Source organism: Malurus melanocephalus, unplaced genomic scaffold (genome assembly GCF_030028575.1).
Source record: "Malurus melanocephalus ecotype Western Australia unplaced genomic scaffold, MMel_1.1 scaffold_10, whole genome shotgun sequence".
Classification (NCBI taxonomy): domain Eukaryota; kingdom Metazoa; phylum Chordata; class Aves; order Passeriformes; family Maluridae; genus Malurus; species Malurus melanocephalus.
In genome coordinates this window covers 3188476-3260564 of record NW_026623242.1, presented here as the reverse complement: position 1 = coordinate 3260564, position 72089 = coordinate 3188476, and the positions used below count along the sequence as shown (strand labels likewise).

The following is a 72089-nucleotide window of genomic DNA, read 5'->3' as shown; positions in this document are numbered from 1 at the left end:
ATTAATGATTAAGGTAAAAGATAATGATGAAGGTAAAACAAAGATGCTCCTGACATTAAAACCTTAGGTAACAGAGTGCAAGAACAGGAAGTATTTCGCTACTGGAAAGATTTCATTATTTAATTTTCTATTTCCAGTAAAWATTCCAGTCAAAATAATGTTTTCACTAAGGCACATTAAAATATGTATGTCATCTTGCACAATTTTCTCCACACTAAACTCAGATTTTTTTTATAGTCCGCTTTTATTTGTGATACATTAGTTTAATATGTACATTTTGAATAGCAGAAAAAGTTGCCTGCATTTTTCCCCGCAGAAGAATTACTTTGAAAAATGTTTTCTCTGTAGTCTCAGACTCAATAGTCTTGACTGATGAACAATTTAACCATTTTTAATTTTGATTTGCATTTGTCATAGTTGAATATTAATTTTAGTCCAGCACTGTTCTTTAAATTCAACTATTCTTATACCACTTTGACTTTACACACTTGAAAAACTTTCATCTGATCAATGATCTTAATCCCAATCACTTCAGGCCATTTTCAGGAACAAACGGCTCAAAGAATTTTTTTTTTTTTTAATGGAGAATTAGTACTGTTCTCCTGTGTGTACTAATGCATAAATTTTCAAAAAGGTTTCTTAGGTAATGAGGCCCTTTTGTGTGCTCCACCAAACAAGCCAAATCTGTAGTACCGGTTCTTTGCCAGTAACTGAAGAATTCAGAAACAGCTGCATTAAGAATCCTGCTTTCAAAAACACCACTTAGGCTTTCCTTACAAACAGGCAAGAGTAATGTCAGGGAAGGAATCACTCCTGGAGTGATCTCAAGCCACTGCCTGTAAAAGGTGTCTGAAGAGGCAGGTGAATCAGATTTCAGACTTGTTAGCAGGAGATAAATTTAAGCGAGGCAGACCTAGTCACTGCATCTGAGCATACTTCACATTTCCTCTGAATCTGAGCATACTTCACATTTCCTCTAATCTTACTGATTGCAATAAAGCCAATAATTCAAAATTTGTCACACCAGAATTCTAATGGCTCATGCTAAAGAGAATATCATCATTTTATCACACAGCTATGCAACCAGCATCTAAAATGAAAGACTAAACAATCATGCATAAACTAAAACAACCAAACAGCCTGTATTTACCACTTACTGTATCTGCAGCTCATTTACTTATTCTCTCACCTGCTCTTACGCTCTCACTGCATCCTACACTGGCCCAAGACATCTCTACATCGACACCAGTATGTCAGCATGCAGCACTTGAAGCCTAAAGTAGAACATGCACCAATAAATGGTACTTCGGACAATCAAAAATCATTTATAAACTGATCAAACATGCAGAGCTTTGGCAAAAGCACAAAACAACTACACAAAAGACAGTTAACAGAAAAAAAMCACAAAGCACAAATGACGTGTAATCTTGGTCTGTAGTAAAAGAATGATCTTTTACTACAGATAGAACCACTATTAACTCAAGCGGGAGACAGCTCTCAAAGCAGAACCATCACTACTTTACAGTCAAGTTCACCTCCAAGACCTGAGTGTCACACTTAGTAACTACAGATGCACAGAAATATCAAGTTAATCTAACTACCCAGGTAAAATTAAGTAGGCAAAAAGAAATACTTGGAGCTTGTTCCAGTATCAGTTTCCCCTTCAACCCTGTCATGAAATAAAATCACCACTGCCTTTCTTTGCACACATAAGTCCAAATTGCAAGAACAGCTTCCATCCAGAAAGAGTCACGGTCTGATAATTATGAAGAAAAATAATKCAGGACTATGAATTACTAGCTTTAACATATTAACGGAAAGATAACCCTAAAACARTCACATTTCTGTATACTTTTCTGTCAGGTATACTTGTAAACAAAAATAAACCTCTCTACTTGGCACCTTACAACCACATTCTTGTTTATGTGCATGACACAGATGACTTAACAATCCCAGCAGAACAAAGATTCTCATTTCACCAAACTTAGGGGGCAGGGGTATAACAATATATAGATCAAGACATAAACCATAAACACACACAAATACATRCATACATGCAGATCTCAATAAAAAAATCTCCCTACAGACTATGAATTTCAAAAGCTTTACCAACTGGTAGAATTTTTTATTAATTTGTTAATATAAAAGTCTTAAAATGTAAGCTTTCATTCATCCCTCCTGCCCTGAAAAGATCACAAAGAGCAACAGAAGAGTATTCAAAGTCATAAAACCTAAGACAATATTCAATTTGGGGCTAACCACATTCACATTCAATTGTATTTTTCAACTGCTTCTTTCAAAATTCATTAGCCTGTATGATTTGACAACTCCTTTTCATCTTCCACTTTTAATTCCTCCACATATTGCACCTCTGACAACATGACTAAAATCAGCATCTCTTATCTGTGCACAAACTCATGTCTTTCTCAGTATCTGGGAAAGCATATACACTGAAGAGTTCATCTGGGGAGTGAATTTCCAAAGGAAAGACTACTTATCTTTAATAAAGATTACTAAAAATTACAAAACATTCATTTAATTAGATTACAGATTGCTAAATGGATAAAAAGGGGCAAGTAAATACTACCACAAAAATGCACAAAAACACAGCCTTCCAAAAACACTGACTTGGTCCACATTGTACAGATGTAACAGAGGTTACCTACAATGAGGAGTAATAAGAATGAACACCAGTAGTCTTTTTAGACAATATACTAACAAGAAAATCTTAATGTGCTATACAGGGGAAGTGTGAAAAGTGGCTAAATTGACATCACTGTAATAAGAGCCATTCCCAGGGCTGAAATAACCCAAAATGAGAATAAACATGCAGATAAAAGCAAATTCAACTGGGTATGCAGTCAAAACAAAACAAAACAAAAAAATAAGTAGTAACTATACGCCTTGAACCAGTATAAGTAAGAGTTCACAATGTCCATGAAACAACACAATTTCCTCATGATACTACCTGCTTTTATGGTCTCACATCTCTTCTGTTACTTGGACATTATAGCTACCCAGACCATTAGGCTGKTTTTCAGTGTTTTTCTTCTCAATAAGGATATTTCAAATATCCCTTGTAGGCGATCACTATTTTAATCCCAAATTTTAGTTCAAGAATATTAGACTACTATTATCCTAAAAATTGGAAGACATTACTGCTGGAAGAACAAAAATGAAAAGCATCTTCAGGCTTTCAACAACAGGCAAAAGCAAGTCCAAACAGGAGCATAGATATTACTTAAAAGTGCAACAAACTTTCTCACTGATCAAATTCTGACATTAGCTATGCTAAGGTGTTTAAATCCCACCACCACTTCAGCATAATCATAAACAGAATTGATATTTCGAGAATAAATTCAGAATAAAATTATTCCACCTTTCTCCTCCTTTTTGATATTAGAAAAAATAGGCTGTAAAAAAATCTTTTCTCTCTGTAGTGTGATGAAACTGTATTCAGCAAAATTCCACACTGACTCCAGAACAAGAAAGGTAGTGACAAACTGTAAGACATGCATGACTGATAAGACTTGTGGCTAAGTGCATCAAGCACAGGAGAGAGAGGATTTGGGTTGGTTGTTCAGTTTGTTTTTTTTTTTTTTTCACTTTAGAGAAGGGAAAGTGCAGATGGGGGCGGGGGGGGAGCGAACGACGACAAAGTGGGCAATGTGAACCTGCTGGGACACCTACAGTGACATCAACAGAGTGAATACAGATGGGTCATTAGGAGCTTATAAAGCCTTCAACTGTGACTATTTTTCTCGATGTCTGAAAAAAGTAAAGGAAAAGCTGAAGCCAGGGTCTCCAAGCACTGTGAAAGCCACCYTAGTTGGGAGAAAAAAGGCAAAAAATAGAAGAGGCAAAAGAAAGGATGCCGTCAGCTAGAAACCCTGACAAAATGTAAGACCATCTGTTTTGAGGTCAAACAGCAGGCAGATCCTCTACAACAAGGCCTTTGGCAAAACACAGGGATATTCCCACCTACCTCTAAACTCTAACTATTAAAATTTCTCTGATTGTGTCAAGACAGCCAGAAATGAAGACAACACCAAAAGTATCCTTCCAGAAGGCTAGAACTCCTGATCTTTCTAGCCAAGGAAGCAGAAGTCAGTCAGCAGCAAAGCAGATGTGCTTTGGCCATAGCTGTAGGTAAGAACAACCTAGCTACTGCAGAGCATCTGTGGGGTTGTGGGATGCTTCTGCTCGCTTTTCTTTTTCTAACACATGGGAACATTGCAGTGCCTTCAGCTAAATCCTAAAACTAAAGACATTATCCTACTAACACCTGGGGATGATGCTCTCTGATGGACAAAGATGGCTGCAGACCTGCCCTGTATCATAAAGTTATTTCATGCCCAGATGATGTGGGGAAGAGAGAGATCCACTAATGTATCCCATAAAGCCACAGCCTGGAGCACATGCCCAGACAGGTGAAGTTAGTAACCATCAGCTGCTGAGAAGCTTTTGCACCTAGCCACCATCTTTAGGCCCTGCCTCGCAATACACACAGCTTGAAGAGACTATAAAGCCACTAACACAGATGCCAATAACAAGCAGGGCAAGTAGATTTAAAGGCCAGAAACTCCAAGTAAAAAATTGCACAGCTCAGAGAAAAACAAAAATAACCAAGTGTTGTCAGCAAACAGGGGAGGGCACCAAGAATACTCCAGCTAAATACCACTTACAAATAGAAAAGTTCTCTAATTCAAACTGCTGSGAGTATACAAGGATCTCTGTAAGAACACCTATGTGACTCGTGCCTCAAACATAAAGCAATCTTCATATCCATTAAAAACCTGCAAAAATAATTTTTTGTTTGTTTTGTATAGTTAAAGGAGTATTACATTCAATTACATGTTTGGGTAAATATGTTAACAGGTTAACTAAGCATTTTTGCAGTCATATACAGGATGTAAGCTCCAGCTTTCGAGCACGTGCAGCCTTTGACACAGTGTGTGCAGAAATGGAACCAACACAGTYCCAAATAGCAACATCCCAGGACACTAGGAGTTCAGCATACATCAACATCACTCATCTGAGCATATCTGAAATATTCCTGCTTTTTTCTTTGAAGCTGGTCAGTATACCCCATTGCAGCTAAATCAATTCATACAATGAAACTAAATTTCATTATATTTGATCTAACCCATGCTGACTTCTCCAAGTCTTCTTCTGCTTAATTCTTCAAGTATGATATATTTACATGGAGTTATAAGGACACACCTGTGCTAGTCTAGCCCAATCAGGCTCTGACACAGATCTGTTTTATTTGATTTATTYAAACTACACAGCCCAGACATGGACAACTCTTTTTCCTCCAATCACTCCATTTAACGCAACACCACGGTACATTACCCCATGTATGTTTCAAGAATTTTATTCACTGCTATTTAAACGAATATTAGATAATTCCAAAATGCCCTTATTTTTAGGCTGTAAGTAGAGCAATTTTACAGTAATGCAGCAACAATAACAAAGCAAAATGCAATTTTGCAATTCATGATAAACAGCTACATGTCTTTCAAGGATGCAGTGATACAGGCATAAGGAGGTACACCTTCATCCTTAACATATACATACTCTGTAGAGAATCAAGAGCACATGACTTCAATAAATAGCCCTTGTGGACTTTATTGAAACCATACAACAGTGCTTTACGCTCTTTTCAGCTCTGCTTGCAAACAAATGCCAAACCATTAAAGAAAAATTGCTTGCTTGGTTTGAGAGCACTTTGCAGACCACTGGCTTCACTCTTACTGGTCCTTTGTGGTTCATCCATGGATGCTGTGTTCTGCTCGTGCACTACCACCTACTCAGACCACCCACAGCATCCAAGTGCAACAACCAAGGGAAACCACCCTGCCCCTAAAGAGACAGCAGACAGCTAAAGGTGCTCAAGAAGAGCAGCAACATACCTTTGCTGACAAACAAAAGTTTCTGCAGCAAATTGTAGAACAGCAAGTGATATGCAGGGGGGAAAAGTGTGATGGGGGGAAAAAGCCTCATGATAAACTATTCAAAATGCATTATTGGAAAATGTCAAATCAGCAGCACCCTTTCAATTGCTCTTCTTTGTTTTTGTACAATATACTCTTAAATGGAAATACTATATACACAAGGATCCTCATGAAGTAAAATCAGAAACCCATGACTTAAATCAAGCTTTGTTTAGTTCAGGATTGGGGCCAATCCCTTCCCCAATGCACACAGAATTTTACTGATACCAACGGGGCTCAAACTATTTTAAATTAGGGCTGGAAATTAAGTTGTGTCCATTCCCCTTTTTGTAAGGAAGGAAAGAGGGTTGTAGAAAAAACTTTTTACCTTTCCTTTCCTTTTTCCCCTCCTCTTGTTTTAAACACAGAGCAAGGAAGAAAAACCCAAGCAGAAAAATACAAAAAAAAAGCACCATATATATAACCGCCCAGCAATAACATATCCTTAACATGGGAATTTTTTAAAAAGCTGGATTTCATGTTAAATATCAAAGCGCAGTCTCTTGTAACTGAATGTTTACCTGGTAACTGTCTTTGGCCAGGTACCACTACCAATTTGGGCTTTACTGCTTATGTTAGACACTGGGCAACAGATAAAACAACTTAGTCTTTGCAGAGCAATTGTAATTCTCAATCAAAATTACAAAAATCTAATTGGACTTAACATGTAAAATAAGTCTATAATTACTTCTTCCAAAGCTGATCCAGATTTTACACTCCTTTAATAAGAAGGAGCAAGGTAGTATTGACAATTAAGCAAACTGTACATCTCTTCCAGCTAATCAGTGTCCAGGTTGTTTTGCCTTTGACTAGAAAACACCTTGTTATTCCTGACTGGTAAATCCAAAGTACCAAGGAACAACGGGAAGTTTATTCACGTCATCTCTCATAAACCTGCTCAGCTCTCAAACCAGTGAACTATTCTGCCTATTTCTCTTTAAATTGGAATAGCTAAACAGCAAACTTTTCTTTTTATGTATTGAAGGTGAYAATGCAAGAACTCTTTGGGTCAAATTATTGCTTCAGTATTGTCTATGCTACCTCACATTCAATTTCTCTATGGGCCAGAACAGTAATTACACTGATCAGTTCATAAGGCACTAGTAATATTCAGATGGCAGCTAAAGAAAAAAAAACTACTTTCTAACGTAAGCGCAGATATATCTGAAAGCACAATGACCTCGCAATTAAAAATGTGTCAATTGCACACACACTCTTATAAATGGAGCTATACTAAGCACTGCTTTGATTATTTTACAATAAATTAAGAACCATATTTTTAGGGAAAATACACTAGAACATTTAAGACTAAGTCAAATTTCATTATTAAAAATGTTACTATGTATGCTAAATCCTTCTCCTCTAGTATTTAATATTAATTAAGCATCTAGAAATGAGCACCCAGAGATTATCTCAACTGATTATATGTAATTAAGATTAAAAGATACGTACCATCCAAAAATCCAAAGTCAATGCTGGAAATCATGATATTTACATAGATTTAAATATAAAAAGATATAGTATTTTAATAAGTTTTCCCAATAGTTTCATCCCAAGCTACCTCATATTCCAATGTCTTGCTACATATTTGCCAGCCTTTTGTGCCTTAAAAATAGCTCCTGTAATAATAATACAATATCAAACAAGTATTCAAACCTCCCCCATGGCAAATCAGTTAAAAAATAATGCTCGTATAATCACTATTCTTGTACGTATCTGGACTCTGAGTAAGTTTTAAGTTACAATATCATACTTTACAAATATGAAAAACATTTTCTCAAAATTCAGCACACTCCTGAAACAAAAAGCACAACGAACCAATCAAAAGATCTGAAAAAAAGCATAACAGAGCAGTTTATGTTTAGTTAAGAATGTGACTAAATAATAGGTCTCTTTTAGAGTTTGCTTTTAGTTGAAYTGAACATGCCTATATTCATTTCTGCTCACTTCTGACAAGAGCATAACAACCAACTGACACCAGGGAAAAAAACCCAAAGGTCTCGGACAGTACCATATAAACACCAAAAGCAACAGATTGGTAACACTGTAAGCCCCAGTCCCCAAGACTGGCAATGAGAATTAACGTGATAGGGGTTATTTTATTTTTTCTTCCTTTGCATATAATCAAAGAGTCTCTAAAGCTAAAATTTTGAACTGATTTTTTTTTAGTTCCGGACAGATCTTAATCAGCTGAAAGTAGTTGCACAAACAAAAGTTATGGGGAATTGTTAGCATATTTTGCTGCTACACAGAAGAGCAAATCCCAGGTTTATACTCTTTACTGAAAGGCACGAGTTCCCTCCTTCATTCCCTCATCATGGATAGAATGCAAAGAATGCAGTTTCTATCTCCATTTAAAGTTTGAGAAGCAACACAAACAGAACTTACTATAAAACCTGCTATTCTTAGCAAAATAAATTCTGAAAGTCTGTTATAATGGACACTCAGCTTAAAGCAGCCAAGAACTAGACTTAGGACTTACTACTATAAAGSTGGGTGGGTCTGGAATAGCAGACACAGACACACTTGAAGACAAGAATTTGACTGTTAGGAACMTATCAGAAGGCTACCTCTGGATAAGACAGGCAGACATATAAAAACTAACAAAACCAAAATGAAAAAAAGACTGCAAGGCATGTAAGATAGCAGATTTTCCTCCATAAAGTTTAATTTTACTGTAACTGATTTTGCAAATTCATCCCAACTGAACTGTTCTATTTTGGGTTAGTAGCTTACTAAGTGATGTTTGTAAAAAGCAGAAATTATTCTGGAACTGAAGAAGTATACTTGCTACAGATAGCTATAGAAAAAGACATCCTATAGAGAAAGAATCTTGTACTTCACTTGGACTCAGCCTATTTCCAATGGATACTCGGTGAAATATCACTAGTCACACCATGAACAGACTCAAAACATCTTAGTTCAATGACATGTTTAAATTAATTACCGAGCCAAGATCTTGCTCCATCTATCAAATACTCCCACCTATGACCTCCAAAACCTAATTTTGTGAGAACCAACAGCAATAGCCTCCTAGATCAGGGTTAAGCTGGAGAAAATCACAGCAAACTTCCTGAAATATCACTTAAAAAACTTATTCCTCTTTTCCTGATGYAGTAGCTATTTTTAAATCAGCTGCCTTGCTGGAAATCACAGATAATTGTTACAGCCTAAGTATTGCAAGCCCRTCTAGCAACGAACAGTTTAAGAATGGCTTTCCACATTTATCAGAGCAGGCTCTGCCAGCAAACTTCTCCATTGGTTCTCACAGCAACTTTCTAGCCACTTTACTGACTGGCASGACCACCTGGGTTTGTTCAGCTGCTCACTTCCCTGTCATACAGGTATCTGTGCTGGCAGACCACTGTTTGCCAGGARGCATTTATGAAGGCAAGGAAAAAAAGAAGCCCAAAGCTTTTTTTGGTGGTGATGATCATATACAGTTTGCTCAGACAAAGGTGTATCAAAGCTAATGCTCTGCAGCTGACATTTCACTTGGAAGGCTGACACCATAAAATATGTTTATATCGTTCTTTTATAACCTCTGTCTAGTGGAAACCAGCACCTTGCATAAATGGTTTCTGTCTCTTGCTTCCAAGAGAGAAAAACATGTCACTGTTCTGAACAGCCCACACTGTCCAAAAACTTAATTCCGACATTTTTTCTAAAATTTTTCCATCTAATGCTTTTCACTTCTGTGATAGGTTGACCCTGGCTGGACACCAGGTGCCCACCAAGCTGCTCTATTGCTCTCCCTTCACAGATGCATCACGCAGGGAAAGTAAGATGGAAAACAACTCTAGAGTTAAGTCAGTTTACTAAAGCAAAAACCAAAAGTTTGCACATGCAGAAGCAAAAAGGAAGAAAAAAGTTTTTTCTCCACTTCCCATCAACAAGCCACTTCCCGGAAGCAGGGCTTCAGTACATGCAGTGATCGCTGCTGAAGGCAAACACTGTAAAATAACAACCTTCCTCCCCTTCTGAGCTGACTTCATATGGTATGAAACATCCCTTTAGTTATTTTGGGTCAGCTGGCCTAGTTGTGTCCCCTCCCAGAATTTTGCCCACCCCCAGCCTATTGTTGCAGGGGAAATGTTGGAAATACAGTGTTGATACTGTGCCAGTGCTGCTCAGCTGTAGACAAAACACKGGTGTGTTATCAACCCCTTTCAAGCCACCAATGCAAAGCACAGCACTGTGAGGGCTGCTGTGGGAAAATGAATTCATCTCAGCCAAAACCACTACAACGTCCTACAGAAAACACCTTTTGCAGGCTATAAATCTTAACACATGCATTCCCAAAAAATGACAGATAAAGTAATTCTAGGRGACAGGGCTTATTCCTCTCTGCCCTTGGAATGGTGACTTGCAAGACCAGCTGCAAGGAATCAGAGAAATCACATAAATGAAGAACACATTAATAACCTCCACTTTAAACCCTTTAACAGCTTTAAAGGGACACCCTCCTTCCAATCTTTAATGATATCTGTTTATCAACTACTAGTACTTTCCAGGACACTGACAGCCAAGATAGGAGATTCAGAATCTGTTCTCCTGCTCCTAATTTGGCCACAGCAGTGGAATCTCTGGATCTGGACATTTACTTTCCACAACAACCCTACAGGAAGTTCTTTGGAGTTAACAGAGGAAAGCTAGACTTTATGCCTAAGTAATGTCTGTGTTAACCCTTCAACAGAGACTTACTTAAAGGGTTAACAGAGACATTAGAGACAAGACCTTACTTGGGAAATCCATCAGGTCATTTTAAGCATTCCAATAACACAAAGTGTTCACTTAACAAAAGTGTGCTTTGAAATAAACAGAAGACAGTACTCTTTGTCTCCTATCTGGACACAAGCTAAAGGTACTTTTAAATACCATATGTCATGCTTTTAATTTTGGTGTATTCTCCATAAGAAGGCTCTTAAGGAAGATCATGAAAACAGCTTACTTAATTTTGCAAAATAAAAAAAAAAATGCAACATATCCAGAACATCAGGTTATATCATCCCTCAAAACAATCTATATGTTAAAAAAAAAAAAAAAAAAAAAAAAAACACCAAAAAAAAAAACAACTGTCCTATTTTGGATAGGACATATCATAGGCATATCAGTTTGGAGACTGCAACTCATGTTTGCAAATTACGAGTAAACACATACTCTTCACTAAAGAATTAGCAACCAGAACTCACAAGATTTCTCTGCAAGAGGATGAAGACACACACCCACACAAAAGGAATCTTTGCAATTAAATTTATTAACTGCAATATTGAGAAACTATTGATTTTGATACTGAAATTAAGTCCAGTGAGGCTGACACCTAATACAAAATAAATTTCACCTTTTAAAAGAATTGAACCTTCAAGAATCTTCAAAACCACATGAAATGTAAGCTGAAAGTTTTATTTAAAGTGTGAAAGTGGMTAACTGGCAGTTAGACAAAAGCTTAATTGAAAGAAATTGTTTCAATAGTTTACTCCTTTGAACCACACCATAAACATGTGTCACTTATATGATGTATATGGGAGTAATGTATATCTGCTGCCCTAACAGATGCTTCTTTAGCCATTTACATATCTACCTCTTTTCAGAAAATTTCTTTTTTTGCATATTTCTTAACGATCCAGAAGTTTAAAAAAAAATTAAAATTTTTAAATTTAAAAAAATTAACTGTTTATAAGCAAGGTTTACCAATTTATGTAAATCCATCAGTATCAAGCCCATTTTTATAGTTAYAAAGCCTAATAGACATTTTAAAACACAAACACATCAGAAAGATAAATGTTAACACTGATAAAACTCAGTGATTCCTGAATACGTTACTTACTTTACAAAATTCAGTTAAAAAACCTGAAAAAACTGGAAGGCAACGTAGACTGATTTTGGACTTTGTTAGAAGTCACAGAAACTGGTGAGAAGAACTAAAGCTCTTATTTTAAGGAGGTTTTTACAAGAAAATTATATACCTTGGGTTAACTTCACAYTGTCAGCAAGGTGGCCCAGTCAGGACTTTCTCACAATATATCTCAAGAGAAGTGCACAAATAGAGAGGACAGAGTCATTGACTGAGCAAAACAGCAAAAATTACACAGCTTGCAAACTTTTTATTCTGAATGTTCTACACCTTATCAAATTTATACTGCTCTGATTCTCTAAAAAATAAAAGACAAAAAGAAAGTGGGGAAAAAAGGCACAAAACTGCTACTTAAACACATTTTTTTAGTCAGAACTAGCAACTACTTTTATATTCATCTGAAAGGGGAAGCACACATTGAGACTGCAAAGATAACAAAACTGCAGTATAATTTTATAAGAATGTGTAGCATTACATTAAAAAATTATATCACACCTCTCAACCAAAAGAATCTAAATAAATGTTATCAACTATAACCTCTGGCTTTGCCAGACAAAGAAGGCTGAAGAGGAAAGATCCCAGAGGCACTGTGCCTAAAAAGCAGGCAGTAAGCAGCCTGTGAAGAGCAGTAAACAAACCGTAATTCAATACAGGCCCTTCACCAAGAAGAACAAGCACCACAACACAAGGAGGACAGAGTGGGGGAGAAGAAAATACAAGTCCAGGACCGATCCCTAACAGGAAAATATGCTAACTATATTCATATTTGAGATCTCAATAATCACTACTCACACAGGCGCACAGAGACAGTCTTCGAAAGACCCATAATCCCACAGGGATCCTGCTGACTGTACACTGTAGCAAAGGGTTTGGTTTGGGGTTTTTGTGGGGATTTTTTTAAAGATTATTCAAAGGTTTCTCAATCATTATTACACTGTAATTGCTACCCTGAAACCAGGTTTATTAGGGTTCTTATGATTTAGCACAAGTTTAGCAGCTTTACTGGCTATTTACCATAGGAAGATTTTTACCAAAATCCTGGCTTACACACAGAAAACAAGACCTGCAAAGTAAGAAAAAGTATCCTTAACTGGAAATTGAAGCATAAAGAGGGGAAGTTGTAGTTCAGCAACTGACAATGTCAGCAAGACACACATTTAAGTCAATTCTAGTGAAAATCCCTGATTATCTGAAGCCTATCTGCATAACATAAAGACTGTCTGTATGGGTATTGCCACAAGCACAGTCTGAAAAGGAGGAAAAGGGTACAGCAAYATTTATAATGTCTTTGTGACCTGTTATACACGCTGCCATAACACACATACTCTTTCAGTTACACTTCCTCATTCAGAGAGCAAATGCTTACATCTGGTATATGCATGTGTTTTCAAGAATATTTAAGTTCTTCCATTTCTTTACCTTGGCTTCCAGAGGCCTACATGCCTACTTCTTAGCCAGCTGTAGTTAGAAGACTGCAATTTCACCTCATGCAATAAAACTAMGTAGGGAAAGATATGTGGGATAAATCTGGACCTTACAGCTGACACCCAAATATTTACAACTGAGTCTGGGTATTAAGTCCCTCTTGTRAAACACACAGAAGATGAGAAAATGAGTCATGTATTCCTTAAATAAACATCTTTACTATTTTCGCAGTAGTCTTAATGCAGGTGAATGCACCAAATAAAACTAAAACCTTCACCTCACCTCACAACATTCACTCCTCTTGTAACACTTCATTCTTTTTCTCATTACATAATCTTCCTATACCCTTACACGAATTTATCATACAAACAATGGTAGTCATTCCTTAACCATAAAGCTACAGCTAACTGCTTTCCAATCCATTTCTAAAAATGTCAGTGATCTTCCTATGGATACAACTTCTCTTAAGCGACACTTCCTTTCAGAAAAGAAAATAAAAATCGAAAGCACAATAAAACTTCTACTAAGCATTTAACTCCAGAGCCATTTTCAAAAGAAATCTTGTGCAGATAGCTCCCTTTGAAAACTGTATTATATTTTAAAGTTGGGAATTCAGAAAAAAATATGTAATTTGAAGTTTATCCAACACTTCTAAACTAAGGATTGTCAAGAAATTTTCTACAGCTCTTCGTATACTTCATGTTCAGAGCAGCACAATAAACTGCGCACACAAGAAATGCACTTTAATGTGGGCCTTGCTTAAAATTGCCTTCATGCATTACTTTGGAAGAAGAAAAAGCTATGAAAACATACTAATTCCATTTTACTAAATTAAGAGTAACTTAAATTATTACAGAAAGCACAGGTAGTAATACTGTGTTGAATAATCTYAGTCATTAAGACCCCATATTAATTCACTGGGCCAAATTACAGAATGCATAAGCCTTTTATGACCAAACACAACCTTTAACCATCTTTCAGGACAAACTCTTGAGATTTATTTTTTTTAAAGCAGCTAAAATCATTGCATTTTTTTCTGGATGTCTTTCAACAGAAAAATACCCCCCCTCAAGCCAAAAACATTTTGAAATCTAGTCTGTTGGGATGCTCTAGTACTATAATGCTGTGCAACAGCGACAAGTGCACTATGTCCTTGTCGTAGGAAGCCACTGCGCACCATTACAATGAAGACCTGCTCCAATCTGCTTCAGATGCAAGGCTCTGCACCCCCTGTTCACACGCTACACTGAGATTGTACAGGCTCTCTACTGAGATTGTACAGGCTCTCTACTGACCTACAAGTTTCACCTTGCACAAGACAGCTGTATGATGGTGTGGATGTAAGACACAGCTAAGGATCTGTCATCCTAGAACTGAGAAATACTCGTAATTGTCTTAAATACAAGTTGGGTGCTATCAGGAGAATACTGATAGGTCACAGCTAGAACACAGGCGAGGAGGAAACTAGAGGAGGAACTGGAGTTCAGAACAGCAACAGAAAACAAAATTGCAGAAACAGACAGATGTGTAAGATGTTGATGGGACAGCAGAGTCCCAAAGACCCAGACACTACAGCATGCAGAGCTCCACATGCTGGACCCACCCTCTCTGGATTTCCTCATTCTTTTGCCCAATGGACCAGGGAACACTGTCAAGATGTACCTCTACCCTCTTCCAATTAATGACATAGAGACTATAGAAAGAAAACATGTCTAGCTAAGATGTTTAAATGCCACATATGCARATTCATTTTATGCCTGTCTCTTAAGGTTTGTATTTTCGTTTTTTTTCTTTGTAATAATGCTGAGGGAGTCACACAAAGATTTTCATAAGTGCTTTCTGTTTGAAGTATTTCATGAGTCCATGGAGAAGCATAACTTTTCACAGCTGTAAATTAAATGAAGGTATTTCTGTTATGAAATACTAAGCCAGTGTCTCAGTTTCTCTATTTGTAATGCATGGCTGGCACTTCAGCGAGGCTATATAAAAATATAACTTTTTCAAAAACATATCATAAAGCACTTCCATGAAACTACAATGAATAAATTGAAGAGAAAACATTAATCCTGTATTTACCTTTAATTTTAGATAGTATGATCWGAACAATGGAATTAAAACCAAAAAACCTCAATGTAAGAACACCATATATCCTCTCTAACCAATGAGACCAGAATCCTGTGGGAAARCAATATTTACTCAAAAAAATCCTGTGCAACAGTGACATGCAGATGGAACTTGATTTAAGATGGGAAAGAAAACCTTCATTCCAGCATTCCTTCAATTCAGATTCCCTTGAGCTGGTAATTTTAACAGCCACTGAAGCAGGGTTTTATGTACTGAGGGAGGGGTTTGTTTGCAAGAAAACTTGAAACACTCATTTAAAGTGACCTACATCCCTCTCTGTTTATGAACTGAAAATGTAACAAGTCTCACAATGGCAATACGAAGACTAAGAATCAGGAAGAACAATGAGGTAATCCAAAACTTCATTTTTCAATCTGAAATTGTTGGGAAAGAAATGAAACTCAGTGAAAAGAAGTGATGAAACAGTAAGAAAAGCACAAGGACAAAAAAACCCCAAAACCAAACAAAACTAAACCACACAATAAATCATAAGAATACGTAAGATAGAAGAAGAAAGGCATTCTCAGAGTACAGAAGACAAAAAGGGCTACCTGGAGTGTCTTGCACATACCTAAACTAGAACTTCAGGTCTCAGCATCATGTGCCTATATTAACATTGGAAAGTCTTCATCACTTGATGGAACATAGCTGCTTCTCTCCAGATTTATGTACTAACCCAACTAAAAGCTTCTCACACTAAGTGAAAAAAAAACTTCTGATAGCTAAAATTTTAAAGCATATTTAATATTAAAGAACCTATATGTGAAGAATATGACCATCTCAGCAGTGTTGCACAGGGCTTCTATCACTTCAAGTATCAACTTCAAATTTAGATTAGATATTCATAACAGGCATGTAATTACAAGGTATCACTAGGAGTCTCATTCTTACTCAAGGGACACATTTTCATTAGTAATCCTGCAATTTGTAATTCTGATTTTTTGCCGATTTTGCTTTGCCAGTTTGGCAGTTTCCACAGAAGTCAGAATGCTGACAGGAGCAGGACCTGGCGACGTTTCCAGTGAGTGATAAGGCCTTGCTGTAGAACTCAGAACAAACCCATTCTATTAGTAGCCATCTATCTTGTTCCAAGATAGCACCCTTAACACCTTTATCCTTACCACCACTGGACTCTCACCTCTGAGAGGAAAATAGAGAGGAGAGAGAAAAAAAAGACAAGACAGAACTAGAATGTGGGCAGAACCATGGTAGTTGCATTCACACAGAAGAAATACACCACCAAACGGAACTTTCTTTTGCAAACCAAGGCAAGCTTTGGTATGTCTTCTGGGTTTTACACGACAAAGCATGAGGGCAACTGATGAAGCAAGACCATTTTCACTTTTTTTTCCTGTTTCAGTAYTACTTCAACACTGACAACTGGATTATTTTGAATGGTCTTCATGTGTAACAATTTCARACGCTTACCTTCTAAGCAAAATCTTTATTCTCTTGTGGTTGTACACATGTTTTGCTTTACAAGTAACAGATACTTTAGTGTGTCACAACTCACTAGTTTTACTCACTAGTGAGTAAAAGTTTTCACAGAAAACATGTTCACAGCTAAAATATCCATACCTCAGAAGGATCAAAACATACCCACATAATTTTATATCATGCCATGGCAAGGGCAAAATTAGAGGGATATGAATTCTTTATGACCCTTTGTTAATCAATAAAATAGACTATCCATTTATTCTAAAAACTGCAAGTCAAAAAGATAGACACTGAATAAACCTCACATACAACTTGAAAGACAAGAGATTATGCCATCTTCCACAAAAATCTAAAGCTTTTCATAAATAGCAAGTTATATGATGAGTGCAAGATAAATACACTAACTTCACAAAGATAATTTATATTAACAGGACAATTAAGCGTTCAAAGTGGAAAGTGTGTACGAATTCTCCACACAAAAATAAATGGCAAATTATTTTCACAAAACTCCCTCACCTAACAACCCCCCATGAACTTGGTGATACCCACAGTTTCCTATCACAGCCCTGCTCAAACCAGACCAAGGAGGCTCAGTGATGAAATGTCAACTGCCAGGACCTACTTCACATTAGCAGTCTTCTTTTACCAGTGGACAAACCGACGACGGACAGCTGTGGTAAGCAACCTCTGGGATACACTCTTTAAAAAAACAGACTGGGCACAAAGATGCTGAGATATTGGCACAACCAATGTATTATTCTTGCATTTGACTCCCTGGACTCTTACTCAAGAAAAAGAGGAGATAATACCAGCTATAACAAGCTTGCTTTCTTCTCTACAAGCACAGTACTAAGTGACAAGCTAGGCCTGGGCTGACACACCATGACCAGAACAATATGGCAAGGTGTGCACAGGCTCTTCCTTTCTGGGATGCTTCCCTCCCTTGCCCATCTTCTTGCCTTGCCTATCCAAGGTGTATGCCCACTCCACGCGGGTTAGGGCATATTCTTGGCCTTTCTACACAAAGCACAAAACCTACACATGTAGCAATGTCACAAATCTGACTACCTGAATATGAATATATGCTGCTCGGCTTCAGGAGGGACGAAGGTAGTGACCCATACTTTGTCAAGGGTAACTCTCACACTGAATCTTGGGCTTCTGGTGTCATAAATACCAAGCTTAACATTTTCAGTCTTTCCAGATTACCTCCACAGTTGACAAGAAAAGTCTGAGGGCTGACAATACTTTCCACAAAGTTATGGCTATCTGACCTAAACATTGCTAGAAAATTAAATAATTTGAATTGTTCAGAAAAAACAATCACTAAAAGCATCTACCAAAATCTCATTTATTATTAAAGATGCAACCTAATCAAGAGACTACTGGTTTGTTTAGTTTTACATCTACTTCTTCAGACTTCAGATCCTTCTGAATTCATTCTTCACTGAACTACCAGATCTGTCAGGAAAAAAGGACCTGSTATAGTGAAGCACTAGGGATGTCAGTAAACAACACTATGAATATGAACTTTTATAAGGATATTAATAGAATAAACAGTGATTGCCTCTGTTCTGGCCTCAGACTTTGAGACAAACTTTCAATCCTCTACTCCAAAATTTCAGCTGTATCCCTAACATAAAAGCAGAGCACCTATTTAAAGTGGTGAAAAATGAGAACCAAGTTACTCAGTAATAAAGCAATAATTCTTGATAAATTTGATTTCTGTGCCCTAAATTATTTACAAATGACAAGTTTGTTCTGTACAGGTGTCATCCTATCAGCAAGACATGATGCATTTTATCATCTAATTTAACATATTATTTGCAGCTTGAATTCAAAAARCATGAGAAAAGCCACATTAAAGAGATCAAAACATTGCTAAGACTACAGCAAGAGCTGTACAAGACCTAACAGAACAGTGTAATTTGATCATAAATGTCACCTTTCTTTTCAAGAAGATTTTGAGTTTGCCCTCAAAGTTGCATTAATATGATTAACATCTTGTTTTCATGTCTGCAGCATCCACAGACTTTCAGAATTCTTACAATTACAGTGCAGAGCCAAATAAAGAGAGAGCTCTCTGCGAAAGTGCACATACATGTGAGCAGGAATCCATGGAGCTTCTCTACGGAAACAAATGTCTGCTGAACTATACAATACCTTTCCAACTGTTGTTTTACTTAGATATGCTGAAGAGTAACATACTTAACCATGCAAACAATGTTATCTTATATTCCTAAAACTAGTACTCATTCCTGAAACAAAGCTACTCTTTGCCCATAGACACTGACACAGAAAATATTTCAGATGTAAATACCCACAATCAAAGATTATGTGGGATGTGTTCCACTTCATACCAGTGGGGATGAAGCCTCTAGGTGCTAACAATACAAGATGTGTTACATAAGACTATGCACTTATTTTTAGAAGCATATTACAAAATTAAGTACTGCACTGGAATCTGTTGCAGAGCCATGGACAGTTACATCAATATGCACAAAGAACAATTGCTCAGTTGGAGCAGAGTATTAGATTTGATTTTGACTGAAGTTCTCCTGACAGTCCCAAAAAATACCGAACCATCTGTGACTAGAAAATTTAATTTATATTCAGTAGATAAAGAAAAAACAAATCAAAACACAAAAAAACTACTAAAGGCCTATTCTTTTCTATGAGTAGCAGAATTAATAAAAATTAGTTTCTTACAGATTTCTTCTGTTTCTTAATACCTAAACCATGATAACCCTCAACTTCCTTCTTTTCCGCATCTTTTCATGACTTTCCCCCCCCTTCAGAAAAAACATCTGTGGTACACACTCTGAAAGTCTCCATGTGCTTACAGGATGCCTGAGCAGTTGCCATYCTACGGAATACACATCAGATCTCATCTGACTATTTCTTTACCAAGAGGCTGCACTTATTTGAAATTTCTTCCTCCACCTAGACACAATTTTATGAGGTCTACAKGACCATAATTTGAATCTTAACTTCTAGTTCTGATTCAAGTTTCCATATATAAGCATCCTTATATAAAATATAAATGCAGTTAAATTTTAACTTGTGAGTTAACTCAAAAGTTGGGTTATCTGTATGTACTTGACCTATTTTACATTTTTATGTTTCTTGCAGTTACAAACACAAAATAATCCATGAAGCACATTCTACTATCAGCAGATTTTACTACCACCACTTTTTCACTTGTTGCCTGTTACTCCTGGGCCTGTGAAGTACCTTTAGTCTAGTGAGTTTTAAAATACACTGCTCAAAATGGTTTTGTTTTAATAAATGGATTTGGCAGATGAAGGTATTCATTGGTATAGAAAAGTCCATCAGCTATACACTGGAATACATTGTTAAGGGGCAGTTATAAATGCCCGCCCTTTACTGACTCATTCCTGGTTTCCAACCAGACCTACAGCTGGTCATCCCAGTTTTTCAAGACTTGTTGAGTTCTTGCTACAAAACCTAATTCAGACTAGGGCGAAATTGAAGCTACCCTGAGGACCCTAAAAGAACTGACAGTTGCTCAAAAAGTAGTTTAAAGTAGCTAAGTGTCTTTCCGAGACAATAAATGATCACTGCTAATATTAACAGTTTGCAAATCCCTCATTAAAATACTAATCCCAATGAAAATACTACTTGCCATCAACCATATATTGCTAGTATTCACAATATACATTGACCTAAAGTAAGCGCAGAAGAGAACCAAACTCCTGAAAACTAAATTTTATTCTTGCAAGAAAAATTTGGATACTCCCTATTTCATCATGGATGTCTCACAATATTTATATTGTTGCCYAACCTAAATCTCCATGAAATTGAGGGAAATAAAACATGTATTTATTGTCCAAAACATACCGTTGTGAAAATGCCAAAGCTTCCTAACAGAAAGAAAAAAAAATTAACTCCATACCACAGCAGTAAAGGAACCTGAATTTACTTTGACTTACACCATGAAATAAAAAGTTGTACTGACTTAATCTCAAGTGTAATGCTGATCTTAATCAATTTGATCTTGATCAATTCACTAGAAATGTGCATCCACACCCCGAAAATAAGGCAGCAAATTAAGATTTCAACACAAGGTACCTTTCTACTTTATGACGGTCCAATTTTGACGTGTTGGAAAGGTACACCACACAGCAAAATATCAAGACTAGAATTGACACTGCAATAAATAATCGAACATGTCATTAAAAAGATTTTTTTGCATCAAAAAGATTTTCAGGTGGACACAGTCTTGCAAAGTACTTTAACATTCAGAATTGCTCATCATGTCAGCCTTTCAAAAAGTTGACACTGCTTGTGGCTGATTTCTTTTTGAAAACCTTTCAGATTTCTACTTCTCCACATCACAACACATAGCACAAACATTTGAGAAATGACCTTCTACACATTTTTTTAGCCTACTTGGTCATTACATAAAATACCTGCTTCACAGTTATTTTCCTGTCTTATAGCTTTTTCAAAAAAATAAATACTTAGACGCAACAAGTATTTTCTCCCAAACCTCACCACTACTGAATGGTAAAGACTTCAAGGATATACCCAAACAAGTCCCCTACATAGCTGAGCAACAGACGGAAGGTTGGCAGACATTTTTTCCATCATTATAATTCTCTGGCAACATTTCCTTTACAAGCGTAGTTTACACAATTCAAATAAAAATACATTAAAAATACTTACAAGGAACAGTCATTCTACCCCAAACAATGCAAGGTTTATGTAAGCTGGAAGGAGAAAAATACTATTCCATTGAAGCTCAAAGTGAAAACTYGCAGTCACATAGACTGCGAGACAAGTACACAGTCCACTGACATAAGCACTAGTTACTCATTTTAGAGTAGGACAGGCATCTTCCTACAACCCTTTCACAAAAAAAAGATATGGTATTACGTTATTGTCAGTATTACAGAGACAGTATTAGAAAAACTCGTTTTTGCCAAGAAGTTGCCTACAAATCTAAATGTTATCATTTTACAATTCAGACTAGTTGACTGTAAGAGCCCAATTGCCTCTTTCTGATGCCTGGAAACTCCTTGCTATTGTTTCCAAATGCACACTTATTTAGATTGTAATGAAAATGTTGTGGACATGGAATTCTGAAACATGAAAGAACAACACAATTGCCACCTACTGAAGTTGGTATAGGACCGTTTTGGGAGGGTCAACACAGTTTTCGTTATCTGTATGTGCTAGCTACTACAGGTGCCTGGTTCCACAGAAGCCTTGAACTAGGCAAGTAAAACATGGAAAACCATTATCCTCTTACCACAAACTAGAACTTGGCAATAAATTTGTTAAATGACTTACCCAGAGTAACCCATCACTTCACTAGGTAACTCAGACAGAAAGCATGGTCCAGTTCCACCCACTGGATTACTGTCTGCTCAGCAAGAGCAATGCAAAGTAGAAGCTTGTTTCTATTTTATGTACCACAAATACAGCTGCATTTTATAKCAGTTTTCAGTTTAAATAAACTACACCTTTTGATGAATAACTTTACCACGGCAAACTATATTCAAACATCACTGACTGATCTCAAGCACATAAAAAATGTGAAAGCGGGATTTTAAAAATGTTACTGAAGTTCAACAAACAAATAAAATAAAAATAGAAAAAAAACCCTGAGTAACATGGGGCAAAAAAATAATACTTAAAAATATCCCCCCAAAATTATCCCAAATCAAAAGGAAAACGGGAAGAAACAATGGTTTCCTTACTATTTAATTTGTGATTAACAACTCTTGCACAGCAATTTAACAAGAGAAGGATATGTCTGAAAAAAGTCTTCATATAATCAAATTTTAACCTACCAGCATAATCTGAAAGGAATCCTCCTGGGAAACACAGAGTTGTGAAATTATACATATTAGCACTGCAAAAAGCAATCAGATGGCATAGTAACCAAGTGAGGGGGGAAAAAATAATGCACACTTTTCTGTAATGCTAACCCCTTTGTGCAAGAACCACTTACACCTTGACTTGGAGCTATTACATAGCCAGACCAGATGAGCTACTGCACACCGTAACAAAAATATTCTATTTTTATCAGAATATTAAAAATGAAAAATAAAATATAAATTAGAAGCAATATTAACATTTTATGGCTGCTTTTTTTTTTTTTGTTAGAGGTTTTTTTCATTATTGCATATAAAAACACAACAATATTTTCAATCCTACATAAGAATCTCTTGCTGATTAGCCCAGACCATGTTTGGTATACACACACCTGCACCAAAACCAAAATAATTCCACAAGGATCATTTAAAATATCCTACTGTGCAGTATTTTCATTTGACATAATTCTTCTTATGCCATTATAACGCTTAATAAAAACAAAATTACCTGTCAAAATACAACATCCATACTGAAAACTCTCATACACAAAGTTAACTGTCAACATGTGAGAAGGTGCTTTTAAGTCAATGAGACTATGCACAAACTTTCATGTGTTCATATGCTCTTCCAGGAACCCGGGTCAGAAGACCAACGGAACACACACAAATACAGCACCTACGTGCTAAAGAACATCTGGAAAGGGGAAAAAAAAAGAGAAAAAAAGGCAAATTCTATTCAGGAAAGACAACTGAAACAAGTYGTATTGAATTGTTCAGTACAGTGCACCTGAGCACAAATTTTAAGCAAATATATTAGCAGATCTCTGTTGTATAGCAGAATGCATACATACATTTTATACTTATTTAAGTCTAAAAAGCCCAGATAAAACAAAGTTAACCTAACTTCAACTTCTAAGCCTTTGTCAACCCTTGAAATTTTCATACACTGTATCATTTACAGAGCAATCATTTAAATCTGTGATAAAAAGTATTGGTTTCTAAGGTATTGTACTTCTATAGAAGCTGGCACAGGGCTTTCTATTTAAGCTAACATTTATAAACACACACAACTGCAGCAAATATTCTGCCAAGAATTTAAGAATTTTACTTTCTTTTAAGAACACATTTTTTAAGGTGCCTTTTAAATATCTGTATTCAGGCACAGTATAGCTTTCAGTGAAGACATAGTTTTAAAAAGTTAAGATATGGGACTTAACTTCCTTTAGAACAAAATTCAGGACTTGGTGCACATTCTATACTACCTCATAGGAAAACAAGCCATTCAATATTTCTATTCAATTCCAGATCAATTCAGAAAGCCAGGTGATATAAGCATTTATTTTAATTCGACTTTTGGGTATTTTTAAGTCCTATACACTTCTTGAGTCCATAAAAAGAGGGAGGTGGAAGGTATTTTTGAATAAACAGAGTTATGATACTAGGCTCCTTTAAAGCCAAGTTACAACTTAGCAATTACTACACAACAGACTTTGCACCAACATGAAAATTAGGGTAATTTTTAAGAAAGCTACAGCAGAGGCTAAAAAAGCAASAATGTTCGCAATTTCAAAGCTAATCTCTAGCTAAACAAAAATGCATTAAGAAATACAGAAAATACAAAATAAATACTTTTTGAGATCTAYCAGTCCACTGCAGCCACACAGAATTTTCATATAAAGCAACTGAGGAAAAGACCAAGATTTTCAAGTGAAAACTGCTACTTATGAGACAATTTTTTCACATCAAACTTCAGGATATACTAACGGCCCTATTTTTCCACTAAATAACAATTATTTAAAATTAGGTTCTATTAAAGAGGTTTTTTTAATATAAATTTCTGGAATTTCTTTATTTTCAGTTTTTAGCCACGGGTTTTTCTTTCATTTGTTGATAGAACTAAGACACAAATAGGTTACAATAATGATGACTACTTTGACAACAATATTAAGTTTCTAGAAGAGATGTGTAGACAAGGTTTATCTACGGTATACTCTTAGCATTATCAACAGCTTCCTGAAAATGAAACGGAAATACACTTGCAAGTCAAGTCCATCAGCTCTTGATAAGTGATAATTCAAATCCGTTTCTAAAATCAGAAGCAGTCAACGCCTTTAAGTTTAGCATACCAGCTGAATACTCAACATAAACAACAGTGAAGTTGGGGGCAAAAAAGAAAAGAAAAAAAGCCATAGGACAGCTCTATCATGTTCAAGATGACACAACTTGATCCTGCGAGTTGTGTTCCAATAATATGACACTACAAGAGAACACAAAGTATGTCAACACATATATAACAATTCTTCCAGGTCCAAAGAAAGATGCCTCTGCAATACAAACTTTTACAATTATTTTGCTCTTGCAGGTCTTCACAAGTCTGAACAGTCTGAAACAAATCCAAGTTTCCCAAAACACAGTTTTCCAATAGCAAACGTGACAGCAGGTTTGATCATCTTAATCTCTCTTTCCCCAGCTGAACAGTTAAGACTAGCAGCCAGTCACCAGCACCAGATGTTGCTGCTGTGCAGGCACACAGGAATGTCTCCTTCACACTCAAGTCACACACATATATACATATATATATATAGCTATCTATTAATGAAAGATACACAGAAAGTTCCTATCCTCCCCTGGGGATAAAACAGTGCAAAGTTGAAAACAACTTTTTCCCCGATAAAAGAGACAGCAGAAATGAAAACACGTTTGTGTTAAATGTGAATCAGCAGCAGAAGCTACTAACACCTTACACAAGCRTATTTTCATTTTCCCACATTACAGGGCCTCCGAAACAAAGTTATTTGTAATTTCACGAAGAAAAATCCACCCGAAACGACCCTAAACTTCACCAAGAAAAMTCCAACCCATTAGCTGATAGCTTGTTTTCACCAGGAGCACACATACACTAACTAAACTGCTAACACTGACCCTTGCATCTTTCCCCACCTCCCTACGGTCCCTCTCTTATCCCTAACTTGTCACCCTGTGCCACCTCCTCTCCCAGGACGGGTCAGATTCACGCCAGAACTTGTCATCGCCGCCCCGGCGGGCAGGGGAAGGCTGGCTCCTTCCTACGGTGACCGCGTTCGGTCCCTTTTAAGTTTGTTTTACAAACACGTCCGACGGAAAGCCAGAACCTGTTTACACACCGCCTTAACCGCCGCCAGGAGGACAGTGAAACAGGTACAGGCAAAAAAAAATATTTTTCAACTGAAAGCCAGTCACCAGCACCCCCTTCTCACCCCCTTTCTCCGCCTGGGGCCCGCGGCGCAGGCCGCACGGCCGCTCGGCGAAGCGCGGGGCCGGCGCAGCCCCGGCCGTGGGCGGCAGGTTCCGCTGCCCCAGCGCCGGGCCCGGGGAAGGCGGCGGGCGGAGGCCGGGAGGCTGTGCAGCCCCGCGGGGCCGGGCTCAGAGGAACGGGGGAGGCCTGGGAGCAGCCGGCGGGGCGGCGGCGGGAAGAAGCCGTTCGGGCGGGCCGGGCGGGCCGAGCGGGCCGCAAGGCGAGCTGCCAACGGCGGCCGCAGGGATGCGGGGCCCGGGCACCACCGAGCCGCGGCCCCCCTCCTCCCCGAAGCGGCTCCCTCCCTCCCCAGCCCTTCTCCCATTGGCTCCGCCCCAGGCCCCGCCCCCGGCCCAAGATGGCGGCGGGCCCCGCCGCCGCCGCCGCCCGCGGCCGCGAAGGAGGGCGGGGAGCGGCGAACCGGGCCGGGCCTGCGGCTGCGCCCCCGGCTCGGGCGCCGCGCGTCCCCCCCGCTCCCCCTCGGAGACAAAAGCAAACGGAAACCCGGCGGGGCGGCCCCAGGCCCGCCGAGCCCCGCCGAGGGCCGCGCCGCCGCCCGGGCCTCCCACATCGGGCCGCGGCCGGGACGGCGACGAGGCCAGGGTCGGCGGTGGGGCCGGGGAGGGGCGGCCGGGGCCGGACTCACCGCATGAATTTTCTTGTCCCGCGAATCCAAGATGGCTGAGTATCCAGCACGGAGGATGCTGGGGGAGCAACCTTTACCCTCTGACCCGGCCGCCGCCGTGACCCCGCCGCCGCTCGGCCCGGCCGCCAGCGCCGAGGGGCGGGAGTAGCGCCGCCGCACCGCCCGCAACGGCCCGGCCCTGCAGAGGGGCTGAGAGGGACGGGGAGGAAGGGGAGGAGGAATGAGCAGCGAGGCTCCCTGGTTGCGCTACCTCCGCCTCCCGCGGGAGACGCGGCYCAGTGCTGGGGGCAGGGCCCGCAGGCCGCGGGGCTGCCGGATCCCGCCGCGCTCCGCCGGCCCCACTGAGACGCTGCTGGCCGGGGACGCGCCCGGCTCGGATCCGGTTGTGTGAGGGGAGAGGGCGGCGCGCAGGCCTGGAGCGCCGAGCCAGGCCGGGGCGTGGGGGTGAGCGGAGCGCAGCGGGGCTCCCCGGTTCTCCCCGCACCCCTGCACCCCCRGGGCTGCCGAGGGCCTGTGGGACCTACCCCGGGTGGACGCGCTCCTCTGGGAAGCGCCCCAGCTTCCAGAGGGAGTGTCCCATGCCCCGTGACCCCCGTCTGTCAAGTCTCTTTGGGTTTCAGAGTGCAGAAGGAACGGCCTGGCGTCGCTGGCTGTGTTACCCTGGGGGGGATCTAGGTCAGGAACCACCCGACGATGGGGTAGATTGTGTGAAAGTTCCTATTTTCTCTGCGGCGTGGTAGCAGTGGAGAACCGGGTCCCGCTATCCACTTTGTGTGTTAATAAAGTGGAAAAGAATTTCCAAGATGACACAACTGGATTCTTAATTTATTGATCTTCAAAACATGTATGTTATAGCAATGGCTTGAATGCAGCTAGTGCTGCAAAAAACWCTCATGCAAATAATCCCCTTGAATTCAATGAGACTGTCAGTGGTATAAAAGCTAAGCCTGTGCACAAATGTTTACAGGATGAAGGTCAACATTATTTGTGAACTGYCTGGCCTGCTCCATCAAGAAACACAATGGCACTTACACCTTACTTTTGCTGTAAAATTATCATAAAGTTYAAAATTTCAAGCAAAAGGATGAGCATATAGTGCTTCATCAGAAACAGCAGGTTGCTTTCAATAGTTTCATGCATGCTTTTTCTCAGGTTTGATTTTGAACCTCCAACCCAACTGAAGAATTACTGAAGAATTTAGTAGGTTACACAGCACTAATATTTAATAGAAACATTGGTTGTACAGTAGCATGTCTGTCAACATAAAAATGTTTTGAAGAAAAAGTACAGTTTTTCATCTAAGCCAGAAGACCGGTTTCTTAATGCTGCCTCCATTGTGTACTGTACAGTCGTGTGATGAGTACGACTGCCATGTTGCTGAAAKGAATGTCTATGTGCACCATCCAGGAAAGCACAGCATTTTATTATCCTAATCATAAACCTTTCCTTTGTGAGTCAAATATTCATGCATTTGTACAATCAAACCATTATAAAGCACCAAAAGTGATACACTGTTCAGAGTATGAACTTCTGGACTACTTTTGTTGTTCAMTCTGAAATAAACATTTCTTCATTCACAAATCGAATATAAAAGCAGTACTTTYAGACTGAAGAATACAATCAGTGCTAATAATCTTATAGTGTTATTAAATAAGCATTTGGATAGTCTGATTCTTTTATASCCATTTATAAACATTTTGCTTCATTATGTTTCATTTCACACTTTAGTGGTCTGAGTTTCTTTTTCAAAATTACTGTTCATTTTTCCAAAGAGAAATCATTTAAGACTATACCCAACAATATGATGCAAGTAAACTAAGAATGTGATATTGTCATTGCATTTACGTGAACTCTCTGTCCATTACAAAATTGCAGTTTACATGCAAATCAATTAACATTTATAGGACAGGAARCCTGAATGGTTCTACAGAGCTAGGTAATGGGAAAAAAAGTGTGTTGTGTTGGGCTGGTTAGCTTAGGATGAACAACCTAACTAGCACAGTATGTGTAAATTGTGATTTAAATTCCGTTAATTGAAAAAAATCTAACCTGTCCTTCTGCCTAAAACTGTTTTGTTGAGGAAGCTCATTACTCAGGCTGCAGTAGCTGTGTATTCTACTTCCTCATTTGTTTTCTTAAAGAAAGTGAAAGCAGTTAGTGTTTTAATGCGTTAAAATAACCTCCAAAACCACTAAATAAGGCGTATTGTCAAGTATGTTCATACATTCACTACTTTTAGTTGACTCAATACATTTTTCTGCGAAGATGAGGCCTGTTTCCCATAGTTGTACCTGCTTAATTAAAGAAGTGCCCTGAGCTCATTTAACAAAAGGACTGGTAATAGTGTATGGACACTGCTAATCCATTTTGAACCATAAATTGTTTATGTCTTTGTATACTGACAGGTAGGCATCTGTTATTTTTAATCTCATTTAATCAATGGTCTCTTTCTTGACTTATTTCACTGGCTAGGCTGATACACATCCATCTTAAATCAAAGTAAGAATGCCTATAGCAGTCAATCTGAAAACTTGGTCTGTAGCAGCATAGATGAAGGAACTAGAAAATATGACCATAGAAAATCTGTCCTGCATGTGTTGTTTGTGCAGGCCCCTGCCATCAACAATCCATGTGATACCCTTGACAAGTCTTCTGCCTAATGTTCCTGAGAACTGGGCCCTGAACCTGTGTGTTCTGAAGCAGTTGTGACTTATCTACCRGCTGCTTGGATTTCACTAACTAATGCTTCTCCTAATGCCTACAGAGAGCTAAAAGCCTACAGCACTTGGTTGGAAAATTTGGGAAGAGGTCATCAAGAGAGTCAGGTGTGCTTAGAATCCCTAAATGCTTTACAGATCTCAGTGTTCAGTGAGAATTTTCTGCAGTTTTCCTGAAGCTTAGCTCAAGAGAGTTTGTGGGTGCTCAATGACTCAAAGTGTCACCAATAGATGTGGGCAATACTGTTGCAGAAGTGGGAGAAAACTGCCCAGAGTACGTGTARGGCTATTCCACTTCTTCACCAAAACATGAAATTAAATTAATCATCATGAGACCACCATCCTCAGTTGTGTCGAGGCAGAACATGGTGAAAAAGCAACCTTACAAGTAGTTTTTAAATAGAACAAAAAAGTTAATTGTAACACAGCAGGGTTCTTTCGTTCTCCCACCTACATATTGTCACAGTATTCTTCAGGAAAAACAAACACAGTGTAATCACCTATAGCAAGAGTTGGCAGCTTTTCAGCAGTGGTGACACAGGCTGTATTTTTCTTTCTCAGATTAGGGATTAAGTCCCTTGGAAGAAACAGCTTTAACCAGAAGACACTGCCTCTTGATTGCAAGGTGCGTTTGGTCAGCTGAAACAGGGAAATATCTTTTTGGCAGAAGACAGGTTTTTGATTTCTGTTGTGCTTACGACTGTGATTGGTAGACTAATGAATTTAGAGCTACAGCTTTTCCATGATGTCTGTCTTACTGAATGATGTTAAAAAGTCTCTCAGTTGCTTTCTTTGGAAGGTTGTAGGGTTACAGCACTGCTCTGCCTTAATCTTTGCCCTAAAAGAATATAGGAATTTTTTTTTTTTCATTAGTATAGCCTATTTGATTTTTTAAATATTTCTAAAACACAAGGACAATGATGTGTCAAAGCGTACACCAAATCTAATATTAGGGATCTCACTGCAAAGGTGTTGAAAACACATTTTTTTTCAAGAATTAAAGCACTAAGACCTTACATTTTCTTGCTGTATTTTCTCATAATTCTTAACTATTACACTTAAATTGAGCACAAAATCTTTAGACTTGTGCAAAATTGGTTAGTTTGTTTGACTTTTGCAAGTTAGTCTCCATATGCTAGTGTATTTAGGAAAGGTAAGGGAAGGATCAGCTGTTTCCATGGCACTGTCCTTATCTATCCTTTCACTCCTACAGGGGATTTCCAGGGATGGCTGCTGGCAAGGGAAGCCCTAGAAGTGCAGCTCAATTACTATTTTAGCGTTAAAATGCATCACAAGGTATCCACACAGATGGCTTCTCATCTGCTGGATTTGTAGTTTCCAGGAGGGAATATTGGGAGCAGAAGTATCTTTATCTCAGTCTTTCATATTTTTACTACCAGGAAACCCTTTCTCAGCCTTCTGCTCTAGTGCCTTCAATGTCTGATTTAGTGCTAATTATAACAGAGTATCAGGGGGAGAAAAATACCAAGTTGACAAAGAAGTCTGCCAATTCTGGAAAATAATATGACCCCAAAGAAGAGATGAAATGTAGCATTTTCCCAAAATAAGATGCTGTGCATTGCTGTATAGCAACTAAGAGGTCTGCCAKAGTGCTAGAAAAGGAGAGGATAAATCAAGAATTAGAGATAGCAGTTTCAAGTGTTCCTTCAGACAAAGAGAAGAATAAGGATGCAGATGGAAATAYGTTTTCCAGAGGAGAAAAGCACTARAAACACAAGCCAGTGCCAGAGTAGGTGCTGACATTCCCGAACAACATTATCTCCAAAGAGATGGGAGTTACGGCAGTGGTGAAAGAGAAACCCTTCTTATCTTAGTTCTCACGACTGCAGTCAGCTGGTGGTCATTGGAGAGCTGCCAGGTCAGAAAACCTGTTTCTCTATTGAAACAATTGAGTCATGGAATCATAGAATTGCTTAGGTTGGAGAAGATCTTTAAGAGCAGAAAGTACTGTTAAACAAGTACTGCCAGGTTCATCACTAACCTGTGTCTCCAAGTGCCACATCCACACATTCTTTGTAYGCTTCCATGGACGATAGTGCCATAATTTCCCTGGGCTGCCAGTTCCAATGCCAGACCAAACTTTCAGTGAAGAATATTTTCCTGATACCTAATCTATCTGCTGCTGCAACTCAAGGCCATTTCTTCTTGTCCTGGTGCACATTACCTGGGAGGAGAGACCAGTCCCTACCTAGCTACAAATTCCTTCCAGGCACTTGTAGAGAGGAGTGTGGTCTCCCTTAAGCCTCCTTTTATCCAGGCTAAAAAACCACAGCTCAATCAACTGCTGCTCATCAGACTTGTGCTCCAAGCCCTTCACCAGCTCTGCTGCCCTTCTCTAGACATGCTTCAGAGCTTCAAGGTCCTCATTGTGGTGAGGCCTAGAACTGAACGCAGGATTTGAGATGTGTCTTCACAGTGCCGAGTACAGGGGACAATCACTGTCCTGGTCCTACTGACATCACTATTGCTGATACAGGTCAGGATGCCATTGGCCTTCTTGGCCACCTGGGCACTGCTGGCTCATGTTCAGCTGCTGTTGATTCAGGACCTTTTCTGATTGCCAGCCTTCCAGCCATTCTGCCACCAGCCTGTAGCATTGCATGGGACTGTTGGGACCCAAGTGCAGGACCTGGCGCTTTGTCTTGTTGAACCTCATACAACTGGCCTTGGCCCATTGATCCAGCCTGTCCAGATGCCTCTGCAGAACCTTCCTGCCCTCTTGCAGATCAACACTCCCACCCAACTTGGTGTGATCTGTAAGCTTATTGAGAGTGCATTCATTTCCTTCATCAAGACCATTCATAAATATGTTAAACAGAACTGGCCCCAATACTGACCCCTAGGGAACATCACATGTGATCATGTCAAAAGACAGGCAATGCTTTATTTCAGATGTTGAGGTTCCCTTGGCATGACTTTTCCATGAGACTGTCACAGTTACGATGAATATGGGCCACACAGGACATTCTCTCCATTATGCTGCAGTGTCTATTGACAAAAACATAAACTTAAGTGTTTAAGATGGTCATAATTAAAAGTTTAACTGGGAATAAAGAGCTATTGCAATAGTTTTTTTCAACAATGATGGGCAAATATAAAACCAGCAGCCTGAGGAAAACCATCACAGTCTGTAAGGAAAAAGGATGATTCGTTTCCCTTATGACAGGTCTCAGCTGGGGAAGGAAACAGCCTGGGGGGCTAGAAAGTGCTGAATTCTAGTTCTTGATTTTTGACAGTTTTTCAAGATTGACAGTCAGGCCTATTTCCAAAAACCTGCTCTCCCCTAAGTGAGTGTTAATGAGCAGAGCAAATGAACTCCAGCTACACCAGCAGATGATAATCTGCCATCCCACCAGAAACCAGAGGCCGCCAGTATCACTGTCCCACTGGGGAGCATAATGGGAGCATGGCCACTGCCCTGTTCAAGCAAGTTGCCAGCATGAAGCTACAGAAGATCCCAAGAGATTGCTGCCTGGGCAGCCCAAGTTAGCCAATTCTTCAACTATTAGAAGATTGGTTGTACTTGAGGAAGAGTTCTTGAGCTCCCCAGTGTCCTCTTAACTATCGCTGTCTCATGTGGCCCTGCAGCCTGCAGATAGTGTCACATGTGGACAGACCCAGGGTACTTGTCTGCAGAAGTATTTGTCTGGGCTTTGCGCTTGCTTGAAAAGGAAAGTCAGGCTGYTAAGCTACTTTGAAAGCTTTGCTGGGATACTGATCATCACATTTGATGACTCTGAACATCTGCAGAGTTCATCTCTGAGAAGGTTGAAACCCAGATCGTAAGTCCAGAGCTGTTGCTTACCTCCTTAGCCAATTCAAGCAGCAACATGTTGCTAGGAAGATGAGAGTGGGACTTCCTGCATCAAAGCTGATCTCTGCAGCCAGCACACTGAATCGTATTACTTTCTATTCTGGCTTACATAAACCCATAAAGCCCTGCCATTTCTGGGGAACTCCAGTAGCCTTTATCATCACAGGGCTGCSACTGAGCCTCTCCAGCTGAGCAACACCATTGTATCATGGATTATAGTGTTCTCTAATGTTCTCACCTTTGTTACACTGCCCAACAAGATATATAAATATGTGGACATCCCATCTCAGAACCCTCCAGAAGTTTCCTTGGTCTCAATTTTGCTGCAGCTCATCAGGTACTGATTTATTAAAAAGCTGTCTCAAACGCCTTGTATTCACCTCCACCAGCATGATTCCCTACTCCTGTCCCATTCAGGACCATAAATTCAGACTTTTGCTTACCATGAAGCCCAAGCTATTTGTGAAATCTCATGATGCAGAAATTCAGCTATAAACATTGCRTGCACAAGTATTTGAACCTCTCACACTTCTTCCCACTCCAATCCTGCTCATCATTTTCAGGAGTCTTGGTGGAAGAATTACTTGCATCTGAGAGCAACAGAGTAGCTCTGCACAAGGAGATCAACTGACCAAGGCACTTTGCTTCTTCCTCAGTTGGACGTGTCTGAGCAGAAATAAATTCAGCAGCCTGCTGTGCTCCCATCACCTCCAACAGAGCCCAGAGTTCCTGTCATAGCCATGCTCCTTGCCTAGGTCTGCGTCTTGCTTGGGCTGGCACTTTTTTCAGAGAAGTAAGATAATATTTTTTTCTCTTCTCCCTCTTTTTGTCCTCCACATTCTCTCTCAATTTATCTCTTTCTCTCATCTTGCCATCTTTTTGAGATCATATGCACAGGATATAAATATTCTTGCAGTAAGCAGCAAATCCTTCTAGTGTAAGAGACTAACCTCACTCCAGCTGTGGTTCCTGTGCAAACAAACTGCTGTGCCTGTTGGGGACCCCTACAGATTCTGGTACAGGCGTGAAACACAGCTCATATTGTGGAAAACTTACGATTATGATATCTGCATCCAGGATGTTTCCTATTTCATTATGGATTGTGACTGCTCGAAATGGAACCATTAAAGCCCCATTTCTGCAGCACTGTCTCAGGCAGAAGCTATGGCAGGTGGTGCATGCATGGATGCAGGGACAGTAGATGTGTTTTCCCTTCTAACTGAGCAATGGAGTAACTGGTTCCCACTGGTAACAGAAAGGATACAGTATCACATACTGGCAGGAGTCATGTATCTTGTATACACAAATATAGTTGACTTTTYATGTTTTCTTTTGATGTTAAAAGTCAGATGTAGTTGAAAGCTCTTCATCTCACCTCCTTTAGCCGCCTGAGAAGGAGGTGCCTGGTCAAGCTACTCATCCAGTCTTCCTGCATGTCAGCGGGGAGAGATGTGAATTTTTACTCCTTCTGCTGCCTCCTGAGGGTGGGTGCCCCTGCTAGGGTCTGGTGTTGCTGGGATATGTGGCACTTGGATGGCTGGTGCTAGCTGGGAGAAATTGTACAGTCTGTTTCCTCAAATGAAAAGCCTAAATATGACTTGTTCTGCATCTTYAGGAGGTGCCTCCTAGAAAAGAAATTTATGCAAATACAAAGATCTGCTGCTCAAGGCCTGTGTTTGGAAAGGATGCACAAMGGTCTCTCTTCTGTTCACTATATTATAAAATATATGGTGAAATACTATGTAGAAATATTCTCTTGATTGCAAGATTTGATTTAATAGGAACATCCTAGACAAAAAATAATGTAATCCTAATGTATATTCCTAAAAAAAAATTTTAAAGGACCCTACCTTTTTCAGGGCTGGAAAAATCAACCGCAGGAAAATGATTTCTTAAAACAAATTTGTTATTAATTTCTTAAAATTTAGGCATCAACCCTTACATCCTCTGTTTTCATATTGATTAGGTTATTTCTGTTTTTTTTTAGTATGAAGGCATATTTATTTTAAATTACAGCTCCAGAGATCAAGGTTCTAGTGTTGTGAGTAAGTAGCTGGATAAATCTTTCCTGAGTGCTTAATGTCAAAACAGAGGAGACAGAAATGGAGGAGATGATGAAAAAGAGCTGAAGACACTTGCTAAAAGTCATGTAACAGTAACTCCCAAGCTCAGTGAGGGATTAAAGCTGCTGTCTGGGACTTCAGATGGACTAGACTAGCCTATAGTTAGCTTGGCCATTCYAGTTCAAATGTTCTCTTGGAACAAAAACAGTATGAAAAATCAAAGTTTATATTCAAACATGGAGTATCATGAGCAAGGATTTTATTCTTTTTAGTATTGTTATAAAGGCAAAATAGTTGAATAGTTGTGGTTGCCACATCCTTGTTGCAAACTGTACTAGCACCCAAGTAAAACTACTAGCCAAAGGCTGAGGAGTATGTTTTTTTTTTTTTTGTTTGTTTTTGTTTTTTTTTTGTAAAATGTGCAAATACAAGATAATCTGAGATATCTTCAGTAGACAAAATATGCTCTGGCCCTGTGCCAACTTCCCCACTCAGCCTCTAATATTTCTTTGTTGAAGACATTTATGGATATTTCTCATGCTCAACCAGTAATAAGATAGTTGGTGCTCTGAGCCCAATGGAGGGTCAGTCAGAAAATAGATCTGACTTCACATTTCCCAATATTGTTTCTAGAAGACTGTGGCCATTCTTCTATTGGTTCATATTTGCTTAGAAAAATGCAAATGGAATGATTTTGTGGCAGCAGGCCTCRTGCCAGATTAAGAGCCTAGCTTAATGCCAGACCATGTACTGTYCATTCTTCAGCAGTTGCCATAAAATCAGGAAAAGCTTTGGGCTAGCTCTATGTGGATCAACAAGCTGATCCTAAGATGGACCAAAGTATGCAATGACCCAGCAGTGTTTAGATCTGGCATGAGCCATCATGACATTACAGCTTGAGGGTAGACAGCCGTATCCCGGGTTGGTTTCTTTTTCCACAGCTAGTCACATTGCAAACTGACAAAAAGCTGCTTAGCCCAGAAATCCTAATAATTAGATCTCTGTGCTCAGCTAACCAAGTTGTGTTGTTTTGAGGGAGGATGAGCTGTGGGAGAGGCCTCACATCTGTCTGCAAAACATCCACTGGGTGTTACTCTGCTGTGCAGGGAAGCACTAGGAAGTTTGGCCTTTGTGCTTCTTCATCATTTTCTTGGGTGAAGTGCATGAGCCAGGCATCATCRCAGTCTTTGGGGTACTTGAGATGGCATTGCTCTTTCCTCTGGTGCAGATTGGGGTTTCACTGTCCTATCACCCATTTAAGCAGTGTCTGTAGCCATCACTTCTAGCTGTTGAACCTACAAAGCAATAAAAGGGAGTGCATGTAGGACACTCATTGCCAAAATCATCTGGGTCTGAGCTGAAACTGAAAYAYTGATTGCTGGGCATTAACCTCTGCTGGATTATCTCCTCCTGAGTGAATTCATATTTGCCTAAGGAGTTTTATATACTCCCTTGCAATTCCCATAGGCATTCATAAGCAGGATTTGGGGAGACAAGACTTAATGGATATTATCATTGTTACAGTTGCTAATTACTTGTGGAAGGTTTGTGTTTAACTGAGCCCAGGTTGCAGTGTGTTAGATCAGGACCTGTYCTGAAGCAACCAGCTGTGGTGGAGCTAGGGTTATCAGTTCCAGCAAAGCCCTGCTCCCAGAAGCCGCCTGTTCTCTCTGTGTTTCTCCAGATGGTTGCTCTGTTGCATGTGTCCATCCTCAGCTTTTCCATCCATTATCTGTTGCCATTGTAAATAAAGAAATTAATGATTTTATAAAATTTTCAGTAGTTATCAGGAAATAAACATCTTAAGTCTACTGTGAAGTGACTACTGTGTCACAGTAGTTTTTTCCATAGAAGATGTTCCTYATTTTACAGGTAAAAACTGTTGGAGGAAGGAGTTAACTCTAGTCATAAAAATGTATCTTTATATGTTTTTTACCACCACTGAGCATTTTCATAAGTTTAATCGTATCTAATGCATTAAAAAATTTGTCATTTGTAACATATAATTAAAATCCCTGTAGTATAATATAGCAGTAATTTGTACAAATTCATCAGGAAAACTGCAAACAATGATATTTTTGTTCACAATGTTATCAAATATTTTACATTTTATGGCAGTTTGGGGAAAACAAAAGCTATTGAATTAGTTTAGAATAATTCCTCATTTGTATTCTCCAAACTGGGCAGTTTTTCACTTCTTTATAAGAGCACTGAGGCTTTACCGACCCACAGCAAGGAAAATAAGTTGGCAAGAATTGTGTTTTAAGAGCTGTGTCACATGCATGTGTATCATGTGTGTGAATACTGTACTGTTACAGTTCTCTGGAGAGAAACAGAGAAGTTATGGATCCTDCTTTCTAAACCCGTCTCCTGGGATGGAAATAAAAGCTCTTTAGTCATCTCTGCTGCTGCCTGTCACATKACTTTCTTTTTCTTTTGGGATTCTTGAGAAAAAGAGATGCTCAGTTATAATTTTCACACAAACATTCCCTTCCTGAAATTCCGGTATAACAATTTACTGGAAAAATTTGGTGAAATCAAAATACATTTAAAATACAATCAGATTTTTCTTGTCTGCCGGATATAGCTGGCATTCACAGTCATCAACCAACAGACTCAACATGCAAGTCCCAGTTCTTGTTTATTTTAAACTGTGAGCTCTTCCAGAGGGGATATACCCTGATTATTGTATGTCAGTGGTGGAATCATTGAAACACTACTTCTACACCAAACCAAATTGCCAGAGAAATGAAATACACTTCACATACAGAAGGAACCAAAATGCCAAAACACAACTGAAATGTGAGAGATATTCGCCTCCCTACATCAGTTCTACTGTAGATACATTGCTGCTTTGTTTATAGCCTACATATAAAAATATTTCCTGTTTACCATCTCAAAGGAGTGACCTGAGTGATTTTCTTTTCACATCTTGTAAGAAAAATGTTTTTCATCCATTGGCACTCTCTAACTCATATATTCAGCATTGAATTATTTTAAGCCTACCTTTTGAAATGAAATTCTGATCTTGCATGAAATGCCTGGAGAGTGTCATAAGCTAAGGCAAAAGTCCATAGTGGACACCCACTGTGTTTCTAGGCACTGCATGCCACCACTACCCAATGGAGTTGTCAGCTTTTACTGGGCTGGGTAAGCCACAGCACTGCCTCTGCTATTGGTCCCTTCAGGCCGCTCTCGGGATTCCTGTGTCAGTTTAGGTAGTACAGGTCTATGATATATGATATAGGCCACTTCTCTATATCATGATCTACTAACTATATGTGGGATGCTTCAGTTCAGCTGTGGTGAACATCACTGGAGCAGTGATAGCCACTGAATGCAACCTGTTACTTTAGTTTGTGTTGTCCCAGAACCCAAATCCTGTGGAAATACTAATTCTGAATTAAATGTATTCAACTGAATTTCATTTTAAATAGCGTAAGAAATTTACCGTATAAATCTCTACTTGATTTCCTTACTGCATTTTAGTGTCCTTTGGGATTTAGGTCAGTGAATTTTTATTGTTCATACACAATTCATCATACCTCCTCCCCATTTTTCTAGGATTCCCTTCTAGGTTACTCTCTTCATTCATCAGGGACTCTTTTTTCCTCTCTCCCTCTGGCCTTTGACAATTTCTTCAGCTCCATTTGGCTTATCAGTGGAAAAGGGCATTCTTGCTCATAAAGGTSTCTCTTTTATACTCTTCTCCATTTCTTAAATTTTGGCAAACACTTTGCTAGCCTGGATACTTGCTTCAGCCTTTGCTTTGTGTTCCCTGTGTGGTGTAGTTCTGCACTCTACACTTGTCTCCATCCAGCACATTTTTAGCATCCCCCCTCTCTTCTCAGTGTGAAATCTTAATGACCTTTTTAGCTCCTCTTTACTCTTTTGCATGACAGGATTCTTAAGCCTTTAGCTATTATGCTGCTCTCAGAGGGAAGGTATTGTACACAGATTTCTTCAGTGCCATCAGAGCACACTGATACATAAGGGATTGTACTGCTCCCCCACCATGCCAAAACAAGCTTTTTCATCTGGGAACCCCACCTTGGAGGCAACTGCTTCTTTCCAACAACGACACACCACCTCTAAGGTCAAGCATGTGGTGACCATGGCTATTCATCATGAAATCTCTCATTGTGGAAGGCAACAATGGATACAGTGCAGCTTCAGGCCCATGAGGATGCTGCCTGTCATATGCTCCAGCTCTCCCCAGCCTTGACCTCACTTACAGTTGTGTTTTGGTGTCACACTTGAAGTTGCATCATAGAAGTGGAAAGGCTTGTAACTAAAAATTTGCTTGGATTAGARAAGAGTCTGGCAGTGCTATTAGTAGCTACAGACACATGAGTCTGGCAACCCAGGACATGCAATACTTAGAGGAACACGATTCTTTGCAAATTATGCCCCTCTTTAGCCACTTCTCTTGCAAAAGGAGACTGGAAAAAGAGAGAATAATAAAGACAGAGCGCACAGTAGTTGGCTCCTTTACATTCGGCTGCTTACGTCTCCTTTCTGTCTGAAAGAACTGTGACAGGAGGATTGGGTCTGAACAAYTGCAGCCTTGCTCAATAATAGAGCATTTTCTTTTCCTGGAAATGCATTTTATGCGCCTCAGCTTCAAACTCTAGTAACCCTCCTAGTCAAATGGAAATATCGCTTTCATGTTTAAAAGGTAGATAAAAGCTTTTGCGTWCCTGAAACATCTTTCTAATTATGAACAAACTGGGTGACATTTTTCCTTCAAAGTTGCATTTACGTAGATGTTTTCRTTTTCTTAGAAAGAAGAAAAATGTTCAAAAACCTGATCAAAATTCAGACACCAGTCATGCTASTCATCTTCTAGTGTGAAGAATTCAAACAGGATTTCTAATCTGATAACTCTGAAATGCAAAAAAATCTGACAGCCTGAAAACCCTCCAAAAGACAAAACCCCTGCCCAAACCTTCCTTGCAAATAATTGTTTGCTCTTTGTTAATTTAAAAACTCGATCCAACATTTCTCACATGAAGCCACTAAATGCTTATTTAAAATTTTCASGATAATCTGCTTCTGGCCTGGAGTGACATAAACATGCTCCTCTATACATGAGGCCCACCCCTTACTAACCTCAGTCAAAAATCTTTAGCCAAGTACATTGGCACCAAGAGCTCGCAGGTGCAGTGCTGCCGACCCTGGTGCTGCTGCTCCTGGGATGAAGGCAGCCAGATCCCTGGCACAGCTGTGCTGCTTTTCAGCTGTTCATGTGGCTTCCAAACCATGGCAAGGGCTTTTGCCAGCCTTAGCCACCGACCAGTGGCGCGATGTGGGTGTAGACAGCTCTGTCCCCATCACAGGCACCACTGCATCCGGGCAGCTGGGCCATGGGGCTGTTTGAGCACAGAGGCATCACAAGGTGTCTGGTATCCCACAACAAATAGTAGCGTTAGCTACAAAAGCTTTCGCTCGCTCTGCTGGGTTTCTTTCCTGCAGTGTTACCTAGCTAGTGGCTGCTGAGCCCTGAAGGAAGCTGGGGGCAGCCAGACAACTGTTGGGAGGGCACTGGTCCCAGCTCCACAGGTGGCACCCAGGGGAGCCAGAGCCACATCCCACTGGTATGCCAAGGTCATTGCCAGCACAGGGCAACATGGAAGGCTGGCATGTTACGCTGCTTCCTTAGGAGCCCGTCAGTGTGAAATACAGACAGTGTTTGCTAGACTGATCCTTTGAAAGCAGCAGGAAGCTTCGAGACAGTATAGGTAGAAAAACTGTTACTGTGTATAAAGCGGGAATTATGAAAGAGAAAGGGGTTATTATAGTCTTGTACTACATGAAAAACCTGAAAAAAGCCATAAGGTCTCGAGAACCATTTTGCATCCTGCAGCTTTGGAGGCCCACCTTTCCAGAAACATAAAAATACAGTAGTAAATGTCTCCTTGTGCCGCTCCTCTAAGTGAAAACAAATTCCTTAACAACTAAATATCTTCTGGCAGGATAAAGAAAATGCATACGTAAGAGTGTTGTACTAGAAGATGTAGAAGATGTATCTATCTTTTTTCAGACATTCAGTAAAACTTCTAAGACCAGTCCAGGTTATCCAGACTTATCCATYTTACACTGATGGACAATCAACATAAGTGCCCATGTTTGTCTTCTGAAATGTTTTTGTCCTGTATTGTCAGTACTTGGAAATAACTTGCAAAATACAGATTGAGGATGTTAGATTGTTTTTTGATTGGTTCAGAAACAGGATAAGAGCCAGCTTGTCAGATAATTTATTTGCAATGAATAATTTAGTCTTAATTATAATCAGCTAAAGTTTTAATACCTTATACCTTTCACTAACCAATCTCACTTAGCATATGGGGAACCAAGATAAATTCACTCTTTTGATTAGAAAATCCAAAGCCTTCATATGCATATTAGTTGATGACAGGTATCATAAAAGCACATCACCAAACTGCTGATGTTTCAGAAATTCTCATACAGTGCAGCTCATTGATTATGCAAGGTGTTTTTAATCATGGGATTAAATTCTGCAAGGATGCCTGATGCCAGCACAGCAGCACCTCTGGTCACGCTCTTTGACTCCAGCCATCTTTTAGACATCAGTGGTCATTTCTCTGTGGCACCCAGGTTTGGAGTGACAAGGCAAAGGTCACGGGGCACCTTACGGCAGGCTCTCATTTTTCAGGTGCCCTTAATGGCATCGGTGCCTTTCCAAACAAAGAGATTTAAGATCTTCTGGGGAATGTGATCCACTTCTGCTAAGAGATGCAGAAGCAAAAATGTTTTATGGCATTTTATTACTAGAAATACCAGCTTTTAGAGAAGCATCTTTCCCTTAACAGTGTGCTACTCTATCTTCTTGTGTTTCCTGAGTAGCCACACTAGAGAGGGTGGGACAATTGTTAAATATACTGGCACAGGAAACAAAATGCCTACTAAAATTAAAAATTAATTAAATTTAAATACTAAATTTTAAATTAAAATAAATAAAGAAATTTAACAGTGAAACTCAAAACCTTTATCTAAATGGAAACAAAGTAAGGGATTCTTTACTGCTTTAGGCCTTCCTCTGAAAGTCGTATAAYTTAGAAGTAGCTCCTTTGGGGTACATTCTGCCTCTTTTAATGACCCAACCTTTTTAAGTTCCAGTTTTCTTTGTAAGTGAAAGATTCTTCCTTGTGGTAATGTTTTTAATAGATTAAAATGAAAAAGAAAAAGAAAGGACACGTTTTCTAATATTTCTCCAGCTGTGGATCACATTTAGATATGCATAGTCTAAAGTGTACAGAAGTATGATTGATCCTTAACTTGATAGTAGCCACTGTACTGTAAATGCTGTCCTGGCTTTTCACTTCTTGAAAACCTGAGCCATTGTTCATCCTTATCAAAAACAAAAAAAAAAAAAAAATGAAAAGTATCAAGGATTTCACATGTCAAACTCCAGAGTAACAGCTGAGCAGTCTCCACTATATTTTTGACTCATAGTGATGACATCTCTTACTTTCACTGTCCCAAAGAGCCACAAGTAACATGAGGTCACTGTCAGCTTATATGGGAGACCTAAATTGSTAGAGCAGAGGTGTTGGGACTAGCAATCCTGGTGACTCATTACGTGACACATTTCCTTCTGAGTCACTGTGGAATCAATGCCCTGTCAGGATGCTGAGAGGAATCAACAGGGGCTGTCTCTGTCTCCTGAAAACCAACAAAAAAGTCACTTGTTGACCGTGAGGTTCCTCAGCACTTATTGGCTGACCAGGAGAGAAAACAGAGGAAAATTGCAAATTTTTTCCCTAACAGGAGCACCCCTCTCAGAAGAGACTGCCTTTATTCTCTGCACCATGCTTAGGTCCCTGCAGGTCTCTGGTGTTGGCTGCTCACAGCAGGGTCTTGTAGTCAACACCCATTGTGCATTGTGCAGTAACTTGGGGTTGTGCAATAGGCACCTTCCACCAGGATTAAATCCTGGCATATGCTGAATTTTGCTCTGAGTTTTTTCAGTATTGAAGCTCTGACATTTAGTTATATTATGCCATAGATTTTTAGACTGAGCTATGTCAGTGRAATATTAAATAAAGGGAAGGACAGTGTAATTCACTGGTGCAAACAAAAAGGAGCTGTAACTCAGACTTCTATACACAAAAGGGTCTTCCCAGGTCTAAGAAAATAAAATTCCACAGTAYATTTCTGTGATGATATAAGCACTGAAATGGATATTTACTGGTAATGAACCAAAAATTATCAATGATGCACAAAATTATATATTTGTAATTAATATTTAAAGCAAATTTTGTCAGGCAACAAAGAATGAGTGTTTCAGCAAGTACCTATCTTAGTAGTGTTTTAAGCATCATGTTCCAAAATCCTGTACAAGCAAATGCTTGTAAAAAGAGRTGATATGATATTTTTGTTAAGGGGGCTGCAAAAGCTAGGAGAAACTTTTGAGCACACATTATCTCCATCAGTTGTGGCAAAAAGGGGTAAAAACCCAAGACCAGAAATATGTTCTTCTGATGTAATGTTGTTAGACTGAGATAAGAACTGTTCGTCTGACAGCATGTCCATTTAATTCAACTGTGTCAGCTGATGTAATAAATGTGTTATGCCTATCTACACACATCATAGTAAGAAGTGAAATGGAAGCCATCACACATCTCATTGTTTATTTCATTTTAAGGACAATAATTGMACATCACATTACTTATGCTGGTAAACTTAGTTTTCTTGACATTCTTTAACTATGTCATGATGTCTTCATGATAAAATTAACTGTACGATATAGAAAATCAAAATAAATACAACCACCCTGTCTGCAGAATTAAATACCAATTTGACGATGCTTAGACAATGCTTTGTTTTGTAGGTGGATAGGTGACAACTTAAATAGTGACAATAAATAGGAGTACATCAGGTCATGCACTTTTCTTAGTGAAAGATTTTTTGCATTTTAAAGGTATATTACTTCACATTATGATTTGTCAGAACTCAACAGATTAGGGCCCAGGAAGAATCCCAGAAAAAGCAGACGTTACAGTAGTTTGACCTATTCTATGGGTATGCTCTGGTGTGGTCACTGTGCTAGTAATCAACATGAAAAACATTAAAATTTGACTTGATGAAACCTTATGTCGGACTATTATTTCATCTCTGATTTTGTTTAGATTTAAGCATTTCTACAAAGTATTTATATTTTTACGACGGAACACAATCCAGACAAAATGCTTTTGAACAGCTTTCACAGGCTATGTTAAAAAAATAGCAGAAATCAGTAATTTCAACCCAAGCAACAGCTTGCCTTTTTATTCAGTAATTGAGAAACACAGATAAGCTGCACACACTATAACCTGAAACTGTGACATGATTCCCTATTGTATTACCTTTGAAGTATTCAGTATATTATTACCTCTTTTTTTTCGGTAAGATGAAAGTAAAAACTTTTCCACAATGGGAAATCCCCTGTAGGTGGCTATTTGGAATCCATTCACTCCTTAAGTAATTACTTTCTGCTTCTGGATACTCAATTTCAGTAACAATTAATGCCCTGCACTTGCAAAGAGGCCTTGATGATGCTGACATGCATCAGTGAGTAAACAGAGGGATGTGTCAAACCCTCAAGAAGATATTTTGCAGATGCCGTTTGTTCTTGGTAGTGGTCAGTGAAGTAAATCACACAGATATGCGCTGCAGTGATGACTGAGTTGCAGTACATAGCAATTGTATGGGAATTGGGTGTCTCGTCAGTCGCAGTTTCTGAGCCCTCTAGTGGCCCTCTCGGTATTTCACTGGCCACCAGAGATAACACACGTATTGAGATGGCCTTCTCGCAGTAAACTGGGCGGGGGAGCCAAATCTGTTTCCTTCTTGTTACGTGGTATAAGTACAGGGAGCAAGGTGTTCCCGATGCTCCTCTCACATCCCTCCTACCAGCCTGACAGTGCACGGAGAGGGATGCTGCTGTGCCTGGTGCAGCTGCTGCTGTTCTCTGTGCTTTCCAGATCTTCCAGTGGGTAAGACCATGTTCTTCTTCAAATTATGGCAGGCATCCATGCTGAGCAGGCGAGCAGCTGGCCTCACTGTCTCCTTTCCTGCTGGTTTCCCTCCCAAGAGGAAGGTGGAGGGACATGCATTGGTGATAGCAGGAGATGAGGCTGGAGGTACAAGKTGAGAAAACCAGGGATGGCTTTTGGACTTTACAGCTCAGTTCTAACTTTGAGATCACATGGCCACTGCCTCTAGCTGCTGGATCATGTCAACTGCCTCAAAACAACTCATTTGTCTATCCTTAATAATTTCTGTACAACTGATTAGCTCTTTTTAATGTTCCTTGGCTGTCTTGAAACCAGAAACAGTCTGAATACTTTTCCCCATGTGTGTAAAACAATTTCTGAGACTCCCCACCTAGTTACCTATRAATAATCTCAGTCCCCTGTGATTACCACGTTTTAGCGGGAAGTATTAGTGAGATAATTTCAGGCATCCTGCCAGCTCCTAACAGCACTTTACATCCCGTCACACAGATCTCTTCTAGTACTACCTTGTGAAGATTCCCACTACAAAATAAATTCTTGTTCTGCTCATGCTATGACAGCACATGTTAAAGCATGGAAATGATAAATACACCTCATCATGAATCTCTTGATAAATGTAGCTAAATTTGGCTGTCCCTGGCACAATATATAGGCACCAGAGCTTAGTGGCAACATCTTGGTGATATCACAGAAAACCTCTAATGAGCTGGTGTTCAGGGCATCAGTGAAGGTTCAACAAAGACGAAGCAGAACTTAAAAGTATGAAAATGAAAAATGTCATCTGTCATGTCAGATTTAAGGGTCTATTTGCCAAGTGAGAACATGGAACATGGCTGACTGAGCGGCAGTGTGACATTCTGRGAGGACACCAGAGGAAATTTATGGACACTGCCTTCTCTGCTTGCACTGCCTGAACCCACTATGGTGCTTGTGCTGAGTGGAAGGCATTATACCATGCTGTGTGCACCTGGTTCAAAATGTCCATCCCCATTTGGCCCAGGATATCCTTCCTGGTCCTCAAATAGAAACCAACCCTCCATAGTTAAGCACTTTCATGGCACAGATGAAATCAAGTTCTACATTGCCTCTCTAGCTCTGTACACCAAACAGAGAAATTTTTTTTCCTGTCAAGGTATGTAAAAGTGAATGCTACAAGTGCTTCATGGTAATACACACAGCATTTCCAGCAAATATATATGTAGCTAAGTTATTTGCCTTCCCACTATTTTCACTTTATTCTGTCTTTTTCTAGCTTTGTAAAATGGAATTTGAAAGAAAATAGAGGGGTATTTTTCCTCTCCTCTCCAATTTAAGTCCTTTTTTTTTTCTAATAAAAATTTTTGCAATCAAAATTTAACAACCTCTTAATGTTTTGAATTTCTTCACGAGGAGAGTAGCAATTCTGCTGTTGTAATATAGTTTACACAAAGTAGTACATCCCACAAACAAAACAAAATATTCACCAATGTTAATGCATTGTAATAGAAATGACAKAGTGATATATTTTCCTGAAAATCTGAAAGACCTTTAAAATACCGGATCACATTTTTCAGCTATGTTGTCGTTAGTACTTTGTTAACTGCAGAAAATTACTTGACTGAGGCACATAAAATTTARGGAAGTTTAAAAATCCAGAATATCAGTCAAGGTATTTTATTTGATCATGCMTTGCTTAGCTTCAAAATTATTTTCTACTTCAGTGGACTTTGTGGAAGCAAGAGCTTTATGGTGCATATSTGTATCTGCATTTTGGATTTCACACTAAACACTGCAATTATATGTGATATTAATATTCATAATCTGCTTTCTCCATGATTAACATGCTCATCTTAAACTAAACTTTACTAATAAGTGACCTGATAAAATTCATGTACAGGACAATAGGCTATTTGGTGTCAGGAGCAGTATGTGGTTGAGTGCAGCTGATGGGGTTATATCAAAACCAATGCAGGCCTAGGAAATTTTCTGCTGGATTTCACTGTAGAAGAAAGCAATGGAACAATGATGAAGTTCAGATTAATGAGGAGACTAAAAGTGTGGGATCCAACCAAATAACCTTTGCAGTTGTAAAGGCAGAAGTGACTCAGAGACTTTGTCTGCAGCAATCTGGGCAGACAATCCATGTTTATTATAATTACTCCAACCTGATGAAAGCATTAGACAGGAAATTACTTGTCAACATTTCATATTCTATGGAGTCTTTTTGTTTAAAAACATGGATTTCAGCTGATTCATAGAGAATGACAAAAATACTTTTAAAAGTTTTGTAAGTACGTGGTTAGTATTGCTTTTGGCAGAAGAATCTGTAAATGCAGTGCTGCATCCTCCAATACTTTATATGTAACTGGTTTTACCAAAAAAATCTGTTTTAATAAACTCTAGACAGAAATGACAGCAAACAACCCTCATAAAATATGAAGAAATAATTTTCCTTCTAAATTATACATTCAAATCACACCACAGTACACAGTGTTCTTGCATGTTTAATGAAAATAAAAATTTCAACAAGTTCCAGATACCAGTGGTGAATAAAATATAAGTATTTTCACATATCCATCTAGTTGGACTCATRAAAGCTATAGGCTACATATATAGAGCATCTGTTTCTGTACTATCATTGAATTCAAGGTGGTTACAGCATAGACAGGTTTTCCAGCCCCTTACGTACAATGCCCAGCATATTATATGGAAGATAGGGATAGGGATCCCTTTGAATAGGAATACATGATCTTAAGTGGTCTGAAAGAAGCACAACATTACCAAAATGGCTTTGAGGAAGTTTTAGGGAATAATCTAAAGTGACTTTTTGGGGAAAAGCTAGGCCAGTTATGCAGCAACAAATATTCCTTGGCTACCTCCCTAGATGAGAAAGCAAACCATCTCAAGTGTGTATCTAGCTGTGGTGATCCTCTTGCGCCCCTCCTGAGATGTCTGTATGCTTGATGACCTCTCTGCAATGCCTGTACCCCAGCATGCGCCGTGTAGGGAATAAACAGCAATAATTAGAGATCTGCATGCGGTCACAGTGCCACAACCTCATTGCAATTACAGGACATGGTGGCATAATAGCTCATGGGACAGGGGTGCTGTCATGGATGGCTACGGATCTCTTAGGTAAGACAGAAAGACAAGGTGGTGGAGCTTCTGCTTGTGTGAGAGAGCAACTGGAATGTGTGGAGCACTGCCAAGGGGTGGATGAATAATGAGTCAGGAATTAAGGGGCAGGCTAACATGGGTGACACTGTTGTGGGTGTTTGCTACAGGTCACCTGGTCACAAGAGGAAACTGATAAGACCTTGAGTTTTCCAAGAGAATCAGAGTATTTGCCTGTCTGTGACAAAGCCTGATCAGTGAAGTATCCACGTTGCCATGGTTCGTTTTGTCATGGAAGTGATTCCCTGCTGATAGCATTGGACTTGAAAATGACTCAGTGTTCTGTTAAGATAATTTTGTGCCCTCTGATTGTCCAGGCCGGATCCAGACTCCATGAAGTTAAAAAGCTTGACATCTCCAAATGTGAGCTTTGCCATCTGAATTGTTAAGGTTCACAGGTATGACAGGGCAGAGCAGATGCTGTGGAGAGGATAACCTGTGCGAGCAAACAAGAGGGTGTGCAATCCACATTGCTTTTGTTCTCCTACACTCAGGTAAAATCTCGTATTTTGCTCTCTTGTTAGCATATTTGTCTAATCTTCCATGGCTACATTCTGGAACACACTATAAAAAAGCATGGCTACAATGGTAACAAAATGCTTGTTTTGCAATGGTGAAGTTATTTGTCATTCCATGGATGACRTGGAATGATATTGTTTTATATTAATCCTTTTTACTTCCAATACCTTTTCAGTAGTTGGATGTTTCATCTATTTAGCCTATATCTCTCACAAAAATGGCAAAAAGGAAAGAGAAATTAACCCCCAGCTTCCTAGAGATCTCCCACAAGTTGTCTTTCCAAGATTATCGCGTTAGCACAGCAGATTAGCTTGATAGATTGAATATAATGCGCTCTCGTTTTAGCTAATGCCGCTTTACTGAAGGGACTAACAAACTTAATTCTATCCAGGCCAGGATTACCTGACAGAGTAACTGAGTACTTTTGTGTGCTTACAGATAGGATGAAACAGATCAACTCGTTTCTTAGCTCTCTTTGCATTAATTTGTTGGAAAATTCTTCTCCCAGGACTTACAGTCTTCACTGTTGGCTTGAGGCTTTGGTGAGGTCTCACTACCTGGAGGGGCTCATCAAAACAAATGCATTGTAGCGACATCTCCAGCCAGAATCCCTCATTACCAGCATCTKCCTGCTCCTGCACAGAGTGGGGTGACCACTGGCAGAACACTGGGCCAAGAAGTGAAGCATTTCTCCAGGACCTTGTCCAGACATTGGAACCCTTGTCCTCCCTGCTCTGGGCCCATCACATGGCTTCTGAGCTCCCAGGGAATTATTTTTAGCTTGTACCTGCTTTGCTGAATGGTGGCAAACCCCTTGGGGCCAGGGCCAAACCACGTCTGGGTCTGTCCCATCTCTCTCAGACCCTAAGGTCAGTGGGCAGCCTCCCAGCCCAGACGTCCTGTGGTTGCTCTGGAGGTGTTGCACTGCACGGGTAACCTCACATTTACTCTGCAGTAGACAGTCACAGGTTAGCAGGGAAACACTGAGGCACTGTGACAAGATGCAAGAGCCAAATCCATCTGAGAAGCAATAAATAACAAGACAGTCACAGCATGAGTTGCAGGGCTATAGTTGACCCAACCTGTAGTAAAGCACAAACCACTGCATGAGTAACCTTCCTCTGAAAGACAGACAGACTCCAGATCTTCTCATCACTTTAATTATATGGTGGCTATGAACAGTTTGAACAAACAACTCTTTTTGTGTGTGTGTGTGTGTGTATTTGTTTTTTGTTTGGGTTGTGTGTGTTTGTTTTTTGTTTGGGTTTTTTTTCTCTGTGTGTATGTGAATGCTCATCATTACGATGACCATGCTGTGGATTCTCCTGCATTTCAAAGGCTTTCTCTGCTCATAGAGACTGGAGTGGCCATAGCAAGACTTCTTTGAAGAGGAAACACTAGCATTGAAAAATGTCTGCAGCATGTTGCTGGCTTCAAAAATCTCCACAGTGTTAAAATGCAAGAGAGGACATGAAAGAGGAAATTTAGGCCACAAGAAGAGACTAATGGGAGATCAAATTGCATATCCCAAGAAAGTCCTTTGTGTGAGGCTAAGTGACAAAAGGAGTTTCATTCTCAGGGAGTTTAAATTATTAATATCCTTGTAAAGAGGTCACTATAAGGTCTTTTCTACTCTCAAAAATAGTAAAAAACATGTCAAATGTAAGAAAGTACTGGTGAGAAAAATAATGAAGGCAGTCTAGGTAGGATGGCACAGCAATCTCACAGCGAAGAAAATTCTTCATTAAGAGCTAAGTCTTATAGCACCTAAATCTTTTTGTCCATGGACTTTAACTTGCTTTACCAAAGGGGTTTTTTCCTAGGTTCGCCATCTTTTACCAAGGAGGGATCTTAAACAAATTAAACAACTGAAGATCTTAGAACATATGATCACAAATTTCTTTGCCCAGTTTCACATCTCTGCAGCATGGCTCTTAAAAAAAAATTGTGGAGGACCACAGACTCCATCTGATTAATTAATTTTGGAAGAGCATGAGCAGTACCGGTGTAACCAAATAATAAGTGTATGTCACAGTTCAGCTTGGCAGCCGTCCACAGGGAATATGTGCTAGACATTCTAGGTCTAATTGAGCCATTTTGGAAAAAACAAAAGGAAAGAGCTAACATGTGCAATGGCAAAACTAAGAATCTCAATAAATGTTGAAATCTGGTCTGTCTTAAAATAGCCTGTCCTACGACACTAATGCTGCTGCATTTGAATAACCTTATCACTGTTTGTATAATCATTTGTATAACTGACAGCAGGAACATCAATCAGATTTGAAGRGTGACTGTTATTGAGACTATTCAGTGCTCCTCTACTTTGGCTGCTTTCTCCTTCTGAGCTGCCTGACAGATCTTTGGGAAGGGGAATGTGCAATCTCAGGCCCTGGCTGGACCTTGCAATGAGAGTATTGGTCAGATTCCTCAAGCTAGATCAAAACCTGGGCACCAGAATGTATCCTGTATTACACAGAAGTAATTCAACTTTGTTCAAAAAGTATTAATGATTTGAATCAACAGTGTTTATGTCTGATCATGTATTGTCTATCTTTGCTACTTTTCGTTTCTATCAGATCAGGTAATGCCTTTGCTCCCACAGCCAGGCTGGAAACATGAACTTTCTGTCATGTGGATGGGTTAACTCACCTCCTGCAGACATGCCTGGGCAAGACTGMAGCTGTGCTTCTTCAGGCTTCAGCATTAATTCAGTATTAATGAATAAAGGATGCCAGGATCACTGACTTCAGGCGGGCCAGCCTGAAGGACAAAGCACTAGTGAAWGAGTGTGTTCAACACTGGGAAGTTGTCTCTGTAAGCAATCGGTTCAACACCCATATTTTTCCAAGTGACATTTGGTTCTCGTGAGGCTTRAGGTACTGACAACCAGCTTTGCCTATCAATAAACCCTGTGTGAGCAGTGCAAATGTGCTGCCCTGGCAGTCTGCCCGAAGCACATTATGCTGCCATTTGCCTTAAGTGAGGGTGTGGAAGYTTCCACACGCTTCATGGTGAGCCTGAAATGGAGACATCGTGGCAAAAGCATTGTGAGGCCTGCCCAGAAACAGCGGATGGGGCGGTGGGAAGCTGGGTGCAAGGGGTGCAGGGGGAAATCAGGGAGCAGAGCTACAGGAACAGCTGAAGGTTAAAAAAAGGTCTGGTTTTCAGCATCTTGTTGCAAACTTCAAAATGGGTAAGGCAAGCCTATCCCACACTAGCCCAGSCGTTGTACAGCTCACACATGTCAAATGGTTCTGCTTCTTTGCATCAATATGGTAAACCAAAAACAAATATAAGCTTTGCATTTCAGAGCTTTAATCTCTGAAATGCTCTATGTTGATTTTTCCTATTGGAAGAAATGACCTCATTTCCTGTGAGTTTGTCCTCACAAGTCTCCCTTTAAAAATGGAGAGAAAGTTCCCATACTTTGAAATGGGAAAGTTCCCATGCTTGAATTATTTTTCAAGTTTATGTACAGAGGCTTATTATTATAATGGAAAATTTCCTGGCACCATTAGTAAATAGAATAGTTTCTGTGTTCTGATTCATGTACACCAATTTATCTTCTYGGAGAGCTGTGTTGTTGCAGGGAGTTCCCAGGATCAAAGTCCAGCCTGTACAAAGACATTATCTGATCACCGTCACGCTGCTAATGACCGAAACAGAAATTTAATACTACAGGAAAAGAATGCAGTAGTTCCTGCTGTAAAATGTCTTTCCTAACCCTGGCCAACATATACGGCATTTTAAATGCTGGTTAACAGGCTAGTTGATTCCAGCTGCAGCAAGTAACCCGATACGTCATAGAGAGGAGCAGCTCCAAGAGTAATGCAGATATTGCCAGATGCTGGAAGTCTGTATTAGAAGTATTCCTCTGTCCTGCATCAGATGTCTTTATGTATCTTCCTTCTAAGACAAACTCTTTTGTTATCTTATCCATTTGTAAGTCTGTCCATTGTGGGGTTCTGATTCATTTGTCCAGGAGAATGCTCTGGTCTCTCAATTTTGGTAAAGCAAGTGAACCGTACTTTCAGATTTCTGAAGGTGAAGATGTTACATTTTGTAGGATCTATAAATGTAGCTCATATTGACAGCAATCAATATATTTCCGTATAGCAGACTGTTTCATTAATATTTATGAAAGTGTGTATGCAGCTAGGCAAAAATATAGATGGTTTTGGATTTTCTTGTAAATGTAAAGATTCACGTATGCCATCAATATGGTCAGAAGGAAAGAGAATACTTTTGATTAAAAGACAAAAWCATGAGAGTGGTTCAGGTCCAAATTGGTATTTCAGCCAGACAATTTCTATTTCCTTCTGCCATCTCCAGYATCTTAAATTTTTCATTCTCTTCATTCTCTAGTAACAGTAGATACACATGRCAGTATTTTCGGTGTATCTGGGTAGCCAAGAACCATGGAAAGAAAAAATATTAGCTTTTCATCTGTAGGTACATATTTTCTCCAACTTTTAAAACATTTTCCCAACACTTTGTTTTATTATCTATTTGTAAAACACCTTTGAAATTATTTCAGATGGGGACAAAAAAGTATATACCAACAACAATATGAAATCAAAAGCAAAGATATTTTTCTCACATTACTCAATGCTGTTGACTTCTTGAAAACAAGAARTGCTTAGTGATTGTATTTTCTGTATACCCACAGAAGTTGAATTATTTTTTTAGTATAACTTTGAAAATCAAGTAGTGGCTTTTTAAATTTAGCTTATAGTAAACTCTATAAATATAGAATTTACCAAGAGATTTTGGAATATGTGTTTTATCTGAGCTACTTTCACTGATTTTCATATTTGGAGATTTTCACATATATGATACTGCTTTTGTGGGGAGGGGAAGACGGAGCTGACCTCTGTAAATGACACTGTTAAAATTTAAGAATTTCACCTATGCTTTAAGGAGTAAGTGAAAGAAATATTGCATGCAATACTCAGAAACTTTTGAGGGCTTTGCAATGGAACACTGCAAGTTAGAAAATTCTTAATACTGGCTCAACCATATGAATCAACTCCGCTGAAAACCTGAGACTGGTTAAGAGATTTTAAGCCAGTTAGTTCTGTTCACTCCTGGGCTACCAAACATAACATCCCCCCAGAGATGAAATGGTAGAAGACACTTGAAAAATGGTAACTGGAAGTTTCTGCTGGCAGCTTCAATCTAGTTCTTCACCAAGACAAGCCTCCATCTCAGAGCACAAACCTCGTGATGCATTAATTGACATCCTGTCAATCACAAGAGAAGACAAGAAGCAGAGAGCACCAGAGTGCTACATCCATGCAGTGTGTAAGTCCTATCTGCCAATCAGGTAAACATTAATTTTGTTTGCCTGCAATATCATCCTTTTGTGTGGTCCTTGCTTTTGAAGATTCCTACACAAGCTGAGTTTATTGATTTTTCTGTCCATCAGGCTTCATTCAAAAATATTACTTTTAGGTGCACTATTAAGTGGCCTTTGAGGTGGTGTGGCCTTGAAGGAACTCACTCAAGTTTTTATATTAAGATCTAGTTCCTGACATTGCTTTCTGAGATAAAATATTATGCATTCTTCCCAAATGAGCTTAAAAAGTCCATAAATTATTTGAACTTTTAATTTAGATTTATAAGAACTAAATAAAAAGAATAAAGAAGTATCTGTACATCAAGCTGTGACCAACACCACCAGTGTGGAGAGCAACATGAGAAAAAATAAGCCCTAACTTTGACTGATTGTTGTGGGCTTTTTTTTCTCAAGAAAGATACTGTATTTTTGACGATTCTGGGAACTAATTTGTTGAGTATATGCACATTCTGCAAATGAACAGTTCAAAATATTAAGGATATCTTAGTTGAGTGGCTCAGATTCATCTCATCTATGTCAGTGTCTGGACATGCTCAGTCATCAATAAGGGACATAAGTATCTTCCTCTTGACTTATTAGCCCAGTGAAATTTCTCCATYGACTGGAAAGGAAATGAAGATGAGTACATGCTTCACTTCATTAGATGTCTCATTTCAGCAGGATGCAGTTAGTCCCAGTGAGCCTGCAGTTATACACACGACAGCAGAATTTGGCACTGCATGGGTACGGTATCAAACCATAAGAAAGGCATCCAAATTCATTCAGCAGGAAACCTCGCAGTACTTAAAATGCTAATTAAATTACATGTTGAAGTCACTTATCTTTACCACTAAAAGGGAAAGGTTTATAACGTTGTTCTATGAGGGCTGCTAAGTATAGGCAGCCTTACATATAGGATTCATTAATAATCATGAGTAACAAATGAGACTAAAATGCAGTGAATTTTTGTTGGAACACTAAACTTACTGAAGCTATCAGCCCACTCACTGCACTGAAAGGCCAGTGCAGCACTTGCTGCAGCAGTAGTACATGTAGATACAGATCAAACAGCTCTGCAAGTAGCACAGTTAGAAGCTCCAATTTACAAGTCCTAATTCACAGGAAGTCATAATTATAACTAGTCCTTATTAATGATATCTCTAGTCCTTGCTTAAAATTAAAAGAATATTTTATGTACCTGAGTTAATTCTAAGAACTGTGGGTGATTTATCTTTTCACTGCCACATACCTCTTCTCTTATTCTAGTCTCCTTACCCTTACATTCTTTCCTCTCATAGCACTTGTGAGGAGACCCATAATAATTTGGGCTTAAAAGGGCTTTACATCAGTACTACATCAATGTGCTTTCCCTGTCTCCCACCTTATCTAGGCAACTGAGAGAACTATAGAATGCTTAGGGCCTTAACCAGATGCTCTAYATCACCTTAATTCTTGTAGCACATAAAGAAGTCGGATCACTCTTCAGGAAGGCTGGATTTGTTGTTTGAAAATATGCAAGAACTTGGCTTCTGTGATTATACAAGATGCACACGTAAAGCCAGTTTTAATGTAATGATAATTTGACAAATGTTGACTCCTGCTGATAGAGCTGCTAATTATATTCTGCAACCATGCAACTAGATCAGAGGGATTAATACATGACATTCATAAAAATTCCTATTTTTATGGATATCATGCATTAATTTGGTAATTCTTCATACATTTTTGTAGTCCAGTGAAACAAGGAATTACTGGCTTACCAAGAGCATATAAAGCAACACTAGCTTTTATGAAGATCCATCTTTTTAAGGTCATCTTTTATGCTGCTTTTTATTTTTCTTTGGTATTTGCATTTTCAGTGCAAAACTAGGATTTCAACTCTTTTGCTGTGAAAAATAATGCAGTGCTTATTGCAAGCAAATAAGTGTCAAGAACAAATGTAGATTCAACACCTGARCAGAAAATTCAAGCCCTCTTCCTCCAAGCTGTCCTTATCTGCAAGAACCAYTTCCAAAAGGAAAGGGACAATTCAGGCTATACATCCATTTACTACTTGGTCCTATAACTGGGATTACAGACAAGGATGCAGTTCTTGGTCATTTTTGTGATGCATCCAAATGTTCCTGGGGAATTATGCTGCCAGAACCAGAGCCACTTGCAAGCATCATTTAATAAAGACCTGGGTGAATTTCAGTCAACTGCCTGCATACAGCTGAATGAGTCTGTAAACACCTGAGATCCCAAGACATCCAGACTGTGAGGAACTCTGTTTATATAATAATGAAAAGCTTCCAAGTGCATAAGCTTGTRGAGCTTCAACTTTTTAGTTGTAAGAACTCGCTGCTGTACTTTGAATACAAACTGTCATTAGTGATCTGTCTCATCAATACTCTGGGAGCTGATAAGTCTTTGAGAAGATTCCTCATTTTTCTAAAAGGCAGCTCCTAGTCCAGTAATGACAATTTCTGCCATAGCAGGTGCCACTGGCTCTGGGATGACAATGTTTTTATAGGATAGACACATGGCCTGATTCTCCTTTCCTCTAGGATCACCATGTGGATGGTAAGTGGCTTCTCTAGAGTCAGAAGAAAGCAGCGAGTGCAAGACTGATGCAAGTAAGCACAGAAACCAAGGCCCTGCAGATGAGTAATTTTTAATGTTAATTGTGAGAAATGTGAGCCTAAAAGTTGCCTCCCTGATACCATGCATCACCCAACAGGCTCAAGTGAGGACCCTGCCGAGGTGGAGGCAGGTGTTTCAGAATGACAGCTTCACTAAATCCCAGTCTCCTTAAAGGGAAGTGATCCTTACAGAATGAATACTGATCTTCTCTAGACATTGTATTTCTTATTTCTTTGCCACCTTTTCCATTTTCCCAGACCCCTCCAATCTGAAAGCTTTCTGCCTAAGGACATGGAGAACTTCATAGCATGAGTCAGCCTCAGGGGCAATCCTAGTTTGATGCGATGACACAAGCACGGTCTAAACTGAAATATTTGGAAGTCACCCTAAAGGACACATGAAAGGATCCCTCAGTTTTTTCACATGGTCCTAAGAGACTGTTTGGCAAGGGTCCCACAAGGCTGTGGCAAGCAGAGTCTGGCCAACAAATATGATATATTAGGGAAACAATTAATCTTCATTCCAAATTATCACCATTACTGACTGCATACACGGGCACAGTAATTAATCCCCTTTCTTGCTGAGGCACTGATTCACTGCAATTTAACACAAGTTTCTCCAGCTGCTTTTGCTGCCATCAGCAGCTTTCTGAGGCTTTCTCCTGATCCCACTCTTCTTTCTCTCCTCCTGATGCAAGGGGCAGAAGTGGTAGTGGAGATTCAAATACTATCCCAGAGGTAAATCTGTTATCACCCAGTTGAAAAAATTTTTCATAGATKATGTGATTTGTTTCTGTATCCCATGGTATATTGATACATTAGAGAAAAATATGAAGAATGCAGAAAAGCCTTTAAAAAACATATGGAGTGAGAGATCCAAGTATGTCACTTTCTCTGTTTCTCCCTGTTTTCATTCAGATGAGTAAATTCAGTCGCATGTGATGATGGAAGGTGGGTTTGGATAAAACCCTCCTCCTGAACACCTTCAAATAATTCAGACTTAAATCGATACAGCTTATGTGTTGTTGTATTCCAGGTAAGCCATCTGCCTCACASGTGTGAGATGCAAAGAAAATTTTTRCTATGTTTGAGGTTCTTTATACTTATTTATATTATTATATATACTTACTATTATATATACTTATTATATACGTATTGCTATCCTAGCAATAATGTAGGATTGGAAATTTGTTATTACCTTGACATTGTTTATTTGGTTGCTTTTTTGTAAACTGAGGTGGGAATCTTTGAAAAAAAAAGTTATTTGATCCACATGTTTATTTCATTTGTACTATTTTGAAGTCAAAATCTTGTTTTTACACATTTTAGCAGAAATCGTTGTAGAACTAACATCTGATTAGAGTAAAATACATCTCTCTCCACTAATTATTTTATAGTTCAAACTATGATTGCCAAAAATGGAGTTGTATTCTAAAATTAGAAATATTCAATAAATTCAATAAATAAAATTCAATAAAAAAATCATTTGTGCAAAATACAGTAAGCACAAAGTAATTGGTACAACCAATGGTCTTAAAAGTATTACAGCTTAATAGTTGGATGTACCAGAATATAGACAAGGAGGTCCACACAATTACAGATCCCAGCTTTTTCCTTTAATACTCTCAGTAGCATTTGCATAATTGAGCAGAGTGGTTGCAATATTAAGAAATGCCACCTGGGGWGGGATTGCTCTGAAATTACACTCTCTGCTGATTGTGCCACACAATAGTGTTTTACACACAACAGCTTAGATGTAGTCAACCCAAAGAACAGCTTTATGCTGATATCCACCACTAATACTTGGTTAATTACAAAATCAAAGTAGGGGTTTGCAGGCACTCCCTTGGGGTCTGCAATGTACTGAGATGTATTTGTGCCATTCAGCTGTTAAGGGAAACATACACTGAGGTTTTGCATTTCTTAATCTTATTTTCCTAGAACACACTTTTTCTGAAAACTTCTGTCCTCTTGTATCTGTAAGTACTACCTTATATTTTGGCTAAATAATTATCCTAAACTCACTGTTGTTAATCTTTTCAGCGACTAACCATTCTTCTCTTATTGCTACGCAAGCATTAAGAAAACCCCAATTTCATCTGTCCTCAAAYTTTTTTTTCCCAAATGCTTTCAGCTTTGTAAGAAAGGAAAAACAGTTTGAAACATCTTAAAAGTGAACAGGGCTGGGGGGGCTCCTGTTACTATGGTTTGCTTCTGGCTGGAATGTGGGAGAAAAACACTTTAATGCCTGACTAAATTAGCTCTAGACATTAAGCTGGACTCTTAGACAGGTCATGTCTAAGATTCTCATGACAGGTCATGTTTGGGTTCTCATCATCTCCAAACTGATGAGTAGCACGCTTCTGTTTGGCCTTGGCAGGGCAGGGCTGCAGGGAGTGCTCTCCTTGCTGAGAGCATCTCCCTTTGCTCCCTGTTCCGCAGCACAGGATCCTTGTCCTCACTGGTGTAGCTCCCCAGAATTTGTTCCACTTCCCTATCTCTGCTGTCCCCCACCCTCTGACAAACTTTCCTTTCTCCTTAGGTTACATCTCAACTTTTGTTGCTAATTTTCAAAACAGGTCTTTCATGTGTACTTTCCTGTTTGCAAGATGCTCCCTGTAACCCCTGGAGCTGCCTTGTCATCCTTTCATGCTCCCTTCCTTCATCCTGTGCCTGCCTGGCTTTAACAGCAGTAACAGACTTGGTGGCAGCSATGTTGCAAATGTTCTGTACTTCGTTGCTTCTCTGCAGAAGAAAACCAAAATAAACCTTCTGGAAGGAACATTCCAGAATTTTTTACCTGGGGCTACATGAAGATTTATGGTATAATCAGAGCAACAGCTCTGTTCAGAGTCAGGAATACCCTGCCTGAAGATACCATGGATCAGCTCATTCTCACTTCATGCTTCTGAGGGATGGTCAGGGAACATTTTGCCCATCTCCTGAGTTCAGCCAGACCTTGAGGAGTCTCCCAGCACACAGGCAGGCTGCCTGGGTGTCACATGAGCTCCCTGAAGCAGTCACACAGCCCTTTTGGATGATAACTGCCTGTGAATAATGGATCGCCCAGCCAGGCATGCTGGGGATCTATTATTCAAATGGCAGCAATACCCAAAAAAGAAAAAGCCACGCTTGGATTCTGTATAATCACAGGATGGCAATCGACCTCCGAACACGAACACACAGAACACACATGCTTTCCTGGCATCACACATCTGGTAAAAGAATGCCTGGCTTGCAACCCTTAATTAGTACTTAATAAACTGAAAAGGTGTGATTTACACTGCTCATTCACCTCTAGAGACTTATTCTTCTTGCTGCCTCTGTGCCTTTGTGGACTTCAGGCCTTCCTATTTTCCCTCTACTCTCAACAGCAATGGGGAGAAAATACAAAGGTATCTTTATGTTGGGTGAGACAGTTCATTTATTATGGTTGGTGGCACTGTTCTTGCAGCTAGTAAGGTAAGCCAAAATCACAGGGTTTTTTATATATAACACTCAGCCTAATCAATTCAAGAACTGTATTTCAGCAAAATGTGCAATGTTGTGAGGGAAGTGCCCTCCAATGGCACAGACGCAGAGTCCTGCCATCAACGTGAGTCTCCATTTGTCTGTGTTTAACCTGATGTGAACACAGTTTAGAACTTTATGTAATTATTTCAAATTGCTACATCTATCCAGAGAAATACAGTCCCACAGCTATGGGGCAGGTTATATTCTAATTGTTACATAAAGACTGAGGACTCAGGATATCCAGTCTGAATCTGGCTGCGCCAGTCACCCTTTTCACAGCTTCACCAGATCTGGTAACATGTACATGTCCTCTCCTCAAATGCAGGTTGTACATACAAAAGTAGGTCATACACATGTCTGCAGTCCCTCCTGAATGTCAGGAAACTCAGTAATTTCCATCTGTTCTGCAAAGACAATGCCTGGGATGATAAATCTTAGGTCACAATCCTTTTGTATAACAGGATACTGATCACCAGGGGCATTAAAAAGGCTGTTTACTCAGCCACAGGAACCAAAAAGGCTCTAATTGTGTCCTTATGTCCAGTGTAAGTATGAAGAATATTGACAGGGTTTATTGTGAATGACACAAAAAATGGGAAGCTGCTAAATGCAATTGCAAGTAAATTAATGTGGAGAGCAATTTTATAATATAAAATATGTGAAAGCTTAAGAACAACACATAAATTTTCTTTCTGTCCCAAGCAGATATTTTCTGAAAAACAATTATGGAATACACTTATTCTGATACTATAATAATTCTACCATTTTCAAGAAATTAATTCATCCACTTGTATCTCTACACACTGACTTTTACTCAGCCTTAATAGTGTCCCTAAATTAACTACCATTAAGCCTTTCAGCCTTGTCATTCTTTTCACATTACCATGTAAACATAAAACTACCCAGTCCTTTCAGCTGAAGTTGAAAAAATGAAACAGTATTGCAGATAAATACCTGGAAAATCACTGATAAAGCTTTTGTTGACTTAAACAGTGCCAAGGTTTCATCTGAATGTTCTCTGATACAATGCCTTTGTGAAGCTATGAAGGCACTGGATTCGAGGTAGCAAAGTACACGCTGATGGTCTCCAGCTGAGATGCCAATCCTTGCATAGTGGATTTCTTCCCATTGGCAACAGATTGGCACTCTGTGGTTGTCTTTGTACCTGTGGACAGAAGACCAAAAATCCTGGTCCCCACTGGACTGGCACAGACCCATATGTGAATGACAGGTTCAGCAGATGTCAAGGATTGGTGCTGTGCAGCTGCAGYGTTGTGAGAGCAGTCTCTGTACACCCAGAAAGGGATGTGGAGCTATCTTTTCCACTAATTTTGTATTGCTATTCCCAGCATGGCTGTGGCATCTTCAGAAGCCACAACGCCATTTAAGAGCCTAAGTCTCCTTCGGTTTCGCTCCTGGAAGCCTTGAAACACCTCCAAACATTGCACAGGTGTTTCCCAATTAGTTGCCAACATTCAAAGGAATATTTAAGTTGAGATAGTCCACCTATTTAAAGGTGTCTGAGCTGTTATCTTCTTCTCATAGGCTGATGCTGATCCTTTAGCAATGCTTCTGAGTGCTGGCTGATGCAGACAGACTTACTTTTCTGACCTATGAAATATAAAAACACAGACAGTTCCTTATGAAACCAAACCAAAACAAAATATTGCAAGGCCGTCTCTCAAAGTGTTCTGCCATGTCCAGATACTCTGTCTGCAGGATCCCCTGTGCATCCCAGCGTGCCCACTGGAACAAGTCAACAGGACTGCCAGGGCTCAATGCTGACGGAAGAATTTAGGGGTTTTGTGATGGGAAAGCTCCTCTGGTCTGCAGTGGTCATGGAGGTGTCATGGCTAATGCAGCAGGAGAGACAAAACCATTTGGTGACCACAAAAGGAAATCTTCAACATGTACTTCTGATGAAAGAGAAAGAAAAAACAAGTCCTGAGCTTCCAAATAATGAACTGAGATAGAAGAGAGAGGGGCTTCATGGATGTGATCATGAATCAATTTGCAATATATTTCATTATTTAAAACATTAATTATCTTTCTGCTAAATTAATCTGAATCAGTAGCTGTGTTTAATTCTGCCTACTGCAGTGAAATTCATCCACATTCTCCGATCACTCTCCTACCCTGCAATGGGAACCACTCTCTGAGGTGAATCTTTGATCTAAAAAAAAACTAAGTAAACATAAATACTTTGGTTACAACCATCTCATTTAGAAAYTCAGTGCCTTCAGAAATACAACACTGAGTTTTGATCCATGATACATTTGAGGAACAGGATGATATATTCATGCTAGTGGTTTGCATCTCAGGAATGACTTAGGTTGATTTTTAGTTAAGTTGACTCTGGAGACATTTTCCTTTTTATTACAGCTCAATTGGTTCTTTTTTGTTTCTTCTTTTTCTTTCTTTTTTTTTTTTTTAACAGAAACCTTGCAGAATTTTTTAAACACATTTTACAGATTTTTTTTTTTTGTTCCAGAATTACATTAGTTAATGGACAAAGTTTAACAATACTTGTTAAGTTCACTTCAGCCTATTAAGCTTTGAAAGTAATAAAATATAAGGTTGTGGTATGAATTTTAAAAAAAAATGAGAGATTGTTTGTGGTCAATGGCAAGATATTTATTCTAAATAAATAAGGAGCCAAAYTGATTCATATTTTTAATGCTTTCTACTTTTAAAAAGCCAACCAAACAAACAACACYATCCTATTGCTCTAGTTCAGACAAGTAGTTTCTACTTTAGAATGTAAAAATAATCTGTAAAAAGCTAAAAGGAAAATTTAATTATGAAGAATAACAGAAAATGTTGTTTCTCCTATAACTGTCTTTGGAAAATTATGTAAATCTCAAAATTATTTGGAAATTATATGTAAAATTAAATATTCACAGTTTTGAACATTCAGCTACTTTTGATTAACAACATTGCTTGCTCCCACCTGGGATGTTTCACACAGCAGTCACTTCATAGTGTTGGGAGGAGCAGAACTGCCTCTATGGAAAACTGTACAAAACAAACAAATACAGCACAAATAAAAAAATGGTGATGAGGGGGGCTCAGGTGTGTTTGTGCAGATTATCCTCTTAACAGCCAAAGAAAATGGAGGGGGTGTTAGGAAGGGACCTGCCCTCCTCTTCTCTTGAATTTCAAGATTTTAGAAATGAAAGGAAGTGTTTTCTTATGGTTCTCTGAGCCGTAGTTATGAGAAGGCATCCAAGCTGTTGCTTCTATGGATGTTTCTCACTTCTTAAATTAGGTCCAGTGTCTGTACCAGGGCAGTGCTSAAAACATTTTGGTGTCCTCAAAGCACAGAGGATCACAAGGACACTCTGAGCAAGAAGATGCTAACRGGACAGTGAAATCCACGTGCCACAGTTTTATTTTCATGCTAATACTGGCTTAAATATTTCCATCAGACTTCAGCCTCCCACTGTTTCTCCCCATCACCTWCTCAGCTGTGCCTCCCCAGCTGTTTTTAGATGTAATTTACATGTAAAATTATATCAGATAAATGATTCACAATCTAMGCAGGCCTACATTTAAAGAGGGAAGGCTTTATTTTTCACCTAGAGCAGTTCCCTGGTTGTACTCACTGCTCAGTCCCACAAACAATGGTGGCAGCTTGTCACCAGAACATGTCAGGGAAGAAGAACCTGAAGCTGACATTATGGCTGAGGAATGTGAAGGAGGAATCAAAGCACTGTGCACTTCTCAGACTGCACTGAGACTCTCTTGGCTGAAAGCAAGAGAGCTTTACTTTGGTTCATTGAAAGTCTCGTGAACATCTGTGTTCCAAAACCTGCTGTGGTTTAATGAGGTATTTTACACACTTACCTCTAGTTAATGAAGATTTAATTTCCACAGGATGTATCTGTACATGAAGTTATTTTGCAAAGGGAGCCCCTGAGGACTGCTGTGTGTGCAGTGCTGCTCCCAAAGATGCTCCAAAGCCCTACAGCAGAGCAAGGGCTGCTCCAGCCTCTCCCCAGCTCCAGGGTCTCYATTCTTCTCCTACATGGGGCCCCTGGGTGCAGGGGTTAGGAGGACAATCCTAGAGGGTTGCTGGGGATTGGGATTTGCACCCTCTCCACCAAGTTTATTTCCCTCTGGCATCCCATCAGGGGACAGACTGCTTGGCAAATACAAAAGACAAGTTTCTGGCCCAGGGACAACTTGGCCCACTCCAGCTTATCGTGGAGGAAATTACTTCGTTGTAACTTTGTCAGCACCAAGCGAATACACCATAATTAGTGCATTCAGTGTGAATCCCAGTGGAAGCAATAATGATTTTCAGTTTATTCAAAAAGGTTGCTATTTTCCCTGACAAAAATTTATGACCTAAAAATATCTGATGTATTTCTCATTACTTTAGTGACTGTAATGATATGTTTGGAAGAAACACCAATTTTCCCGTCTACTGCTTTTGACACAACAACAATTAGTCATAAGCAATGAAAAAAGACTTAAATTAGTTAAGAAATACACAATGTTTCTGTATTCATAGCCACTGGATTATTATTTGGTAACATTAGCCTAACTTGATTTGTGGAATCAGGGATTATTAAACACACCCTGTAAAAATTCAAACCTGTTGATTGTAAAGAGGCAAAAGAATTGTATCTCATCAGTATAATCCTTCCAGAGGAAAAAGACACCTTGGTAACAGCCAGGTATCACATCATGTAGTGAAAATAACAGTGCAGTTGTCAGGAAACCAAGCTAGACTTAGGATAGCAGTGTTTGTCTAATTACAGAGAGAGAAGGTATATCATGCTATCTCTGTGCCTTGTCACTAAGTTTGGCTCCTGTATCTTTAGTTATTCCAGAAAATATATGGAAAAATATGTTTGTAAATATTCTCCCTAAGCATTTACTATATCGATCTTTGTTGGCATGCTTGTTGGTCACTGATACTAATCTATTTGATTAACATACAAAACTGTTATGAAAATTATCACTATTAATATTTCAGAAACTTAAAAATCCCTTTACTATGACAACTTTACTGCATCAATTTTAGCCTTTACTTTCCCCTTTTTTACTCTTCCCAAGATACTGCACTTTCAACTATTCTCTTCTCATATGTTATCTTACCCTTGCTTTCCAATGTTGCAGCATTTCCCGTGTACCCATCTTCATAAATAATGCCTGGGGGAAGAATCTACAACTTCTCTGTCAGTCCTTATCCAGAGGTGCAGAGGGTRGGTTGGTTCTCCCAGCACCCACAGGTGAGTCATTGACACCCATCACCCTTGTCATGCAGACTGGTTCTCTCACTCTGAGCTGCACCTTCCTCAGCTTTTCCTAGCACCGTGTGCTCATGAATAATTATGAATTTACTGCCTTTTACACCTAATCTAATGTGGTTTGGAAGTCTAGATTGTCAAGGCTGCCATCTGTACTCTTGACAAGGGAGGAATAGGGCCTGAGGTCTGGGGCTCTGAGAAGGTCTAAGGTGAAGGTTTTACTGCTTCATTGGCACTTGGAGTCTTCTCGTGTAATGATGGAATATAGGTTAGGCTACAGATGCTCTCTCTCTCTTTCTCTCTGTCTGTCCCTTAAACAAAATCCCAGGTCTGGCTGGTCTCAAGCAGGATAAGAAGGTTGGTGGTTAAGAGGACACATTGTCATGGGCCCAGCGCAGGCAGCTCTGATGAGAACTAAGGTTTGGCACCTGTAAAAGTCAAAAGGTAATTTGCCTCTTTCTCAATGCAAAATCAGGTTATACCACAGCATGAGGCTATTTCTCTGTTTGTTTCCTTTTCTTTCAAAGTTCGATCATTTCCTTCCCCTACTTCTTCATTTCTTGCTGTTTCTGGTAGACTGGGAAATCTCATTTTGGTAATTTTTATATCGTGAACACAGAAGAAATAGGTTTTGTTTCATTACTGCTCACTCTGCAAAAAAACTGGGCTTTTGCTGTGCTCTTTGCCTTTCAATTACACAAAAAGATACACTATTAAAATGTAGAATAATTTGCACTACTTGCACTTTTCTGAACCCTTCTGCTTAGAGGAGTGATTTAAACAGCACCTACTGCATCAGCTAAACAACTTGGTCTCATTATTTTCTGCAGATAATGGGGATCATCTGTTATTGATGAAGCCTAATTTATTCACCTCATTTTCCTCACTGAGTTCCCTCAGCAACAGACCCCAAACAACAAGCAAATGAGCATGGAACCATGTTTTAAAGGACAACCCAAGTTTTCAAAGACAGAGGCTATGCAAATGCTTCCATAATAAGGAAAGTCCTCTTTGAGGTTTCTTGTTTACAAAAGTCTCTCTAACAATGGCTTGCCTCAGATCTTGGGGTCCAGTGAGTCCCACCAAAGCTAATGTCCAGCAGTGCTGCAGCTTCACCCACTTTCTCTGCCCTTTCTGAGAGAGTCCTAAAAAAACACCAAAGTCAGAAAAACTCACTACTGGAGTTTTGGACTCAAATGCAGAACTGCCTGCACATCTCTGAGTTACGGTTTGAAATACTTTATGAAGTGTCACACACAGTTACTGTTGAAGAGCTGAGCTATTCAACTTGCTTTACTCGCAGAATTGCTAGCTTCTCAAATGGAGCAAATACATATGATTATAGATCATGAAATGAATGTATATGAAAGTCTCCAGGTCTCTTGAGCCCTTCTCTCAGCTTGTAAAGTTCTTTGAAGTTAAAACAAAAACAAGCCTCTAATTATCTCAAGAAAACCCTGTGAACAAGGAGTCTTACCATCACAAAGAAATTTTCACCCATCATCTGTTCTRTGCTGCTATTCCCATGCAAAATCTTTATCTGCACATTTTCTAAGGCATCTTCCTTCTGCGTGACTTCTGAAAGTCTTCAAGTACCATTGAGCCCAGGACAATTTGATTTCTCCCTTTGAGTTCCTTGTTTTTAATGTGATCCCTACTGAAAACTTGAACTGTTAGAATATTCTGTAATAACAACATCAATCATGAAATATTTGCTTTAGGAGAAACAGTGAGAAAATCTTACGTTTATTAAGTTCATTGTTCAGACAATTTCACAAAATGAGGTGACACACACGGCCCCCAGATCTGGATTGTACATTGAGAAAGCCGAACAATGTGGTTTGAGGGAGAGCTCTCTGCTGTCACTATCTGAATTTAACAAACAGTTTGCAAATAATTTATTGGGTACTAAATAAGTTCCAGGTGCTCAGACAAACCTCCAGTCAAAGGCAGAAGTGTGATTTCTGTACCTCTGTGRGTAATCAAGTGATGTCACATCTGAGAGCTGCCACTGCTGCAGAGACAAAGGTTGCTYTTCAGTAATTTGGAAAATCGGGTCAGTTGTGTAAACCCTTAGTGATCAGCATGTCCAGGGTCACCAGCCATGCTTGAGAAGCCCACCAGGCTTCAAAAGGCAGTAGTAAAATGAGCTGCCTTTCTGAAGGATGCAAGTGGCTTACTGGATGAGGTAAAGCTGTACCTTAGGGTACAGCTGTCTCATTTGTCAGGGCATATTAGGCTATTTCTGAAGTTTTACACTAGCTACCCCCACTTCTGATCCTATGGGCAGCACGACAGACCCCAGGGGCAAAGATGGTGAGCAACAGGAGGTGAGGCAGGACCTATGAGGGAGTGCCTGTGCCACTCCCTGCTACTGCAGAGCAGGGCTGGCCATAGCTGTAAATGAGGAAACTTAATGGTTGCCATAAATTATGTGGCCAACCTTGGGGGCTGTTCCAGCAGTGCTGAGGGCTGCCACCTTGGAGTGAATGCCAAGATGCCAGTCCTCAGGCTGTGGGGGCAGATGCAGTAGCTGTGTATCCCCTGGGGGCTTCCTGAACCTTCAGAGAGGCAGATGAACCATGTGAARGGCTGATTTGTATGTCAGTCACTCATACCACTACTTCAGAACTAATGAGCTAGTTCTTAACATCTTTGAAAATATCAGTTGCTGCTGAAAATAATAAACAGAAGTTTATGCATCCCAAGCAGCTAATGCCCATAAAGAGATCACGTAGCATAAAAGGGATTGCCAAGGAAAGGATGCACCCATTTGAAGCTTTTGGCAACAGCCAKGTTCCAGACTGATTTGCTTAAAATTAGCCCCAAGGGCAGTTCAGAGCAGCTCCATACATCCCATGTCACATGTCAACATTTCATTGCCTAAAATGGAAATGGTTCATAAATCACAAGGCAGTACAAGCATGTGCCAAGCAGAGGACTGTTAATTGYGTATTAGAAGAAATAACCTTTTTAACAAGCAAGTTTACAGGGGCTACTGTAATGAGAAGGGGGAAAAAGAAAGTTCTTTGTACTGCCCTTGGAACTATTTGCCTTCMCATGCCCTGCCCTCAGAAACCTCTGGGTTTCCTTCACAGTGAAATATTTCATTCTCCTTAGCAGCTGGAAGTCAATGTTGGATTTGTTAATGCATGAGGTGCAGAATCAGTGACAGCTGYGTCTGTGCCTGACCAAAGGCCATGGCATGAGGGGGCATATGCTATATACAGCATGTTTCACTCACTGAGGCAACAGCATTTTGGTTGTACTTCAAGCCTTTCATTATTGAGCCTYAAAATAACTGTATCTCTTGGGCTTGCTGTACCAAGGATGCGCTGAGGATTATGTCATGTGCAGGTCAGATGTCTCTCTAGGAAAATATGGATGAAAAGCTATAGGCTGTSCACTCTATGTGTGTGTATGCCTACAAATGCCTGGACGTCATGTATAATATTATAAAACCTGTTTTTTGCAGATGGAGGTGTTGACTCTGAGTGCTTGTGCTTCTGCACAGGAGGAGAACTGATGTAACTAACTTACATGTCAAGAGAGAGGCATGTGCCTGCTTGTAAACTGGAAATACGGAATAATCATCTGCACACACACACACTCTCAGACAGGACTAAAAGCCTGCAGACATTTCAGGATTGAYAGCATGCCAGACTCTGCAGAGAGCTGGTTTGGTTTTCTAAAACTTGTAAAACAAGAATTCCCAGAAGGCAGCCAGTCTGCAGGCAATTAGGAGCAGCCCACAGCCCCTCTGCTGGAGCTCTTCACTTGTACTGAGCTTTGTGTCGCCGAGCTGGTGTGGATGGTGTCACACAAGCTGCTGCACAAGGCACAGTAGGAGCACATCAAATTGCTGCCTGAGCTTCTTCTGCATTGTCCATTYGAGGGTTTTCAGTGTCATTTTTGTGCCAAGGCCTGCAAGCCTCTGTGCTGTCCCTGGGAGCAGCATGTTGTTACACTTGGGGAAAAAGAAATCTCTGTCTTTCAGAAGCCTTTAAAATTTTCCCCCAGTCATTAAGACCCAATAAAACTGTTAGCACCTCCTCAGAGATCCTATTTTCTCATGCCATCTTTCAGGTGTGCTCTATGGGCTTCCCTGTTTAGCACATGCAGGATACATTTTAAAAGCCTCATGAATTATTTTGGGTAAAGCGAAAGGAAGCAAACTGCTGGCTTTGGAGGGAGGTTAATGTGGCAGTAGTTCCACAAATGGGTATCCTGGATCTGAGCCCAAGTCTCTGTCCTTCCCAATCTCCTTTCCACTTAGGTTTGATTTCCAGGCAGGCAGCTGGAGCACGGGAAGCACGGGACTGGCTGGAGCTGCTGTCCAGAGGCAGGGAGTGCTGGGGTGCATCCAGTGCTGAGTGCTTGCCTTGAGGCTGGAGGGCATCCCTGGGTCTCCTGCCCTGCTTGGTGCAGAGTTTGGATACAACTGGAGAGATGTGACATGGAGACACCAGAGATGATTTAGAAATGAGCAAATGATGGTAGAGAAAGGGCAGCATGCAGACAGAGGACATCACCAACAGCGTCTGTAGGAGGCAAAGGAAATTCCTGCAGGAGTCATCTCATTGGATTTATCAGTCTGCCTGAGTGTATCCTCAGGGTCTGTTTCACTTTTTCAAATTCTGGACTTTGTGTTAAGCTTTATTGGTCCAAAGGGACAAAAACTAGAGAGCCAACGTTTTACAAAACTTATTCCAGCACTCTTCCATTATAAGAATATTCTTCCKTCTTTCCTTGGCACTGCAAAGGCCTGCATAAATTTAATTACATCTATTAATTTTGCAGCAGTGTATCCCTTCTCCCTCTGTCAAATCACCATGCATTGGATTCTCAATTTAGGATTTCTTTTATTTCAGAAATTAGCACAGAAAGGTTCATATTTGCAGAGAGGAAAGGGCATTAAAACTGCCTTAGAAAAAAKATTTTCTCACACAAACACATTTTTTGCAAGTAATTTTCTCTTTTGAAAATTTTTCTGGGTTTTGTCTCTTCAAAATTTAATGTTTTCATTAACAAGTATGGATTTGTGTAGATTTCTTTAAAAAATATAAAAGGGGGTTATTTTTTTTTATTCCTTTCCCCCAAACCTGTTGAAAACAATTAACATAAAAAGCTACTTAAGAACTCAGTTTGCAACAATCCCAATAGGAATAAGACATCTAAGAGCTAGACATCTAAATAGCTTAACTAATTGCCTCCTGACAAAGAGACTTCATGGAACAAGCCATTCAGCCCACACAAGTGTCTTCCTTACCTTCAGAGAACACCATTACAGCTGTCAAAGTGCTCCTAGACCTGGTATAAGCTAAGGRTTAATTGAGGATAGTGGGATTACTAAATATCTTGATTTTTGTGAATAGATCTGATGTGAATCTCTGCTTTCCATGAGCTTTTTTGTACAGAATCAATCAGCCTAAAGATGGAACAGCAGATGCAATATTGTCMCTTTCCACAGCTGTAGCTGTAACAAGGGTACTTTCTTCTCTTTCCTCACTGACAGAATATCGCTGGCATGTTAAACCTGCTACAAATGGCAGCACCTTGTGGGTGGGGGTAAATGACCCCTCTYTCATGAGGCTGCCACGCCTCAGCAGCCAGCCTAAGATGCCATTAGTTAATCCAGGGCTCATTTTTGGAGGATATGTGAGAGATGAAAGTAGGAGCAGGCACTGTCTGCCTGGAGACTGCAGAGGTCCTCATTGAAGACTGGTACCAGGGGGTGGAGAGAGCAAGGTCTGGAGATACCCCAAAGCTCCATTCATCAAACCTCTGCATCGTCATCTCCAGCAGAGAGGGAGCTGGGAGGGATCACAGGCTGGGGCTGCCACAGGCTGCTGGGAAAGCACATTCTGGGCTGAGATCCCCCAGAGGCTGAGATCCTCCTGGATGTTTAGTTTTGTGTCAGGTTGTCTCAGTCCTTAGAGCAAGGCTGGGCTCATGCCTGAGACTCGGACACTGCTACAGTAGCACAACAAAAATCACTGCAAAAGCTGYCCTGAGTCCAGATATCAGCGAGAAGTCCGGGCTGGACATTGGACAAGAGGAACAGTGAGCACACCAGAGCAGGTCAAGAGCGTGATCAGACATTAGAAACAGAGAGGATGAGAAGCTCACACAGGACCAGGTGCTGGAGCAAGGCAAGGACAGAAGCAGGAACCAGGGTGAAGTAGGCAGAAACATAGCTTCAAATATTGCCAGAAGGAGCTGCAGAGATGACATCTTCCAGTGTCTAGGTCTAGAGCCACAGGGGGATATGAAGTTTAATTGTGCCCTCAGATCAACCAGGGAAAAAGGGGGACCCTGGCAGCACTGGAGACAGGGACTGAGTGGAGCTGATACTGCCAGGGAAAAATGAAAAGATAACACCATCCTGCTGAAGGTAYATTTAAAGATACACTATGAGTCTGAAAACCATAGCTAAATAAAATGTTGTTCTAGT

General features: G+C 39.8%; 1 long non-coding RNA gene across 2 annotated transcripts; it reads left to right on the top strand.

The window, feature by feature from the left end:
- Positions 1 to 25649: 25649 nt before the first annotated feature.
- LOC130580303 (uncharacterized) lies at positions 25650 to 71879 on the top strand. Of its 2 annotated transcripts, none has more exons than XR_008966091.1 (4): positions 25650 to 25856; positions 65505 to 65617; positions 65964 to 66079; positions 69111 to 71879. It is a non-coding gene; the product is annotated as an uncharacterized LOC130580303 (long non-coding RNA). The 2 variants fall into 2 exon arrangements; XR_008966092.1 differs by lacking the exon at positions 69111 to 71879 and adding an exon at positions 66466 to 67971.
- Positions 71880 to 72089: the final 210 nt, after the last annotated feature.